This window comes from Chelmon rostratus, chromosome 11 (genome assembly GCF_017976325.1).
Source record: "Chelmon rostratus isolate fCheRos1 chromosome 11, fCheRos1.pri, whole genome shotgun sequence".
In the NCBI taxonomy this organism is placed as follows: Eukaryota; Metazoa; Chordata; class Actinopteri; order Chaetodontiformes; family Chaetodontidae; genus Chelmon; species Chelmon rostratus.
In genome coordinates, this window is record NC_055668.1 from 4,467,737 (window position 1) to 4,539,825 (window position 72,089).

The 72,089-nt window shown below is 42.6% G+C and overlaps 3 protein-coding genes across 4 annotated transcripts in view; 1 reads left to right on the plus strand and 2 right to left on the minus strand.

The window, feature by feature from the left end:
• Window positions 1–1,281: 1,281 nt before the first annotated feature.
• sertad2b (SERTA domain containing 2b) lies at window positions 1,282–37,267 on the minus strand. Of its 2 annotated transcripts, none has more exons than XM_041948201.1 (2): window positions 37,106–37,267; window positions 1,282–6,781 (listed from the first exon to the last, which is right to left on the minus strand). In XM_041948201.1, exon 2 carries the CDS (start codon window positions 6,775–6,777, stop codon window positions 5,485–5,487), a length of 1,293 nt encoding a protein of 430 aa, XP_041804135.1. In that variant the 5' UTR covers window positions 6,778–6,781; window positions 37,106–37,267; the 3' UTR covers window positions 1,282–5,484. The 2 variants fall into 2 exon arrangements, with proteins under 2 accessions (XP_041804135.1, XP_041804134.1); XM_041948200.1 differs by lacking the exon at window positions 37,106–37,267 and adding an exon at window positions 16,067–16,167.
• Window positions 37,268–62,665: 25,398 nt separating this feature from the next.
• Window positions 62,666–69,789, plus strand: LOC121613546 (alpha-internexin-like). Its single transcript, XM_041946988.1, has 5 exons — window positions 62,666–62,959; window positions 64,140–64,370; window positions 66,416–66,943; window positions 68,401–68,525; window positions 68,659–69,789. Exons 1-5 carry the CDS (start codon window positions 62,666–62,668, stop codon window positions 68,849–68,851), a joined length of 1,371 nt encoding a protein of 456 aa, XP_041802922.1. The 3' UTR covers window positions 68,852–69,789.
• Window positions 69,790–70,093: 304 nt separating this feature from the next.
• The window catches only part of pcgf6 (polycomb group ring finger 6), a 7,758-nt gene continuing 5,762 nt past the window's right edge, over window positions 70,094–72,089 (minus strand). The window contains exons 9-10 of the mRNA XM_041947559.1: window positions 71,246–71,332; window positions 70,094–71,117 (exon numbers count right to left, since the gene is read on the minus strand). Of these exons, the coding sequence (XP_041803493.1) occupies window positions 71,067–71,117; window positions 71,246–71,332 (138 nt within the window). The 3' untranslated portion in view covers window positions 70,094–71,066. The remainder of the gene's footprint in view (window positions 71,118–71,245; window positions 71,333–72,089) is intronic.

Genomic DNA, 72,089 nt, shown 5'->3' on the forward strand with positions numbered 1-72,089 from the left:
CGAAGATGGCCAGTTAAACCAATATTCACTGTAATGTGCTGTAAGCCTAATTAGGACATTTACTTTATGTTGCTGAGCATCAAGATGCACTCGGTTGTAAATAATATGAAAAATGAACAGAAGACAATGGAACATGGACAGAAGGTGGCTGTCCACAGGTGTTGAGTACTGCAGCGCTGAGGTTGGATCCATCTATGATATATATCCTCCAAACCAAAAAGAATACACATCCGTGTCCAGGGAACCTTAAAGATGAAAAACCTGGTTGCTTTGCTTCATGTACAAAGAAACATCTGACGAATGAAATCAGTAAACATAAACCTACTGAAAGACCTAAGGATCAAGATATGACATGACACTTGGCTGAACATAATTTATAAGATCCTAATCTTTCGAGGGTGAAAAGAATAGAACTTATTTTTATAGGTGGTTAACATTTGAAAAAACGGTTGCAGAGAGAAACCTATTGGATTTCCACGGTCAGGAATTACGCTTTGCAAGATAAAATGTCATTTACCACTATTTTTCCACATATTCATTGTGACATAGCACCAATTTAGTTATTCATCATTATTCTTCTTCTCCTGCTAAACCCTGCCCCTTGCAATGTTTTTGGTTAATGGCAGCCATGTTTTTCAACCAATCTTGCTTATTTATAATAGAAATGTGTATCTGAGTCCGCACCACATGCCCATTTTGGTGTTGATATATTCAAAATCCAACAAGTAGATGTGACTTAAAGGATAACTTTCGTTTTCTACAACCTGGACCTTATTTGTAGCATTAAATACGCCCATTTACTCACCCAGACAACTTTGGTGGCGTTTGGAGTCGTTTTGAAGAAATTAGCCCCAGAGGAGCGGTGCGTATATCCGTATAATGCGAGTACTCGGGGCACCCGTGCGTAGCCTCTATACAAAGCGTCTATGGACGCCATTTTCAGGTCAACTGGACTTTCAGTTTGAAGGCCTTGGTCTTTTTAGGGTGAGTTTTTGGGTCTTAATTACAGCGCCACCATGTGGCCGGCTGGGCTCATATTTCTTGGAAAACAAATGCGCATTATTTCAAAAAGTTTCATGTATCTAGCTCATTCCAGCTCACAGCAATTTGAGCCACGGTGGCAGAAAAATAAGTAATAAACTGGCACAAACACAACAGTGTTCTGACCTATCAGGGCTTGAAGTGTAATGAAGTGCAATGTGTTTATGAGCATGCATGTCAAAGAACAAGACTGTACACGATACCAGAAAGTAAGGAGACAAAAGGGACATCTGCTCTCTTTACAGTTTATTGTATATATATATATATATATACACATTTATATATATATATATAAAACTACAAAAGTAAGACTGTTTCAAATTCATAGACAGCTGTCCATTATCTCATATACTATTTGTATGTGTGTATATATACACACATATATTTATTATCTACAGTCCACATTTAGATCCCAATACAGTGATCAGCTGACAGTTTCTCTCTCTATGTTTGTGTTCTATTGCATAGAAAAAGGCACAGCTCTGAGGTCTGTGTAAAATACAGCCTTCTTAGAGGAAATCAGCTGCAGTCAGTCTTTCTCGGCGATTCGAACCGCCGCACGCTCAGACAGCGCTAAAACAGGTTCGGTAACAAACACTGAATGAGAAAAGTCTCAGGAGCTTGAATGTTGTTCATACTATGTACATTACTTTTGGCATTGAAGCATCTATGACAGGCTTTGGAGTCTTGACATCTGAAGGTTGGAGACAGGTTTTAGAGTATTGCTGCATGAACTGTTCGCCTTCAACTGGAAAATGATGAACAAAAAGAGTACAAAAGATGTAAAAGGTTGTGGCCGCCACCCCACAGAAATCAATAACAAAGCAACAAACAAACGGATAAACGAGATAATATAACTACCTATGTATATAAAAAAAATGGCTTCCACCCATAATTCCTCACTCAGATACATTCCTATCTGAAGTACATTCCTACCACACATTCTGTACACACATTTACAATCCAAATGTTCACTTCACATCAAAAATAAATATATTTACACAGAAAAGAAAAAATGAAAAATGAATAAATAACTTCATTGACCATAAAACAAGCACTCCAAAATTCAAACATAGTGAAAGAAACAAGACACAGTCATCTACAAACAGTATTAGTTGGTACTGCTATCTGCTTGGCTCACACTCTGCTTTGAATTCAGTTCAAATGCAGTTCATTTACATACTAACTGAGGTCAAATGCTCACTGGGAAACTAACCATCTTCCATTGGAACAAGTTTTAACATCACCCCGACCTCACTGCTGCTGTAAGAGGAGTCAGACTGGATTCCAGATAACACATTCTGTCCCATTAACAACTACCGAGTCCCACCAGCTGGGACCCCTGCTAGAAATACTATCAACATTTTACACCCTATTGCAAGGCTGTGTTGGCAGACACAGAAGTGCTGTTTGTTTCTTGTGTTATTTGTTACTTTACATTTGAAGGAAAAATCCACCCTGCATTGTTTTCAACACCTATCAGTGAAGTACCCTGCATTTCTGGACCACTGCAGTGTCTGTGGTGTCTTTTTCTTATATTGCTGCGAATAGCTAGACAAATGTAGATGATATGTTTAAAGATAAGATGCAGTGCACAGCAGTTAAAACAGCATTTGGTGGCAGAAACAGTTAGTGATCTAAAAGGTCATTTAATCATCAATATCTTTTATATTATTACTAAATCAATTACTGGTTTGCACTGATGAACTCAGATAATCATCATCAAACTTTACAGTTCCCTTTAACTCTATAGAGTGTTTAGCTTTTATCAGGTGATATACGATCTGTTTTGAGATGTTCTGTTGCCCCCAAGTGGCCAAAAAAAAAAAAAAAAAAAAAAAATGAATGCAGCTTTAAACACTGAACTGAGGGCTACTCAGGCACCATTTTGCACTAATATACAACTGAAATATTATCGACCTGTGATAAATAAGCATATATACTGTAAGTATACTAGGGTGGATTTTTCCTTTAATTTTTGAGGCTTCTACTTAAAATCTCATTATGTTGTCTGACTAGAAGAGGCAACTCATTGCTGTTGTATTTCTGAAATTTGCAGCAAGAACTAGCATATAATAACTTTTTGTTTTGTTGTGTCAACTTGCTAAAACAAGCCATGTATCTGCACCTTGAAGACTCCTAAAACTGGACTATCATGAGGTCCTGCTGGCCTTTCATACATGTCAGATTACAACTATTCTGGAGCCAACATGGTCTAATTCAGAGTAGGCTATGTTCAAATTGTGTCTTAAAATGTGACACTGAAATGCACAAAATTTTTTTGCAAAAGCCTCTGCGTGGCTGTGGATTGGTTCATTTGACATGAAGGTCAGCAGCCTGATAAGGTAGACTGTGACACAACTGTTGTCAGCCTTTTGCCTCTACTCCAAAAAGCTCTTACACACATTTGTATCCCTTTCATGTGCAACACTACATTTAACAGCCAAAGCCGTGGACTGAGGACAGATTTCAACAACCAAATTATCAAACAAAACATCAACTTCATTATTTGAAAAGGGTAATGGGAAATAGGTGTAAACAGAACTGTTTTTAACTTCAATAGAATTCATATTAAAGGTTTAAACTGTGGACACAGCATGTGACTGATAAACTGAGTATTCCTATTCTATTTAAAACTGTATGTGTGTGGTCTGCTGGGAAAAAAAACATGTAGACCTTGGGAATCCTCATGTGACCCTCATCTTAGATGTTGTACTTAGCTATCACATTTTGCCTTTTTGTGCCAAAAATCATGCACGGCGGGGCCTGTGCAGGGGCCAACACAGTCTTTTGCATCATTGCAGTATCAGATTAACACCATGGGGAAAATGCACATTCAAATTATTTATACGGCAGATTTAGCCCTCCTGCTATCGTACGAATTTAAAACATCCTAGGGCATTGGAGTCAACCTCAAAACTGTACTGCACAATGCACAGAAGTGAGCCAAAGCTTGAGATTTGGCATAAAGGGCTTCTATTCTACACACAAGTAAACATAATCTTCAACTATGGGGTGTGTGTAATACTGTTTGCTGTGCTGTAATTAGTCTGTCACTCATGTTGCTAATTCTGTAGGAACCAAACCAAAAATAAGGCATTTCTACTAAAATATTCAATTTCTTTGTGTGACTCTGAGAAATTCTATGGAGTCATATTGGAACCACAAGGACTTTGCCTGCAATCTTTGATAGCTGTTTTGTCTCGAGTCCTGTACAGCCGAATTTAATATGTGTTTGGAGCAAGAACTCTTTGCTTTGGTTGGATATTTCAGATCATCAACATCCAACTGGGACGCAAGACTTGGTGGTGGCGCTGCTGTCGCTTCCAATGTAAACACGTCAAGTTTTCCTGTGGGTGTAGCTCATTTGAATTCTGCTGTAACCGAAGCATGATAACTAGCCCAAATGACTGAGCTCATGTAAAATAGCATCCAGCACAGTTATAGTATGTGCCTGCCAATAAGGAAGGGAAAGACAAAAATAAGTCCTGAACTGAATTCATAGACATGATATGTACAAGAACAGACATCTCCTTCTACCAAAAAAGTTTAACAAACAACCAGGCAATGTGTTTTAGAGCTATTCCCAAAGGGTAATTATATAGCCAAGCTAATATGTAAGGTAGCACACTGGTAAAACAATGTATTCCTTGTAAAATCTTTTTATGCTTGCTTTACAAATAAAACATAGCATCTGTAATAAGATAAAGATTAAATAATTATTATTTGATCATGAGAAATTACCTCAATAATAGTTTTAATACAATACAATAAGTTAAAAAAACATTGAGGAGTGAGCTCTCTGGGCTGTTAAAGTGAAAAGAACTAGAAAAAAAAACAAATACTGTAAAAACAGGAATTGAATAAGTGGTCATTTTGAAGGCACTCATCTGCTAAAAGCCATGACTTCAGTGTGTTTGTGTGTGCATGTGTGTGTCATGTCTGTGTGTTCACCTGTATTTCTACACCTGTGAGGAGCAATTGTCCTCACAAGGATAGAATGATTGCAAAATCCTCCAGAATGAGGACAATTTGCAGGTCCTAATTTTTTCTATTTAGAGTTACTTTTAGGGTTAAGGCTTATCTTTAAGTTAAAGAGTAAAACTAGGATTAGGTTCAAATTAGGATTAGGGAATAAATGGCATCAATTAAGGTCCTCACAAGTATAGAAATAGAAATTTATGTGTGTTTCTTGGTTTCCCGGTTACTTCATTTCCATATTTGGAAAGGCGAGCACAGTGCATGCACAGTGTTGTGTAGTAGTAGTTGTCATAGTAGTACTAACTGACATCACCATCGATGTTTACAATTACCGACCTTTGAAAAGAGTAAAAAAACATAAAAACAACAACCAGGAAAACCCAAATCGATCCCAAATTTTCATTCCAGTCTGTTCTCCGGATTAAACTGTCTGTGTGTTTCTGAGGTGGTGGGGTTCATGAGTCACGAACCCACCAACACCTCCATGATGTGGTCCAGTTCTGTCAGATCAATTTTGAAAGGCTGATTGGCTGAAACTTGTGGGGCGGGACCGTTGTAAGGCGACGCCAGCGATTTGAGGAGGTCGTCCGCCGTCACTACTGGTGACAGTTTGGCGAGGCCACTACTTGCCATCACGCCCACAGACCCTGTTGTTGTACAGGGGTCAAAGTCATACATGGACGTGTCGATGTCGGCGAACAGGACATCGTCCAGTGCCAAGTCTGAGAGAAACCCCGAGGGTGAGGAAGAGGAACAAGGGGAGGAAGGAGAGTAGGAAATGTCTACTAGGCCACCAGGGGGCAGTGTGGGCAGAGTGTCCATCGGTCGGGCCTCGACATAACGGCCTTCCGCTAGCACGATGCTAGCTGCCTCTGGTTTAGCACCCATGGACCTGCAGTCTCTGGGTAGACCCGTGGATGTTGGGGAGATGGGTGCTAAATGTGAGGGCTGGATGAGTGGCGTGGGAGCTGGGGAGGTAGTCACGGTCATAGTATTAGCTGCTGCTGTCCTTGTTATGGCTGTGGAAGGACCCAACTCCATGTCACTCAGAGTGGAGGGTAATACGTCATTGGACGAGGCAGGCACAGGGACCCTGGAGGACGCCTGGCTCAGAAGTGCCGAAGGTAGCGGGGGAGGCTGTGCCGGGGGAGGCGACAGAGGAGGAGTGGGTGGGGATGGAGCACAAAAGGCTGAGTCTCCACCATCCTCCTCCAGTAAAGAGGCTGGAGTGAGGCAGGCTTCTAGAGGGGCGGGGCAGGCCTCCACACGGTTGAGGCAGGCCTGGGATGTCTGGCAGTTGGGAGGCACCATCGGGTGGGGTGAAGGCGGTGGAGCGATCACCGGCATCAATAGCGCAGAAGGCTGGGATACTTGTGCCGTCGCTGCGGCTGACAAGACACCAAAGGAGGGTGGCGCCTCACGGAAGCCCTCATCCATGGGGTCGTCAGGTGGCGGAGAGGGCGGGAAGAGCAGCGGCCGCAGCGAGCCTTCCTGCTTGAGCTCATCCTGGATGCGTCGTAGCATGTTGTTGATGAGGACGCGGCGCTCCAGGCTGGGCTCGCCAAGTGGCCGCTGGCTGTACAGTTTCATCAGGGAAATGTTGAAGATGGTCTGCCGCTGCAGGGTGTACGATACCTTGGACAAGCCCTCCGGACCAAGGCCTAGTTCTCCTCCCGCCACCGATGCCTCCAGCGTTTTGCCTTCCAGCCCCTCTTCATCCTCGTCCAGCTTCCGCTTCGCACCTTTACCGAACATATATCTGGAACACACAAAACCACAGAGACAGGGGACAGGAGTTCACTAGTTGCTCGACATGAAAATAGTCAGTAACATAACAAGGCAACAAGCAAGTCATGTAGGGCTGCAGTGCTGCAAGTGGTTGAAACCCTAAAATTTCAGTCTACTATGATTGCACAATTTGGAAGCTAGAACCAGCAAATAGTCTGCATGCGGAATGACTTAAAGAGCAAATGGATTATCAGAGTAAATGTCAACTGTTAATGTCATCCAAAAAATGGTCCTGGCCTGGCCCCACTGAGGTCAGTCCCATTTGGGGTACATGTACCGCTGCTGGGTGTATCAAAAATGCTAGAAGGCAATGATGAGAATTTGGTAAATATGTTAAATGAATCTGAACCAATCTTGCTCAATAACAAACCATGTTTTAACTACAAGGTTTCCCTCTCATTGACTTTTTCATGACTGTCCATCCCCAATTCACAGCACCAAAAACTATTCTTCCTGCCTGGTTTGTTGATGGAGTATTTATAAATTGGTGATTTTGCTTGAATTTGGCTGAACTACACCTCAAACAATTCTGAAATTCCAAAAATATGACAGCAGCCCATTGGGCTTATTGTATGTTCATTCAAATGCAGCGCTGGATCTCGGCGTTAGATTGTCCTTGTCATACCACATCTCACCTAAGTGAAACACAGATATATTCGCCAGGGAAGTTCGCAGACTGAAACCCAGCAGCTTAACTGTGGTGATTCAAAAAGCTGCTTAAACGCAACAAGCTTACTGCAACAGGGGATTTAAAAAAAACATACATTGAAACCAAGAGCAGCTGCAATGGGAGCCTCACCGCTGCATACTGTAGCTCAGTGCACTCACATACACACACTCAAAGACACACACCATACCAAGTTATGTAATAGCAGCGTTCCCTGTTGTACCACAGGATCATAGGCCAGATTTGAAGCCCAACCCCCCTTTACCCTCCCTCCTCCTGCCAGACTAGAACAGCACATTGAGTTACTTATACCACTTTGTTGCAGCACGTGTGTTTGAGCCATTCGTATGAGACAACCCTGCTTCTCGCCGTCAGCAGAGACTCCAGTCTAAAGTACCGTTTCAAACACTGGACTGCAGGATGGATCACGTCTCATAATTTACCAGATAAAAGTTAAGTTTCAGTTGCACCTCTTTGTTTGTCCATCTGCACGCCCTCTCTCTTGATTGCCCACACACGCTCTTTCTACTGTGTTTCTCTCGCGCTCTCTTTTGTCAGCGAGACGGTTAAATGACACTAAAACGCTGGTATCATTAAATCAATTTCCATTCTGGGTGCAACGCTAGTTCACCGACGCCGGGCAGAGTGCGACCCGTGTCCAACCGAGTCGAGGGGAGGGTCATGATGGAGGGTCGACTGATGCGGGCTGACCCAAACACACAACACCACGGCTTAGGTTTGACCCGTGTCGCTGTGTCACCTCGGCCTGAGCAGATATACAGTAGGAAAGAAAAGAAAGAGAGAGAGAGAGAGAGACACTATGATGAAGACACAGGACATCCCCTTAACAACGTCCATATTCTACCAATCTATCTAATCAATCTAGCTGATTGGTGCGACAGAGAAAGCAAGGAAGGCAGAATAAAAGACAGGAAGATGGAAAAGAAAGAAAGATAATGAAGAAAAAAGCAGGCATTGCTGCAGTGTGTTTGACTCTAATCCAGGCTGACAGGCTCATGCAGCCAGTCGCTGTCTACACACATACACACACATGCACACTGCGCATGCGTCTCCTCTCTCTCTCTCTCTCTCTCACACACACACACACACACACACACAGGAAGTGTGAGCTGTAGGCCCAGTCACCACGACTGGTTGGTTGCCATGACAAACAGAGTCAGCTGGGAATTCACCCAAAGAGATGACAAAGAATGGGATGGGGGAGAGGAGGAGGGCGGGTGAGCTGGGGGGCAGGAAGGAAGAGGAGGAAGACGAGGAGGAGGAAGTAGAGTAGGTGAGAGATTGGTCTGGAAAAGGCGGGAGGGGAGCGAGCAACTTTCTCTCCTCCCTCAACTTCAACTGCTGCTGCGGTGCCTTTGAGATGGGCACTCAACACAACCTCTTCATTATTTAGACTTTGTAACTGACTCACAGACGATGCAGATCAGTTGACTCGCCAGCTGTACATTTACATTTTACTGCGGTTAACGGACGTAAAAACGCTTGGACGATCTGATTCCTTTGCCTTGAGCACAACAAAAGTGTGTCAACATTGTTCTATGCTACAAAGCTGTTTATGTCTGTAAAGCTAATGTGACACAGCAAACTGTCTTTTCGTGTAAAGCCAATTTCAAATGACCTTAGAGGACTTTGTAAGCTATACAACATGTGAAATACTCCATCCCTGGATATCCTATCCTGCTGTCTTTAGCCCCATTCTCTGCTCCAAAAGAATGAACAGCTTTAGAACATGTTAATGATCTCTCATACAGCTAATAAAACAGAGAGCAAAACTTCTCATGTGCTGACACCAACATTTAACAACACAACCATCTTAGCAAAAGCTATCTTGGTATTAGAGCCCTAACAATAAAAGATAACCTATGGCTTGATATTGGCTGATCGCAGACACTGTGTATTGATACTGGCATTCATGTTGGCTGACAAGAAGAAAGAAACTGCAGGCCAGAATGCCAATGATATGTTGAAAGTAGTTTAGAAATAGTGATGCCCTTTCAAAAATTGTCCACCATAGAGCAAAAGGTCCTGCCCAGGGATGTTCTTTAAAACACAAATTTAAGGGATCTTTGTCAAAATATCATATTGATTACATTATTTGTTATGTTCAGAAAATGCAGAGAAGAAGAAGAAAGAAGAATGTGACTGCATCTTTGATTAATCGCAGTCCAGATGACAATTGTGATGGCACGAGCTCAGCAACAAACCCCTCAAAGCAGAACAATTTGAAGCGTGAGACCAAACGAAAAAGTTCAGTTCAATTCAAACATCCTGACTCACCCATACTCACACACATGCTTGGATCAGCCTGAAATTTTCAAAACAAAAATTTAGCATAAAATCCAGGAACTTGGGGTTTTTGCCGATATTGAACTTTAAAGCTATTGTCTGAGTTGGACGGACATGAGAAAAAGTTGTGTGGACATGGGTGCACCTCTGAACGAGTGTATTCTGAATTTTTGACATTCCTTGTATAACCGAAGAAGAGACGTCAGCACGGCCTGCCTGCTGTTTGATTGATGCTGATCTCTGGCAAGTGCAGAGGTGACTCACCACAGCAACAAATGTTAGCAACAAAGATGAAGACAACATGAGAACTCACAGAGCTGCAGCAATCGACGGCTTCTTGAGGTTCATTCGGGTGCCATGAACTAAAAAAAACTAATTCTAACATTTAGATGTATGTGGCGTACGACCATCTACTGCTTGACTTTCTGCATTCATTGCAGCTGCTTATGGAGCTTCTCGGAAAAAGGCGAATCAGAGTGTCAGAGAGAGGCAGAAACAGAGTCAAAGAGAGCTACAGAGTTAGTTTCAAAGCAGTTTGCGGGTGTGTGATTGAGAGCTGAAGCAGCTGCGCATGTCTGACTCACTGACTCATGGCAGGGTGTTTAGACTCACACACACGCTCACGCACACACACATACGGTGAAGGGCTGACATACCAGAGGTGCCCCACCCCTCACATTCCACTTCATTATCCTCCTCTTCCCTTTCCTTCTCCTCCACCTCCTCTCTTCTTCAGTCATTCTTTTACCTCTTCTTCATCCTCCCTCTGCTCTTTACCTCACACCCTCCCCCTCCTTCCACTGACTGTCAAAGTTCACAGACGTAGACCCATCCTACACCCTATGAGCCATGTCTAGATATGAACGCAACAGAAAGTGAGGATCATAAATGAGTAGAGTAGATAAAGCTGAACAGTGGAGGAGTACTGCATTCCAAAATGGAGCCACGGTCTTCATTCAAGGTCACTGTGACTTAACACTCCACTGTTAACTGTCTCACAAAGAACTGTCTCAAGACTAGCCTTTCCAAAAGGGGTTTCATGAGGTAAATACATCTGAAAGTCTCTTGAGACCTTTGAAGCAAAGAAGCTAGAAATTAACCAACCTTCAGTTTGAAGGTCAGAACTGATATTTTTGAGAGGATCACAATGGATGTGTGTTTTTTTGAAAGTCATTACTTTCAAACTGGACAGAAAGTTGCTAAACATGATAAATATTCAGTGTTTGCAACAAATGGTACCTATGGTGGTAGTAACACTGTATGTTACTACAGTGTGTATGTACTTCACTGAAAACGATGTGATCAGCTTCAGTGTAATCAATCAAACGGCACAAGGCATCTTATGAAATGTGTTCTATTTGAAGCGTTTCCTCTTTTCATCAAAAACTGAAATTTAATCTCTAAAACAAAGGCCTGCTTGTGGCTGAGTGTGTGTTTAGATAAAACTACACGAAAAGTTGGCGATGCCTTCAGGGAAGGGGGCCTTGGTAGTAAAATAATAATATATAAAAAAAAGAAAAACAGAACGTAAAGAGGAATACAAATGGCTGAAAAGTATAGACCTAATCACACAATGGTGTTAGCATAAAAAACATGATTGTTTCACACATTTAGAAGGGAGGGCAGGTGAGTTTGCCAGCGAGAGAGTGTGTGTGTGCCTGCAAACACACATCAGACATGTGGGCCGAGCATATCAGAGCTAGCTATAGTGAGAATGTCTGTGTGTGTGTGTGTGTTGTGCAGTAGCGCAGTGCTAGTGGATGGACTGCAGTGATATTATGATCCTGTAACCGGATACGCTGGTTTCCATGCCTGAGCTGTACATCCACCCCTCCCCCTCACCTCCACATCGGGCTATTTCAGGTTCCCTGGATTCACAAAGTATGGACGCACACTACACATTACGCTGCTGCAGGCGGATGAATGTGGCACCGTGCTGGATGCTTAGCATGATATGTGTTAATGTCAGCATTCTGGTGTGTAAGAGGACATGCAGTAGCACACTCGCAGCTCGCAGTCATGACTGAGCTTCCACTGTTTCTCCTGGCTGTAATGCATCCAGCTCTGCACATGAAGACGACACTGTCCAACTCACTCCTGTGTGTGTGTGTCTTTCTCTCTCTCTTTCTCACACACACACACACACACACACACACACACACACACACACACACACACAATGTAGAACTAGTAAACACATTCCAGACAAAACCCAGAGGAAGAGATGTAGTGTAGTTGTAGTGCTCGCCTGACCAGACCCACTACGCTCGATAGAAGCTTTGCTTCCACACACAACTTCAGATACAGTTACACCATGACGATAGCTACTACTACTACTGTTACTGCTATGACTACTGCTGTTACTACTACTCTGTCTAGCAATATATTCATTCGTGCCTTATGACATTTTTGAGGTGCCACAAATTGGGCTTGGTCATCAAGAATCATCATCAAGCCCTTGCCAGCAATGTTTCCACACACATTTTCAGCTCATTCTCTTGCATGGCCCTGCAATAAAATGGGTCAAAAAGACCCTCAGCCAAGAATACACCACTAAACTGATGAAGATGTACCTTTAAGCAAATCAGGGTTCAGTTCACACATGTGGTTGAACTAGTGAAATGCTGATAGGAGTTTTGGTGATGGCAAATAAAAGTCAGTTAAATATTAAAGGTAATTTAATTTGTGCCTGCTCTCAAGTGTCTTGAAGTGCGATTTTGCAGCCAATTTTTAATAATCCAGATTATTGTAAGTGTTATAAGTGTTTCCGTGGAACAACAACCAGGGAGGACAGGTGGTGGAAGAGAGTAAGAACCAAAACAAATAAGCTAATCATGCAGTGGGAAACAATGTCCGTCTGAGCATGCCACGAAAGTGTGTGTGTGTGTGTTTGTGTGTGCTTTCCTTCATAGAGATCATAAACCCTCACATGACAGAGGTCAGCTGGGTATCAGGCCGGGAATCCACTACGATTTCTTACGTAATGACAGACCTGGTTACAAAACACAACAGCTCCTACTGCGCAACAAGCAGCATCCATTAATAAAGAGACACTGCGGTGTGAGGGCTGCATGGCAACCTTAGGTTGGATTTAACAAAGATGTTGATTTCAATCAATAAAAAGCAGAGGGCCCTCTTGATTTATATATAATAAAGGCATGACAATTAATTCTTGAGACTAATCCCTTTTTTTAATCTGAATGAATGGATTTCTGTAGTTGATTTATCGTATTTAAAGTATAAGTTCAGCTGTCAGAAGTTAGAAGATTCATCACACACTCCGGCTCAGATCACCAACATTACCAGCAGTGCAAAGGAGTAAGGACTGAGAAAGGAGTGCAAAGGCCAGGGGCAAGCGACTGACTTTTAACCCATTTTTCCTGACTCATGTTGAAACCTAACTCAGTTGCAGTGTATTATGTACATACTGGGGCTGAATGATGTGCAAAAAAATCAGATTGCCATTATTTGGAAAGGTGCTGCGATTGCTACCGTGTGAGAGCCCCGATGTTAGTGGGAATGGTAATTTTTGCATATCGTTTTCACTGAAAAATAATGATGATTTGATTTTCACTCAGGTCTGTACCAAACAAGCATGTTCCCTGACGTCTGGAGGATATGATCTGTAGGCTGGGCCATCTCTGTAGGACAACAGTGTTTCATTTATCATGTTATTTTGTGACACATTTTACCTTCATCAAAAAAAAAAAAACTGCAGCTCCTGCGATTTGGATATTGCACTAAATTATTTAAGATTAATAGTTCAGCCCTAGTACTTGCATTTTTGGGGAGTTGTAGTTTCTAATATTTAGTCTACCCTCACTGACAGAATTGGGTGAGACAAAATATCAGAAAAACCTCCCGGTATAAAGCAGCACAACTCAATAGCACCACGAACTACTGCAACCAAAGTAACTTTAAATTATACACTCATTAAGGTGGGATTTACAACTGATTATAACTATTTAGCTTGATGTAACTGGCACCGAGAATATATGTCCACCGAGGACCAGGCTTCTGCACAGCCAGTACACTGAACACCGTGAGTCAGTCGTAATAGAGCATGCAATATTCTTTAGGACTAAAGGTGCTATGTTAGTTAAAGGGACAATTAACTGTTTAACTGAAAGTTAACATCATGTTTTACAAAATTGTGCAGCAAGTCAATGACACACACATGCACAATAAGTTGGTGTGTGCACCTCAAATTTCTGGTCATTAGTGTACTCACACACAAGCTCGCACACTTCCTCACACACACACACTTAAGTCTATAAATAAAAGGCAAAAGAAGAGAGCAGAATTAGGTCAGCAGACATGTCTACATGGCGTTGAGCACTCCACCATTTCCACTGAGTCTCTTCAGGGAGAAAATGCAGCTTGACACTTCCAGTGACAAAGCCTCAGAGGCTACGGAAATCTACAGCATCCATATGTCTGGTCACTGCGTGGAAAGTAGTATCCACCTTATTACTGCAGTATTTCCCTTTTTACTGCAGCGTGCACTGTATCACAGCAGTTTCGGCCTTATTACCACAGTGCCCACCTTGTTAAAGCAGCACCAGCTTTAGTGCTGCAAGTGTCATCATTTTTACTGCAGGCAGCACCCTTATTACTTAAGTATAATCCTTGTGAATGCAGTACAAGCCTTATTACTGCAGTTGAAGCCTTACTGCTGCACCGTGAGCCTGATTACTATTACTAGATACAGGTATGCAGCTTCTGAGGGTATGAAATATAGAAGCCTGCTACATCCATCCCTCATTGGGCAGCCAACACAACAAAACTTGCACATTAATTGAAGTTCAAGCCTTCAAGGTTGACAAGAAAAGCCTGCAGCTGTCGTCCCTCCCACAACGTCCAATACATTTTTATATCAGGGCCCTCTGAAAAAGCCTGTGAAGAGATGTGTTAACGATGGTTTTGTTATAGTGCCCCAGAAACTCCAAAATTTTCTCCCCATTGGCGTATTGTGTGGGGAGGAAAATGTCAGGAGTTTGGACTGACAACTGGGCGCTAAAACGAAATCAGGGGCCGTCTTAATACTAAAGGCCCACTCTCTTCAGTTTTTGTTTACGGAGATTCAGCAGCAAACTGTTGAGTGAAATTTAGCCATTGTCATGTTGCTAATTGGAAATGTTCCAGGACATGAAACAGGAACATTTAAGAATCAACATTTTTTTCTGGACTCACCAGGAGTCTGGGGACCTCCTAAGGGCTACCCCACTTAGCAAAAACAAGGCTTTCCTCTCCCCTCTGTGGCTATCTGCTCATCTTCAGTCGTATAACTCGGCACCACATCTGGCTTCTCCTCAGATGGGGTTCAGCTCTGATCAGACAGCCCTTCGCGGCCTGATGTGGGTCTGTATGTGCGGCTGCTCGTCCAGACATAGTAAGAAGCTCGGATGTGACCTGTGTGCGGCTCGTGGATCCCAGCACACGAGCGACAAAGCAAAGACGAGCTGCTGTCACAAGAGCAGACCGTTGTGGTGCACGTTACGAAACAGAGGCTCCCCCACTCACTACATCTGTTACACTGACTGAGACAGCCCCAAACACTGGAGACCGAATCACCTCCAATTCCACTGCAAAAATCACATTTCACTGCTTCACAGCAGGTGTAGGAGAGCAGGCGTCACACAGGCTGTCAGGAAAGACTAAACAAAATGTACAGTACCTGTGTTTCCAGATGGCTTTAGTGTAAACAGCATCTGAACTCCACAGTTTCTGTGTTGCTGTTGACTTTAACAAGTTATTAAATTTGGCCCCAATGCATTTTCAATGAATGACCTTTACATGTGAGACCATTGATACACATGTGGGTCATTTTAAGTGATTTTACTCGGAGTGAAATTACTTTTAAAAACGAGAATAACCCGGGTGAAATCACACACTGACTGTATCTGAGGTGATCTATTACAGCTGTATGTGCCACTGGCTCAGTGTATTTGGGGAAATCGCTCAGTGTATTTTGGGTAAAAAGTTTATCAGACAGACTTTTCCCCGTAGTGATAAACTGGAAAGTTGCGCCTGTCTCGGCTCCATGATGTGGACTGTGGAGTGAGCTTTTGGTAGACGGAGAGACTCTAGAAGTGTAAAGGGATAAAGTATAACCAATTTAATACGAAAACTTTTCAACCAGACGCCAATACCCACAGCACTACTGGAACGGCAGCCTTCACCGTGTCTCTTATTCACAGATATAGGTTACACTGCCTTGCCGTCATGTATTCCCTCGGCGTGTTTCACTTTGCTCTCTGAAAGATAGAAACGGTGTCTTACCACATCCAGGTCCGCCGGAGTTTGAAAGAGAAACATGGGGGGTATTTAAACAGTCCTGTCGGCTACAGAAGAACAAGCCGTCCTCGCTCCCGGAGACTCTGTCACACAATGGCGCTGATAGGAGGAGAAAACTGCCTCCGCTCACAGGAACGCCGCTGCCTTCACGGCCTGTCGGACGTGCTCGCGAGCTAAGCTGCACGTGCGCTCCTCTTTCTACTGTACGTCCACGGTGCGCTCATGTCTCTCAGTCGGTGTCATTTGATGTAAAACGTAGGCTGCCGACATACTGCAACATCAGCGTGAAGCATGTGAAACCACGCTACACACAGGGACATTCAACGTTAAAGGCATCACACATTAAATATATTTAAAAAGCGTTTACTTTTGCTCGACATGGTCGCCATTAATGTGTAAAACAGGCTAATGTATGGTAAGCGCTACACTTAAATGAAGTCCAAATGTAGAAGATTCACGGAGCTACCAAGATGTGACATTTAGAGACCAGACAGCAAAATGCAAAAGGTCAACTCGATGCATATCATTATTATGTCACTGAACTATGTCACAAAATGTTTTTTATTTCTGAACTTTGAGTCTGTGATTAACTTTAAGATGGTACAATGTGCAGAGGCCTCCTTGCCCCTCTGAATACGTAATAATACTTACAAGAGATTAATATACACAAAATCTGTACATAGCCTAGAATCAGTTAAGTATTACTTCTTAGATACCTTTTTGTTTTTGACAGTTACTTTGCCTTAAGGATGAATTACACTCCTTAGGTCATCGTTAATGTAACGACGGCATAATTACGTTCATGACAGGATCCATTTTGTTACGGTGGGTAAGTTTACGAGGAGCACCTGAAGGCAGCAGAAGCTGAAACCGAGCAGCTGCCCCGAGAGGTGGCGTCGTCAACTTTGCTCCGCCCACACACCCACACACGCGCGCGCGCACACGGTGTGTTCTGTAACACTGTGTCTCTCTCTCTCTCTCCGTCCCCCTCACTGTAAGACTACTTAATTAAACATTAACAGCATTTTGAAAGTGGAGGCAGTGCAGTGTTAAGCCCTGATTATATACAACTATACCCCACAAATGCTTTTCATTTTCAAATATCTCATCAGGGCTTTTTAGAATCTGCTGTGTTTTGCCTTTTCCATTTGGTCATGTACTGACATGTTGAAATCGTTAATATAGCCTCTTCTTCTACTGACAGACAATGGTGAGGAGGTCACAGGACAGCACTGGACTGACGGTGCTGTTCGGCGGGTTAGTGATGCCCGTCTTACCCGGTGGCAGATGGCAGGGAGATGTCCGGTAAACTCAAACAAAACCCTGCAGAGTCTGCCCCATGAAGACAAAAACACCAGCGGAGCATCCCGGGGCAGAAAATGGGCATCTTAGACCGTTTGTGCCCTTGATGCCCCCTGCTGCACACTCAGCTGTGCACTGAGCACACCCACCATCACAATACAAGCTACTTTTTCTGACAGGCTGCCTGTTCTCAGGACAGGTTTGATCAACTTGCTGTCAAAAGTATTAGACATCTGTGGTCTATCCAGTCTTTAGGGCTTGTTAGCACAGAATCATTCAGTTTCTCCTCTTGTCAGAGTGGAACGCAGCATTCAGGCCTTCATGGTGCACTAAAACTCTCCACTGAAAAGGCCTGTTGACATGAAGTGGCAAAACGAAATTCACGGGTGCATCTTTGTGAAATATTGGGTTCTAGAACCTCGGTGAGGCTATGCAAGCACTAGAAGCTATCGTCAGTCACAATGGCTCCCCAAACTTAAAAAAAAAAACAGTACGAGCTTAGTCGCTAGCATGAAAATAAGTCTGCATTGAGTAGCTAGCCTAATTCAAAAGCCGTATGTATACCACAAGTACAAGTTTTGAATAAAAGTGGTTGGTCAAAACCAGTTGCAGTAATAAATTATAATAACTTCCTCCATTTTGGACTCTTTGGCTCGGTTCTCTCAAGGTCAACACTGTCAACACAGCCTCCTACTGGTCAACACCGCAAATTTGCCGGTAAAAGCTCAACACAACACCCAATATTCCTGCAGAATCATTTTGCCCACGCGACTGGATGCACGACTGCACTGGAATGAACTGATATCAAGTTAATTTCACCATTTCTCATAGTGGTGTGACCGGGCCTTAAAGGTCCAGTGTGTAGGATTTAGTGGCATCTAGTGGTGAAGTCACAGATTGCAACCAACGGAATACCCCCCTCGCCTCACCCTCCCCTACGGTAGCTGTTTGGTTTGTTTGTTTTGAACTGTTCAAAACTGCAGTGCAACATGGCAAAGGAGAGGACACACACTGATATAAAGGCTCATTCTAAGGTTATAAAAACACAATGATTCTTTCTCTCTTTCAAGTCATTATAAACTGATGAAAGCAGACTCAGGAATATTATGTTCCATTTCAGCCCATAGATCTTCACTGGACCTTTAAGCCAATATTGGCTGAAGGTTGCAAGACCAAAAATGCAAAAATTCACCATTAGACAGTGTTATATTTGTGAATTTTTTGTACAAAACGCACAACTGACTCAGCTCAATCGGTGAAGATAGCACAGTTTATGTTCACTGGTGGTGAAACGGCAAAAGACAGGCGTATTCTGTTATTCTTGGCAACAGGAATACTCAATATATCAGCATTATGCAAACAGCAGAGGCTGAATGAAACCTTGGCTGGAGTCTGGCTAACAGGCAGGTTAGCTGGGGTAGCTCTGTGCATGCATGCATACGTAGCTTCTGTGGTGAGAGGAGATCTGATTTTAGTCCTGCGTTCATCTCTCTGGACTGCGAGTTGACTCATGAATGCAGAGAAGAGAGGAGGGATGGCTCTAAATAAAGATTTCAGGTCAAAAACAGGAAATGGCTCAGTGAGCAGGGAGGGCAGGGCCATAGCAACACCAACTGGAGAGCTGCACCCACAACATCCCTCCCTCTCCCTCTCTCTCTCTCTCCCTCCCTTCATCTATCTTTATTTATTTCTCCCTGGCTCTTTTTTTATTTCCCTCTCCCTGTGTGAAATCTGCTTGTTGCTCGTCTTTCTTGCCTTTACGCTGTTGCTGTATCCTTGTTTTTTTCTCTGCCTCTCTCTTTGTCTATTTTTCTGTATTTGTCTTCTATTTTTCCCTCTTCTATTTTATTTTTGTCAGAGGTTTTGATTGAAATTCAGTGACTTTACTGACAACTATCAGAAAGGGGATTGCAACAGCACAATGCAAAAGATCAACAGCTTGTGCATTCAAACCATAATGAAAGACTAAATGGTTGTTTCCAATAATCTATTTTGAAAATTGACATAATCAGCAGAATCTACAATAATATAAATGACAACATGTTACGCTACAACACATTCACAAACCAGTAAACACTCCACTCTATTGTTAATATATTCTCATTGTCTACGTTTGTCTGTGCACGCACCAGGTTGTGTGTGTGTGTGTGTGTGTGTGTGTGTGTGTGTGTGTCACCATCAGCGTGAGCCTGACTCATGGTGAGTTCACCGGTCCCACTCATGACTCGTGTACATGAGGCTACATGTTGCTCGCATCCATCACCGCGTTGCCGCCCAAAGTTGCAACGCGCAGGGTTACGACTGTCACCGGAATCAGACCGCATCTTCCATTTATACTCGCTGTGACAACACACGGGGCATCTTTATGTCATCAAGGTCTGTAAATTCACACAGACGCATGAGCCGAAAAATAACACACATGCACACACACACACACAGCTGAAATAACTGATTCATGCGCTTGTGTCTGTGTGTTACTCATCAGTTTTATTTATATTGAACTATTACGTACTGTGTCTTACTAATGAAAAAAATCACTACACACTACTTGCAGTGTGTTATTGATTCTATGAATTCTTAACAGATGCAATAACACACTACCAGTTTGTATTGTACATTAACTATTAGTTAAGTAATCCATTACTATTGCTTATACCTATACCACTGCTGCTCCTGCTGTTATCACCACTGTTGCACCAATGACTTCAACTAATTACTAATACTGTTGCTGCTATTTTGAACATAATCACCTCCTTGTAAACAGACACACGTGCTATAAAAGATTATTATACAATACGCACAGTCACTGAAGTAATTTAATTCCTATTCCTTCGTCCTAACCATCAGAGCTACATGCCTAACCTTAATTAGTGGAACCTTTTTCCTATAAATGTCCTCCAGATCTCTGGACAAGGAGCAGCTACTCCTCCAAAAAGACCAACGCCATATGCTGATTATTAAACCGCTATGACCAGACAACCTAGATACACAACATTATTAGCTGTTATGGGAAGTACACCAATTTTCTAATCAGCTTAGTCCACATTGGGAGAACCACACAGCAAGTGAAAACAGTTGTATAGTGCAATGCTCCTGTATTAAGAGGTCACAACCTGAGATTGCTTCACTTTAAAGCGTCACAAGAGAAAAAGGCTGGGAACCGCTGATATAATGTGTTCTGCAGGAGCTTTGTCAGGTCTGAAAAACAACACTGATGATGTTTTGTTTTTTTTTTCAAGCTTGATACATACTAGACACTAAAAGTCTGGATATTTCGGCCTGAATTCGGCTTCAATTTAAAAGAGCAAAATATGATGTTCTGTACAGCCTAAAACCATTTAATACTACCTTGATGGTACTTACAAATATTATACCGCGTGGCAGCTGTTGATGCAACTCAGTGCTAAGTCGTGATGTGGTGTTGTATCAAGTTGCATGACAATACACAGGCGTACCTAATATTTTGTCCCCAAATGTAAAATTAATTTAGAGTATGTGGTCGAACTGAAACATTTAAAACTGGCTTTAAAAAGACGAGAAAAATTGAGTAAAACCAGCAGAAACATCCACGTGTGCTGGCAGATTTTGGGGAGGGTGTGTGAACAGGACCATAGAATATCATTAATACTATTAGACATGGGCGTGGCACATCCAGAGAGAGAGAGAAAGGGGGGGGGGTTCACACCAAAAACACCCATCTGCTTTCTTTCCCATTCTCTCTCCCTCTCTCTTTGTCTCTCCCTCCTCCTCTTCTCTCTCTTTGTCTCTTTACCAGAATCTTCATCAATGTCCATCATTCCCCCTCTATGCCCCATACAGCTCCTGCCTCAATCACACACACACACACACAAACACACACACACCGTGGCTTAACCTTGATACAGCATGATATATCCATGACTAGTGCCATAATTCTGTACTATACCATTTTAATTGAACACCCACACAGACACACATAAAGCTGCACACTTCATGCATGTGGCCCCCTACACGTCTCACCATCCTTCAACGACTTGTTAAGTGCCTTGACTCATGCGCTTCAAAAGAGGAAGTACAAGTAAGCAAAGCAAGTCGGCCTCCTGCAGCGCTGCCATTTTAGTCAAATATGTTGCCAAAATGTAGCCATGCTGCCTGGACTCAGTACTTCCACACCAGCAGTTTCTTTACACTCATCCTGCTGCGACACTCAGCAGCTGCTTTCCCGAATTCATTTTACATGAATGCAGCAAATAAACATTAACAAGAACAAAATTTAATCGTACCCCCGGAGGAGCGCTGTTTTTTCACGGGAGCCCGTTGTCTTGTCTAGTAAAAATCTCAGGACTTACTGTGTGTGTCTGTAAAATTGAGTAATGCGGTGGTGTGTTTAATCTCCAAAACATCTCAGGTCAAATGTTTGAAATGAAGCTCCTTACATGTGGGTCAGTCTGGAGCACATGATGGAAATCAACTCGAACTAAGCACATCTGAAAGATTTTTGCTACGGTTGGCAAAATCGCTTTTCACGTTGTTTCCTTTGTCTCCACAGAGCTGGCTGACACTTCTGCAGGTAGCAGTGCTGCAGCAAAAAACTTCAGTGACTTATCTGAATGGGGGCCTTTGTTGCATATCCCCTCTTTCTCTTTCCTCTCACACTCCACTTTTTGCATTCATTTAACACAACATACCGACACAAAGCAACCCTTTCACGCACATAAAAAAGGCTATTTGCTAAAATGTTTAGGCTTATAATCTCGAGGACATGGGTGAGGGCAGCGTCACTCCTGTAGTTTGGCTCTTTCGGCACAAATTGAATATGATACGTTGTTGCATTTTAGCTCTGGTCCGATTCCTGTTCACACTGGCTTCGTACAAACAAACCAATAGGAGTAAGCATGAAGTTATGCAGGCTGACTGGCAGTTTGTGCCGCTCTTTAATGTTTCTAATATGTGTACTTATGCGCTCTGTCATAAGCATCATTAGTATTATTAGACTGCAAATAGCTGCATGTTATGAACAATGACCAACAGGTAGAGACAGGATGAAAAGAGGTGTGTCGCACGATAATATTCCACAGGGTGTTACTGTTGGATTATTGTCACTTTTTAATGAACTTAATGAACAGCCAAAGTATATGCAGGATACAAACACTGAACACGGCAGATTTAACTGCTTTTGAATCTCTGATCAATCAGGGAAAATCCCTGCATTCACATGCTGATGTGTTACCATGGTTACCAAATGATTTGTGAAAATATATACCTCCGTGGCTTTAGAGATCGATTAAAAGATTGCTTCCTGAACAGTTCATGAACAGCAGATGGATTTATTAGTAGATCAGCTGCACTGTGTGAAGTGGCTAATCCATCGCTTTCATACCGGAAGCGGACCCTGGAAGACGCTCGTTTTCAAGCAGTCTTGGTCCGGTTGTTTGGTCCTTACTTGTGTTTGACAGGCAGCTTTCACAAAAGCCCAAACAACATGTCATTAGTATAAACAGCAAGAAAAGTGCACCTATGGAGGAGGGTGGGGTGGTCGGATGGGACAGTTGATTTCTTTTGTAAGTGAAGTAATGTAACGTAACATATGACTAAAAGGGTATTTTCAACCAAAGAAACAAACCAAAAAAATGCTACAAGTTAATTGAAAGCATAATTAAAGGGTAAGTTTGTGAACATTCTGAATAATAACAAATTCCAGATCAACATACAGACCGAAAATATCTTATTTCTCTGATTTACATTCCATCATTAGTTTCGTCATCCAGACAACCCTCTTCTTCTGTGACAGCATGAATAGTGCAGGATTTAGGGAGATAGGTCCATAGAAAGAAACTAGTTCAGCGGCTCCAAACAAAACTTTTCATCATGCAAGGAGAGGGCTTGTGCCTTGACTCAGAACATGGGCGAGAGACACAGACTCAAAGACAAAGAGAGTGAGAGAGAGCGAGCAGGGGAGAGGTGTGTTTACTCATAGTTGTGTGACGCCTCCAGTGTCAGGTGACTTACAGGAAAGAAGTTGTTGTTCTCTTTCTCTCTTGCTCTGTCTGTTTTCCCTTTTCTCCTTGTTTCATAACTTCTGAAATGAATAGTTTGTCTTCTCTTTTTACTGGCATGTTGTTTATCGGATCATCTAATCAGAGTACAAAATGTCGTGCTTGTGAACCTGCATAATGCATCCAATCAATTATTTGGCTTAAAGGCAGTCACTGCAAAAAAATAAAATTTAGATTTGAGTACATGATGTCGTGCAAATCATTTAAGCCAGTCAAGACATGAGGAGGCACTGTAATAACCAGCTAAGACACACAGGACAGAGCTCTGTTGTATGTTTTAATGCCGTTTGGCTCGAGGCTAGAGAAAAGTTTTACCCTAACCCTTTAATGTGCATGTGTGTGTGCGTGTGTGTGTGAGTGTGTACCCATCCATAGCAAACTGGTGAGTGTGACACAATCCAGCGGGACAGCCTCGCAGTGGATGGAACACAGATACCTCTGTCCAGTCGGGGAAACTCAACAAAAACACATTGATGGCAGAGAATTCGTTTCCCACATTTCTGACATTTTTTTGCTAGCTCCATTCTGAGTGGTCTGACTGGAGGCAGCGATGGTTGTCAGAGTTGAGGAAGTAGTAGCGCTGGTAGCAATACTGGAAGTGATGGTGGTGGTATTATTAGCAGTGAAGGCGTCCAGTAATAAATGCTTGGGCTCACTCTTGTATTATTACATATGTGTGCATTCTCCCCTCCAGCATACCTTCACTGTGTTGCCTCTAACAAGAAGTTCTGCAGCGCTGTTTAAAGTGCACTTCTCAAGCTGAGCTGCAGCGTAAACTCTGTGCAGGGAGATCCTGTAGCTGAAAACAGGAAGGTCATTAATCTTCTAGAGAAAGCCAGCACACTCAAAAGTCATGGCAGAAGGAAGCAGCCACAGCGGTTCGGCTTCAGATACAAGCAGCCAGCAACTGCAGTTTAGCTGTTTATCCGTCTTTCTTTTCTCAGTTTTTCCACCCTCTAGCTGCTTCATTTTACTAACCCTTCACACCCCTCCAGCCACAGCGTCCACACAGAGCTATTTCTCCCCTCCGGTGTTGCTTTCTTTTCTGTTTTTATCAGGGATAAGGAATGCACTCAGAACAATGCGCAAAAAAGCAGGAAATGATAGACAAAAGGAAGGTTCATCACCCTTTCATGTCGCCCAAACAGAACCACATTGAGCTGTAGTGCATCAGACGTCAATTAAAATCAGATTTCTTATCTAATATCGTCTCTTATCTGACGTGTGTCAGGAAGTCCAGTCTGAAGATACATTTGAAAATGCACTTTTTTGTTTCTCTGACCCTCCGTTCACACACTCTCCTCCTTAAACACCCTTCTTGCATTGTAGTGAGGATGAACATAACAGAGATTTCAAAACTTCACACAGAATGAAGGTTCACCCTGAACCCCACAAGTGTTTGTCTGACTGTTGAACTGAGCCTGAGCCCTTTCCCAACGCCTTTCTGACGTTCTGCATCCCACAACGTTTGCTAATTTTCAAACCCACCCATCAATCCATCAGTCATGTTGGATTGATGCAGTGACGGGCCAGGGGAGAAGGCAGAAAGTAAGCAAGGTTTCGACTTCTCTGTGATCCCTCACTGGCTTCCCTTCTGTGACCACTGACCATGATGATGTTTTTCTCTTTGATAATGAATTTATCAATTAAAGGATTATCAAAAACAGATTAATTTTCTGTCAATAATGACTTACTACTCCATTCAACATGATCCTTACATTATCTGACTTTAGTTCAGGCAGTTACTGCTCATTGTGTTCTTGTTATGGTTCATCTACGGAAAATCTACTTCTATTGAAATTAAATCTCAATAGCTATATATGTAAAACTGTGATTCCCATAATGCCTTGCTTTCGGATCACACTGTCTCCACACATTAATTTTGATGAGCAATGTCTTCCAGTTTAATTAATTGCTTTGGTGTCATCATCATAATCATGTTCCAACTTGTCTGGTTCATGTGTTTTCTTCAGTCTCACTATGAAATCACCTATTTTCCTCTTTCAGGAAAATCACAAAAAAAAAAAAAAAAAAAAGCCACAAAAAAGTCTTCTCAAAGGTTGTTTGTAAGTAATGTGGCTATTTTGGGTTGGTCAATAATTTGTGGACTGTAGCCGATCACTGCAATCCAGCAGTTATGATATAACTATAACTTCTGAAAGGAGAAATAACTCATTCTTCCTCGTACTCTTACAAATCAAAAGTTTCATTCATGTGATCAAGGAAAACACAGCCCCTCTCAATTCAATACACTCAGCCTTTTGTGGTCTGGTGTGACCAGTAGCGAATGGTGGCTAATGCTAGCAAACTCTAGATGGATAGATCTGCTGTGAAACTGCAAGTAATCAGCTGATTGGCTGACCATGTGACTCTTCTCTACTCCTGCTGCTGTTGTATCTTTATTCTGAGCTGCCACTTTGGCAGTTTGACTTTAACGGCACAGTTGTCAACAATACAGTTTACGTTAATCAGTGTTATCAGATGGGAAACTGAACAGTTCCTCTACTTTTGCTGTAATCAGACGCCTGCAGAATAATCATTTGACAGTCACAGGCCTTTGCTGCAGTCAGATTACTCTAATCCTGCTTGATGTTTTCAAGCAGTGGAGCACATTTATCTGTGTTAGCAATTCATTGCTACAATCATCTTTATGCAATTTCTGAATGTCGATATACTAGAAAACCGTAATCTGACTATAGTAATCCATGCGCTGTAATCTATTACCTCTTCCCCTGCTGCTGCCCTCCTACGCCAGACCAGACTGGCTGAGTCAGCTCCGCTGCTCTATCACGATTCAGCCTGACACACTTTCCTTCCCTCACCCCCCACTTTCCTTCATGAATCTCTTCATTCACTCTAAGCTGCGTTCAAAACTTCTTCACTGCTCTGCTTTTGCTGTCGCTCTCTGTCTGTTCCGTTGCTCCCTCTCTATCTCTTTGCAATAAGATATAAACATCCCCCCTCCACCTCCGCCTCACGTTGCTCCCCTGTTTTATTCTCCCGACCCCCTCTCTCCCTCACCCCCTCCCTCCCTGCTGGCTGCCTTCAGGGTAGCAGAAGGGAAGTGAATGGCTTCAGCCCTCCCAGCTGGTCCCATCACCCAGCAACCCAGAGCAAAACAAAAGAACACACACACACACACACACACACAAGCCTACAAACAGTCAGGCACTGCGCACACACAGACGGCTTCTCCAGCAAATGAGCGCATGCACGTTCTTCGACACATGCAGACAGATATGCAGATGACTGCACACACACACACCACACACACATACACACCAGTACCCCCACTTTAGCCCCCCCAGCTCACATCCATAAACACAGTCAGCCATCCAGCCGTACCCTGCAGACTCCCACCCATCATCCCTTCCTCCAGCCCCCTACCCATCACCCATCATCCCCCTCTCCCCTTCCCAGCACCCTCTCCAGACACCCAGTCCTTTGTCCACACTCTGCTCCGCACAAAAAAAATATTTTGGGGAAAAACAGATGAACATGTGTTGGTCCAAAAAAGCAGTCGACACAAAGCGGCGGGTAAATGCACTGTTTGTGCTCACACACCAAGCACATACAGTGCGTACGTACATAAAAACTGAGCACCCACACAGAGCTCAAGTGTTATTTTAAATTTTGAAAGTAGTCTGCAGCAAGTCACAGCTGCATGGTTGTGTGCGCACTTCAAGTCCCCCATGACATCCTCTGTTATATATCATCAGCGTGTGATGGTCAGTGCGTTACAGGAGTTATTTTGTGATGAAGTCCTTTGACTGCTGTAACTGTGAACTTTTACTTCATCTGACATGAACACAGAAAAACTGAGTAGCGATAATGTTTGATCTGTGTCACAATAAACGCATCTTAGCTTACGGGTTCGAGTAGACTGTAGTTAACCTATACGCTCACTCTGGACAAGGCTGCATGACTGAATGCGTCGGTGAATGATACAACATGCTATTAGGCAGCAAATGTTTTCAAAGAACATCGTCTCATTAGAATTTTAAAGTCGTGTTTTGTTGAATATGGAAATCTAATCGTGACCTTTCAAAACAGTGAAAGTAACCAAAGAATTTAAGCTGAAAGCTCCACGCCTGCACCCCGAGTATCAGGCTGGACTGTTAAAACATCACGGCACAGCCTTCATATCACAAGGGGTCAGCACATCCCACAAACCTTTCAACACCTTAAAATCTCTGCTGCTACACCCTACAGACACGAGAGTGGTGTATGGCATCACATGTCATGACAGCTGTGGCGAACACTACATCGGTGAAACAGCAAGGACCCTGGACGAGAGACTGAACCGAACAGAAACGTCAGCTATCTGAGTTCATCTACCAGCAGCCAGTTGGTGGTTAGAGAACGGTCATGGAGGACTTTCACATCTGACTCCAACAAAGCTTACGTCTCACGGAACCTCGCCGACCTTTGCAGCCATACAGGTGAGTAAAGCATAACTTGGGCTTGAGGTCACATGTCACATCTTCCCTCAAAGTCCCCTTACTGGCTTTTTCTGGCGCTTTCAACCACGTCTTATAGTCTTCCTTAGCGGACGGAGTTTGCTTGGTTGTCATGGAGATAGACTAGCTTTCATCATGCAACCTCAGTATGGAACATTGGTCACCTGATAACAGGTGTTTACATGGAAACAGAAAAGGACAAACGTACTGCACATGTCGCTGCGCAAGACCTTGATTTCATCATCACCATCATCATCATAATCTCTCGTACCCCAGTGCAAACGCACACAAAAAGACAGCAACAGTCTATGAGTCATCAGCAACAGGCAGTATGAATTTATTTCTGTGATGCTCACATGTGAATCTGCACGTCCTGTACAAAGCATTAAAAAGTCAATATATGTAACCGACCACATCCAGGCTGTTTTTTTCACACACACAGAGCTGTATGCTTATTGATTCTACATATTGTGTTGTTTCTACATCCCATTTTCATTAGCTGTAATGTCCAAGGCGTGAACACACAGAGATCCACAGCAGCTGATTTCAGAGGACAGCTTTAGCACAGGGACTAAAACGGAGCAGCTCTTGTGCAACAGTAAAATTCATTTTTATAAAATCAAATGAAGGCAGTCAGAGCCGAGTAATGATTGGAGGGGGGGAAAAAACAAACCGGACTACTAAATATTTAGTTTAACTTTTTTCTTTGGCACGGTGATTGAGAGCCAAACCAAACCTGTAAGAAAAGTGCTTTGTGTCCAAGCTCAGCCCAAACTGCTCAAACAAACAAATAGAGGGAAAGTGAAATGGAGTGAGGCTTTCTGGAAACAACACAATGTGGAAAACCTGAATGTGGCTTCTGCAGGCTTCGGGAACATCACAGTAAATAGGATGGAAAATCGGGGAAAAATGATCTGAACTGAATCCAGTCCAGACTCATCTGGTCCGATTCTGTCTAAACACACTGCTCAAACATCGGCCTACCTCCAGACTAAACCAGCCCAGTCCAGTCCACCTGAGCTCAGGCTACCCCAGAGTGGTCCGATTTGGTTTGGTCCAAAGCTAAACCAGCGTTGTCTGGTCCGGTTCAGCCTAGTCCACAACAGTATGTCCCACTCTCATCTGCAACAGTCTTAACTAAATCCCTCAGAGGCAGCCCAGTCTGCCCTGCAAGCTGTTCCAGCACCAGTCCCAGTAAACACAGAGAAACACAATACAACCCACATCAAACAGAAACACCTGACCACACACACACACACACACACACACACACACACACACACACACACACACACCATGAATCTTGAAGACTGTATATGTGTTATTTAGATTTTGCAGCCTTAACAGTCAGATACACCACTGGCTCATAAGCTTTTTGACTCATCTGGCCTGTGAGGCAATTCATAAATAAAAAAAGCAATTATTAATTAATGATATCAATGCATCGTAGTGCCTGTCAACAGAACATAAGGAGATGCAGAGTGTCACCCTTTCCAAGAGAAATGGATGAACGATTGTTGTTTTGTTGAAGCAAAAGGCAGGCCAGTGTGGGAAATGAGGTTAGTATGATATATGTGTTCAATACATTAGTATGGCCAGGGGTGGCACCAAGGGTGGGGGGGTGAAACCACTTTCCTATCGCGGCAGCGGTCTTGTCCATTTCAGCTGTTTCGGCTGTGCACTGTATGTGCATGCATGACCAGCTGTGTGTAACATGGAATGGTGTGTGAAGCCTAGCACACACTTCTTGCTTCCACAAAGCTCAAATTATGGTGTTGCACACATCATCATTCAGTCAAGAGACCCAAACAGTAATCTCCCCAAATGCTACTCTGCACCATTGACACAGATATCAGCCACTTGAATGGCTGCCAAGCTGACACAGCACTGTATAACAGAGTATATAATCATTAGGCCATAATCATACAGTGGCTGCAAGCCAAATATCCCAATATCAGGGCTGGTTGTTAGCACTCCCTCACTCAATTTTTTCAGCATGGGCACGACTGTCTCTAATGCAACACTGTGTTAGTGACAGTCCTCTGTACTGTATGAAATGCTGTACAGGCTAGTGGGAGAACAGACCCTCCTGAGTGCAGGTCTTGTGCACACTTTTCCAACATGATTCCACAAAAGTTGGATCGCTGTGTTAAACATAAATAAAATCAGAGTGCAGTCATTTGCAAATGAACTGTTTTTACTTTACAGTTTTATATAAAGTGGTCCTGAGCTCATGCAGTAACATCCTTTATTCAATCATGTGTTCACAAAGTGTTGAACCTTGCTCCATCCTCACTTGTTAACCACTGAGCCTTTCCTTTCATACCCGATCATGACACCATCACCTGTTACCAATCAACCTGTTTACCTGTGGAATGATCCAAACAGGTGTATTTTTGGAACGTTCCACAACTTTCCCAGTCTTTTGTTGCTCCTGTCCCAAATTGCTTGAAATGTGTTGCTGCATCAAATTCAGAATAAGCAGATATTTACAAAAATCAATGCAGCTGATGAGGTCACCTGTACTGTTTTCAGCTGAGTGAATGTTAATGCAAATTATCAAATTGTTTTATTTATGTTTTCCCAGCAGTTTTAGAATCAGTGCTGTATATACAGTTTGTAACCTGCATTAGCATACGCTTTCAGTGTCTGTTATTTAAGCAAGTGACACACTTTCAATATCTCAGTAAATAGTGCAGGTAATATCTTGGCACACACCTCTGCAGGTAGGGATTGAATGAGTCACAAAATGTTCTAAAGACAGAGAAGCTTTGAGCAAGAAGTGCACACAAATCCAACAAAACTAAATAGAAATTCTATGTAAATTGTTGTATCATAATTGCACCATTGCATTAAAAACACATTTAGTTGCACTGGAGCCTCACTAAGATACTGTGGCTGTAGACTCTCAGTCTTGATTAGTAACGTCGTCATTTTCAGCCAACTTCCTGGATCAGCAGCAACACATTCAAATAGCTAAAATAAAGGCTGAGCCTACTCATATGTACAATACATATGAGATGTTGGACTGGGTGACATTCTTATTCTTTGAAATCAGATAAATATATCAGGTTGATGGTTGAAATTTGACACCGTGCACAGCCATTACTACTGGATTTTTTCACACTCAGCATCATTTGAATTAGTGAGCGGTGCATTCAAGAGATATGGTTAAAAATGACTCATTCTGACTGCTCATACTGGAAAAATATATATATCGCAGAGGAGGCTTAACTAAAAGCATTTACTTGGTAAGATCAGACTTCAGCAGCAACTTGCCAAACACAGTCTTCCCAGTTACCATCTGAGACAAGATGAGTAGATTTTTCAAGTGGGACCTCATGCCTTCCATCTTTTCTATTCATGTGCAACAGTCCAGATGTTCATGACGTTTGAAAACTGAGAGGGACATTAAACGAAGCAGCTGCTGAGCACACAGATCCTGCAGAATGCAAGAAACAAACTGGCATTAATGCAGCATGGTGATTCTAATGTATAACGTTGAGCTGCTCTTGCTCAGTGACAGTCTATGTCTATGACAGTATGTTAAGCATTGTGCACAGTACATTCAGTCACTTCCACACTTAGAGAGTGGGAGGGCGAGTGTGTGGGAGGGGGTTTTCCAACAGAGTGCATGATGTAACATGGACTACTATACAGGTAGTGGAGCAATGAGTCACTGTGTTGAGGGAGGAAACATGATAACATGCAGGATAACATGATGACATCTGTGCGTGTGTGTGTGTGTGTGTGCATGTCTTAGTTTACATATAAAATGCTCGGAGGATGTCATTTTCTCTACATGCACTGTAAAAGTAAACTTAAGTGGAGTTTCACAGATGTAACTGAAGGTCAGCATCTTGGAAAGAGTAAAAAAAACAACAACTCAAGGTCCACTAGCTGTTGCCAGAGCTTTCAACCTCATAGTCTCAAGTTTACTTAGATGTCATGGTTAAGGCTTAGTCAGCTATCATTAGATGCAAGCAGTAATATCCTTTATACAACCATGTGTTCCACAGAGTGGTGAACATCCCTCCATCCTTGCTTGTGACAGACCGAGCCTTGAAATGTGTTGCTGTGGAATCAAATGCAGAATAAGCATATAGTTACAAAAATCAATGGAGCTGATTAAGTAAATTATCTATCTATCTATCTATCTATCTATCTATCTATCTATCTATCTATCTATCCATCCATCCATCCATCCATCCATCCATCCATCCATCCATCCATCCATCCATCCATCCATCCATCCATCCATCCATCCATCCATCCATCCATCCATCCCCTCTCTGACTGTAGGCTTATCTATTATTCATACTTTGTTCTTTTGGCTCTCGTTAAGAGGCCTGCTCTGCAAACGCTGCTCTTCTGACATCCGATCCCCCTGTTCATATGTGCTTGTGTGTGTGTGTGTGTGTGTGTGTGTGTTCTGCATGTACAGTGCATGTGCCTCAGATCTATACCTGTATAGTCTTGTCTCTTTGGGATCTCTGAACGCAGCACAACTCTTCCGCAGCCATTAGTTACTAAGTGCATTGTGATGCACATCGTAACATGTATAATGTTGCTATGAACCATGCTTGTAAGGCCTCAGAGCTAAAAGGTTGCCTTAAATTACAAGATTTTAACAACATTTTCTTTTTAAAGCACATAGCTTATGTATGAAAATGATGATTTTAATGGTTAAAACAATTCTAATAATTTTACAAAACAATATAATATCAACTCAATGACCATGAACTAGCTTTTTTGTCACTTTCAAACCAACATGCATGAGAAGTCCTGAAGCTGATATGGATGAAACAACTAGTGAGCTTGCATATATGATCCACCTCACGACTGAGCTGAAGACATGACTGAAAAGCCTGGAAAAACATAGAAAGTAAGTGGACCTTTAGAATTTTTTTTTGTCAAACTACTATTTTCAAGGTCTAGAATGTTTCCACATTGTGCCACATTACAACATATTTTTTTTTATAATGACTGAATATCCATTCCAGTTTGCCTTCTTGCCCATTTCCAGGCTGCTAGGAGATCTTGGAAGATTCCTGCAGGGAAGCACTTATCACATGTTCACACACAGCGAGCACACAGAGCGCATTAAACATAGAGTATCAAATAGCCATACATTCGTGTGTGTGAAAAAGTCTTGTGTTACCCTCAGTTTTCCTCAGAGTTGATCTTTCAAGCAATGCTGTGATACGCACGCAAACACACACACACACACACACAATCCCTACGTGAGACAGAAAGAAAAAAAGGAAGCGAGAAAAGGTGCTGCTTGTGTGAATAACGAAAAGGAGGTCAGCGCCTGAAGGGGTGGGGCCATGGTGAACACTCTGCTCAAAGTAAAGGCACTGAGAATATAGTGCTGCTTCGCATACTCACACACACACACACACACACACACACACACACACACACACTAGATAGCCTATTGTGATGGTGGCTTGACATGTGATGGGGCAAACTAAACTTACATGGGTCATCTGTGCACCTTCACCTCCCCATAAATCAGCTTTTTTTATGACTGATAAGGTGCAGCTCCACTGTAAACGTTACTGAGTGTGAATTGCACACTTCAGCATCATCAGGACCTCTGACATCCACACTGTCAAACTGTCTGTTGTCCGTGTGTGTGTGTGTGTGTGGGAAGGCGGGGGTTGTTAGCAAATGGTCACTTTTACAACAACAAGGCAATAACAAGCTTCCCATGAGCATCCCAATCGACCCCTTTTCATTTATAATACTGCAATTAGAGCTCACGGCCAACACAAGCGTTGCCAAGTCGAGAGCAGCATTTCTGGGGGCTGAAGATGATGATGGTCACTATTTTGTTGGTGAGCGACGGCTGGTGGGAGCCACGGTGAGGGTCCAGCATGACGTCCAAGAAATGGCAGCTAAAGCCCGCAGCACCGCAGGAACATGATCTGCACCTCTGCCTGCTGTCTGACTGACCAGCGAGCCCCTGTATGCTACAAATGTTAAAAGGATTATTCTGAATTTAGAGTGTTCAGATTAGAGTGAAACATGGCCGTTCATCCACAGGTCCATATTAACAAACATAATACAGCATCTCTGTGCAGAGGGTCAGAGGCTCAGGTTCACATGGCAACCCTGCTTACAGGGGAAACTAGAGGGGATACCTGCTCACTGTTAGGGCTGCTGTAGTGCAGTGGAGCAACACCAGTCCTACTGAGGGATTATTGTGTGGTGATGCTATCATCACAACCACTCTCCCACTGTCTATTTTTAGTTCACAGAGCTCTCCCTCTCTCTCTGTCTCTTTCAGTCTCTCTGTCAGATTCTCCATACTGAATGCCAGACGCATTAAAAGGAGAAGGTCAGAAAAAACAGAAACACTAACCGGCAGTTAGTGGTTTCTAACTCAGGGAGAAATATAGCACCTGTGCCTCATTTCACACACAGTGCTGTTCTGAATTTGGAAACTTTCTATGTCCCTCTTTATGACACATAAATGCACAATTTTCACCACAGAACATGAAATTATATCGTATTTGTATGATAAAAATACAGTCGATAACGGAGCAACTTAAAATGAGGGAAAAAGTTTGAGTTCAAAGATACATGGCTGGAGCTGAGCCTGAAGTCTTCGTGGATGATCTCTGCAAGGACCGCGCTTCACACCAAGACGACCGTCTGCAGCCGCAGCTACACTTTAACGCTCTGACATTTTCAGACGCTCAGCCTCTTATTAAGGCGCTTCACTAAGAATTCAGGGTCCTGAATGTATCATCGCAGTGTTCAGACAGAGACAGCAGCCATCCAGCAGCCAACGCTGGACGGCTGCTGATTCTGCCTGCCAGACGGGCCGCGGCGTCTGAGCCTCAGGCCGGGAACACAGACGAACCACGGCACCTTAATCTGGATTAGCTGCTAAATTAGAAGCCTGGTTGCTTGTGTAATCCCGTTGACAAGGTTCCGGCAGCCCCCGTGGCCATTTGACGGCAGCTGATTCACTCAGGCCAGGCCGACGGGGGCCAGACAGACTGATGCAGAAAGTACAACAATTCAACAACTTGAGATGGAATAATGACCATAAGTCATCATGAGCACAGTGGTGAAAGAAGTATCAAGGTACAAATACTACAACTTTAAAATACTACAAAAGCATTCAAAATGCTTCTCACATAAAAAAGGACTGGTAACACTTTATTTGAAGGGGTGTGACGAAGACTGGAATGACACCTGTCTGAGTGCTGTCATCAGTGTCAGTCAGTCATCGATGTCATTTTCAATGCAAAGCTCACTGTCTGAAATGTCTTTGTTATAATAACTTGACATAAACCAAGACAACATAACCATCAGTCATAAACATCCAGAGCAGGCCTAATGATCAAACATAAAGAAGGTATTTAACTTCAATGTGTTAACTTAACATTACACTAAACTGTCATTTGTGGCTGGTTTTGACACATTCATGAATCATTTCCTTGACTTCAGCTACAGTGATACAATTTGGACTTGACATTATGACGTCATTAATGTTATACGGCCTCCTTGATAACAGGGAATACAGTAACTTCACCAAGGTGACTTACAGAGGAAAGAAGAAAAAAACAAATGTGTATTTGGTGTGGGGATGATTGTGTTTGTATACTTTGATTGACTATCTCAGTATTGTGTGCTGTAAGTTGAATATTTCCCTCAGAAATGAAACAGAGCATGGATGTATTACTTAGCAGAAAATGGAATGTAAAGTACAAGTAGTTAATGTACTTAGTTACTTTCCACCTCTGTGTGAGTGAAACTGGCAGAGTGAGCGTCATGCTGAAGTGATAGGCCAACCACAGAAATGAGAAATAAATTATTAGAAAGTAGGACAACACTAATAAACTCATATAAAACTACTGCAACAGTGTTACAACAACAGGTAGTTACTGTTCTTATTGTTAGCACACACGTGCAAATATGAATGTCAAAGAGTCACGTGAGCATTAAATAATAATACTAATAGTAATACTAGGCTACTACTACTCTCGTCATTAAAAGAATAATCTTACAATTCTCCAATTACTTTTTTCCATACAGTTTATACTTTATGACACTACAGGCGCGCATCCAAGCATAGGCGCGCACGCACACGCCCGCACACACACACTTTCACACAGTCTGTCTCCCTCTCTCTCTCTCTCTCTCTCTCTCTCTCACACACACACACACACACACACACACACGTACACACAGCCGTTTTATACCATTGTGTGGATCAGGCCCAAGTAGGGAACGCTGTGCTGCACTGGAGCAGCGCAGCAGCGGATCAGGACGCTGTCTGTCTGTCTGTCTGTCTGTCAGTCAGTCAGTCAGTCATTGGTGGTGTGTGTGAGTTTAAAGACAACTTGGTTATATAATCGAGGCAGCAGCAGCAGCTGAACAGCGGCGAATGCGGCGCTTTTCTCGGAGCGACAGGGGAGTACACCATGGCCAGTGGATCCAAGCCCGACAGGTTCCGTTTTCATTCTAATGAAAACCTACGAACTGGACTCCCTGAAAAATCTAGAGTTATTGATCTTGCTTTATGGCAATGCTATCACGGGGTACAAAAGAAAAAGCATTTTAATATTTCCAATCCTTCACTAAATTCGGCATACAAATAATGTGCCGAAAGTGACACATTTTCATATAATTTAAACTTTTAGAATGGATTCACCGTGTTCCTTACGGCGGTCTCACAGCTCAATTCAGCAGAAGAAGACAAGGTACAAGGAGCACCATTTCAAAAATGCAAGATTTTACGATAACTACCCATACTCGGTGTGTCACATCTATGCCGATTTGAAAAGCAGATTCAATTATGTACTTAAAGTACATCTGAAACATTGTTATATCCTGTATCATCTTTAACACTAAGCAAGATTTCGTAAACAACCATTTCTCCAGTGCAGTTTGGCGGTACACGGTCCACGCGCGGTACAATGGTGCGTAACGGGATTTCCACCCTGCGCTTTTCCTCTTGTGAAAGCGTTGACCGATGTAGACAGGCAACAGTACTTTCCCATTACCTGGACCCGGACATATCATATGATTACCATACCAATAGCCACTTTCTGGGGATGTTTAAGGTGCTTAAATTAGGAGGCAAGGCGCGGACACGTACGATTCCACGCACAAACAGACAGGTACAGGGAAACACAACTTACAATCAAGACCACCAGACACCAACACACCATACAAGAGTTGAAGATGCAGTTTGAGACACTCACCCTCTATGGCAGATCCGTCCAGCACGGTGCTAAAGTAGAAAAATAGATGGGGAAGAAATGGCTTTCGATGTTATTTTGCTATGGCAGAAAGCTCTGTCCGCTACTGTTCAGATATCTATTTTCTATTTAACCTAAAAGCTGATGGACCACGTACGGGCTCAGTCCAACGTCTCCAATGTCACAGCTCGCAACCAATGCGAAGTCATGTAAGCGCAGCCAGTCTGGTGCTGCATTTAAGTACCATGAGACACATAGTAAATACGAAGAGTCTACTACAGTGCTGTGGAGTGGTCCGTACCTCGTAAAAATTCGTTTCACTTTTTATTTTAGGGGTTAGATGCGATTGTGAATTACAGTTCACTTTAGATTTCGAGTAGTTCAGCTACACAGCTCTAATTTCCCTTCTGTCATCTGGAGTGGGAAAATCAAAAACTTATTTTGACAATTCAATAAAAAAAACTATTAAATTATATAGTAGAATATATAGACACACGTATATAGATTACCCCTGCTAAACCTCGGTGGGAATTTTAGCATGATGGAAAATTTGTGTGATTTATTTTCCTCCACGTGGAGATGTTTATTTGACTCGGGTAAAAAGCGGTAACTTTTTCCCACAGTCGCTGAATGCATCTGCAGGCTGCGTGTGACAGACATGTCGTGCGGTGACTCAGAGAGCTGAGTCAGAGCGTCGTGTCCCGCCCACACCGCGGTCGCGGCCAATAGCGCTCGTGCGGAAGCGGTGGCGAAAAGTCACGCAGCCGTCCACAGTCCCTCTGTGTGCGGTTTAAAAGGACGCCAGCTCCCGGTCCATGTACGGAAATCATTCCCATTGACCATTAAAGGCAGGTGGGCGGGTGTACGTGTTACATATTCATATGAGATGAGAGGAACAACAAAAACAATTACATGCACATATAAGGATTTAAAATGACAATCATGAGTTTTTACCTGCTTTAATAAAATCAAAATTTGAGGGTCTGGACACGCTGGTGTTTTATTTTGTTTTATTTATGTGTCAGGACATGGTGTCAGGTGTCTATGGGCATTTAGCAAATAACATCTTCGAGATTTTGTTTGGTTGAGATGAAAATGCATGTTAACTTTACCATGATGATGCAATGTTAATCCCACTGAATTTCAATATCAATAACAATCATTTACAGATCTGTGTCTGCTTGTAGTTACCAGTCCTACCACAAAGCATCACTGTGCACTGTCACATTTGTTTCATTAACGAGTAAAGACGAGCGACCAGCAAGTATGAGCAACCATGTGTATGCCTGATCTTTAACATGGAATGGCACTTTACACTGATGACCTTGTAATGTTTAGTATGTCTTTAGCAGTCAGCTACATATACATCACAATAACTCCTCAGAGGAAAAAAAAAGGGATATCTGCTTTCTTCTGCTACTGAACTTTCATCGATGATAGACTGACCACACAAAGTAAGGGGTCAGGCCAACAGCGCTTTGTCACACTCCTCTGCGTTTCATACAGACACACAAGGCGTCCTTTAGCGTAGCACATGGTTGATGTTTTCAAACAATCGCTGCTGTGAAACACTCACAGTTTGGTTGGTTTAGGATACGCTGTTGACCTTTGGTTTCACACAGGACATAAAACCCGGTCTCCTGGGTGAAAGTCCTGTGTGTACATCGGGTGGAGCGTTTGTTAGGAGCCTCTAGTATTCCCGGTCACAGATTACATTGGAGTTAGCTGAAAACCCAGTGCATCTCATACAGATGCCAAAGGGTACCTTGTTCGTTGATTTCGGGTTCAGATGCGTCTCTGCCCCTGTCGTCTTGCAGCGGGGTTCTTGGCCCCTTAAAACACTCAGAAATGCCCGACTTTTGTGCGGCTTTTGGATGTTCTGATGAAGAAAAAAATAGCAAAACCTAGCAAAGGGAAAAAGCATTTCACAGGTGAAAAATTATTTTACAATATTTACTAAGTGAACTATTCATGGCCAGCGAGTTATGATGATTATACTAACATTCTAACATATCCATGGGTCACCTGGGCCGTCTCTAGATGTTTAGATGCATGACAGGGATTTTTTTATTTTGTCATTTTATTTCAGCTAACAGTATAACCCAGAAGCACAAAGCACACCCACAGCAGTGAGCAGTCTGTCAGGGGGGCTAGACGTTGGTGACAGTTATCTTGCTAGTGTTTATATGATTGTGGCATTTAACAGATTCATGTCTTTATTACTGTAAAAGAACCGGTCTTCTCATCTTTACTCTAGCTGGTCTCTCCAACTTTACCAACCCCAGCTTTAGCTTACAGCAGCGATCACTTACACCTGCAGGTGTCGACATCAACATATCAGCATCTGCGGGCTTAAACTGCTTTCCAGTCTTACAGGTGATGTAGGTTCGCAGGTGTAGAACTGGTCTGACGATTAGTAAACAAGTTACAAACCAGTTCCCTGACATGTTCGGCATGTGAAAAATGTCTACTCTATATAGATTCACAGTTCAGTACCACAGACACACATCTCTAACAGGCCTGCTGGTACCACAACAGACCGAACTCTCCTGAACCATAAACTCACTGTAGATTTCATTGTATGTGTGTATGGTTTGATGTTTTTGCTCAGCTTTTCATCTTATGAAGACACACACACACACACAGTCATGTTTCCATCATTTTTGGGACATTACAGAGACTTACATTCATTTCCTGGAGACACAGTGTTCATCCTAGAAAGTAGTGATTTACATTATGGGGATTTGTGATTTGTCCCCATAAGGAAGGCATGTCCCCACAATGTGACTATGTAAACAGATTTACATCCCCACAACATGAGCAATACACATTCACAACAGACAAACACACACACACACACACACACACACAGGTCTGCAGTTATATAAACATACATAGAATATGTACTGAAGGTTTGCTGCCCTCTGCCTTCTAAAACCTAACTGAGCAGGCTGACATGGGAAGTAAGACTCTCTACTCAGCAAAACGGCTTCCCTCCTGTTTCCTCCCAACCCTGCACCCACTTCTTCTCACATCTCACAGCTCCACCACCACCCAAAACACCACACAGTTTTCACTTTGGGCCAATACAGAAACAGAGATTAGGAAACCCTCAATTTACATCGACCTCTACTGGCAATCAGAGGGAACTGCAAGACAAATTCTCTGGAACGTCCCCAGGCTGTCTTATATCTAAACTTTGTATCCAAACACATCTCAGGATCAATTCTTGTACCAGAAGACTGGCGACATTTGTCTCCTAACAAATAAAACTTGGTCACTCATTACAGAATGACCGAAAAAATAAAGTCACTATACATTCAGCAGGAGAGCTACAGATGCAGAAGTCGTTGACTGTTTTTTTTTCATGGGGTCCCTCAGATACTTAAATTCTCCTCCTTTCTTTTGACTAAATCTCTGTGTGAGTATTTGAGACCTTAGAGGTGGAACTGTCCATGACATGAAATCGCTTTGGTGCTTTTCTCACATCACTCTTCAAATTTGCACAACAGTTAGTGGATATCATCCCTTGCAATGCAGCGAGGAAAGTATCTCCTGGAGTGGCGAATCCACCCTCTGCATGACTCTGCTGTGATGTCGTCACATGCTGCATCCATGGCTGCTGGCAGGGCCATTTGCACATGTGGGCGCCGGTCATAAACCTTCTACCTCCAGGCAGAGAAAAACTCCTCTATCAGATTAAGGAATGGAGAGTAGGGAGGGAGATATTCGACCTGCATCCTGTCATGTGCTGCAGACCACTGTCTGACCAGATGTGAGTGGTGAAAACAGAGATTATCCCACACAACAACATACTTGTTGAGTTGGCCTCCACTGCTCTCATTCTCAGGGACAATGATTACTGATCCTGAATTCACAGTCGATCCACCAACATTTGGTTGCACCCTCTGCCCAGCCTCAGCCATTGTGAGGCCGTGATTGATAACATGGTCCACAACTGTAGCCCTAATTTCATTATGAATCCGCCTATGTATCTGGCCTCTTCTCCCTCTCCCCCTGTTTTGTCCCCTTCCCCTTCCTCCCCGCATCCTCACCCCTCTTCCATGACGCTGACCTTCCATTTCTGTGTCACAGAATTGTAGAAATGGTACACACTATGTCCCGCTTGGTTCATATCTGCTTTTCAAGTGAGGGCTCATGGGATTCATCCCTGCGTAACTGTTGGTTCTCATTGGTTGCAACTAATACTTCACACACCTCCTCGTGAGTGAAAGCTGAAGTTCGAAGTTCGTAAAAAAAACACAGAGAAGACGTTTTACCTCGGGAAACTGTCAGACTTGTCAGAAAAATCAAACAAAATGCCGTACGTCCATACTGGCACGCGCGGCTCATCGGGACCTCGTCACCTGAGCGGAAACGCTTTTATATGCTTCCATCGCCATCACAGACGGTTCAGCTTCCGTTACCGCACATGAAGTACAGTGAAATTTAACATAACATGATGCCATTTACCCTGTTCAACCAGGTGGGATTTTTTATTGCTTTTTATAAATATTGAATTGAAACTAAAATTTTAATTAAAATTAAAATTGTGGCAAAGAGCGAGCTGTGCACGTGCTGCGTTTTGTCCAGTGAGAGCTGGGAGAGCAGCTCACATCATGTGACTCCTCTCCTCCTCTCCTCCTCTCCTCTCCTCCTCTCCTCTCCCCAGCAGCTGTCAGTGCGTTCAGGGAGGCGATGAGGCCATTTTGGATTGGATTTTCACTTTTACACACTGAACCAATTGCGGACAAAATTCTTCCATTGTTGTTTTGAATCAGTGCCCATGAGTAAAACTAACACAGAGATCAGCGTCAGAACAGCCATGTGGATTTACTGATACGGCGCTGGAAGGTTGCGCATAAATATTCAGCTTTAGATTTAGTGAAGTTCCGCTTTTCAAGCTAGTTATTTCATTTCTGGCATATTTTTATTACATTTACGAATATTTTTACTTCATGCTGGTTATTTTATTCTAGTATCTTAATTTTATTTTATAATCTTTTTTATCTTTCTTATTATCTTGTTTCTAACATGGGGGTTGCAATGCAAATTTCATTGACATGTCATGCTCTATGACAATAAAGAAATCTTGAATCTTGAATCTTGTGAGGACTCACACCTACAGGTCAATGAAGCCAAGACAAAAGACATGGCCATTGATTTTAGGAAAAATGCCAATACACCTGAACTCATCATAATCAAGGGACAAGCCATTGAGCAAGTGCAATCTTATAAGTATCTTGGGACTATCATCGACTCCACTTTGAATTTTAAATGAAATTGTGAAGCTGTGAGCAGGAAGGGACACCAGCGTTTATTCTGTCTGCAGAAGTTGTCCCGCTTCCACATTGATAGGACCATGATGACACTTTTTTATCGTGCTTTTATTGAGTCGGTTTTAACTTTTTCACTTGTGTCATGGTTTGGAAACCTGCCCATAAAAGAAAGGAACTCACTGAACCAGATTATTAAATGGTCTGGTCGGCTCATTGGGGAGTCACAGCTGTGCCTACAGTCGCTGTACACTCGGCAGGTACAGCAACTGGCCAGCTCCATCTCCACTGATGACTCCCATCCCCTGGCAAGTGAGTTCCAGCAGCTACCATCTAAAAGGAGATTCATAGTCCCGAGAGTTAGGACCACTCGCTACAGGAACAGCTTTATTCCTGCTGCTGTTTCTCTTTTAAATAGGAGGTCTGTCCTATTTTAATGTGGTCTTAACTTTCTTACTTATTTATTTACTTATTTATTTATCATTGTTTTACTGTCCCTTGGATCATGCTCTTATGTTTTCTTAGCATGCTCTTAACAGGTCTTATATTGGCATTTTTAGTGATATTTAATGACTTTTCTGTATGTGTCCTGTGTTTTTAAATGTTGTGTATAATGTTTGAGATGCCCTCTCCAGACTGCAAAACAAATCTACCTACGGGTATCAATAAGGTTACCTTGACCTTGACCTTATTGTGTGTATACACATTGTTGCAGATGCTTAATGAGCTAATAAACTGTTGAAAAAACTAAAAATAGTTGACTAGTTCACAATAGAAGAACCAACAACTGGAGAAGCTGCAACTGCGGCCTGCACGCTGTGATGTCACCTCACGAGGAAACAACGTCTGGAAACCAGTAATCAATAACTGTCAATTCATTCAAATCTTAAACAAATAAAAAGTACCTAAAAAGTATGACTGGATGTACTGTTTGTGTTGGTCATATGCCTGATGGCTAGTTTCAACATGTGGTTGCTGTTCCCTTTTCTTGTTTGCTTGTTTAACAAAACTGTTTCTCTTGACATTTAAATCATAACAATCCTTTAAATACAGTTGTTGTTGCAAATTTATTTCATATTGACAATGCAGATATAAAGAGAAGATGGCAGCTGAGGTGGTGCAGTGAGACGAAGGGGCTCAAGCTGCTCCATCATCGCTGACCAAGTGGCGGACCTCTGTCGTTTGTCCAGCCAGTAGATCTGTGGCCAGCTGCAGTTGTTACACGAAGGCGTTGCTGCAGTCTGTCTGTGAGGCGAAGAGTTCCATCACATCTGTGTGTGAGGCGAAGAGTTCCATCACATCTGTGTATGAGGCGAAGGGCTCCATCACATCTGTCTGTGAGGCGAAGGGCTCCATCACATCTGTGTGTGAGGCGAAGGGTTCCATCACATCCGTCTGTGAGGTGAAGGGCTCCATCACACCTGGGGTGAAGGGCTCCATCACATCTGTCTGTGAGGCGAAGAGTTCCATCACATCTGTCTGTGAGGCAAAGGGTTCCATCACATCTGTCTGTGAGGCGAAGGGCTCCATCACACCTGTCTTTGAGGCAAAGGGTTCCATCACACCTGTCTGTGAGGCAAAGAGGTCCATCACATCTGTCTTTGAGGCGAAGGGCTCCATCACACCTGTCTTTGAGGCAAAGGGTTCCATCACACCTGTCTGTGGAGTGAAGGGCTCCATCACACCTGTCTGTGGAGTGAAGGGCTCCATCACTGCTGTGTGCACGGGGTCCACACGCAGTCTCTTGGCTTGCTGACTGACGTTCCTCCTCGTCCTCTTTCTCTTCTTGCCCTACACAAAAACAACACATAAGACTGAGGTTAGTGGGCTAGAACAAAACTATTTTCAGTGACTTTGTGTCATCAGCTGCTGTGGTGTGAGGGAAACATGTGTGAGTTGTGTGTGAGCACTGTGTACATACATAATTGTCTCTGGATGACCAGTCGGGGTGCAGCTCTGCGTGGAGCCGTCGCTCTTTGTCCGCCTCTTCATAATATTTGGCTTGCTCTTCTTTGGATAGGGACTTCCACTGTGGATAGACGACAACGCGCGGTCAGCACACACACACTTAAAAACAGGACTTGGCCACACACACAAAACGGGAGCAGAAAAGCATCCGAACAGATGCATAAATGTGCTCACAGATCCACATTAACGAGTGCAGGCTTGTGATAGTAGAGGAAAATCTGTTCTGGGAGCATGACTGCAGTCTGTGGCTGAAGTCTGTGCAACACTGAATGTCTCAAACATAGAAAAAAATACTTACCCTCCGTCCCAGGACAGTGTTCACCGCCGCACTGTCAGTGATGTTCAGCTCGGCCACCACATTTGGCCTCTGCTCTTTCCTGAACAACATGAAGGCATTGGGTGGTTTCTTGATGTGCGGCTCATCTGCCGGTTGGTTTTCATGCTTTCTCTTTCTATAGGAATACAGGGAAAAAAACAAGGTAAGCGCACACACACCTAAAACTGTGCGAAAAGAAATAGCAAGCAGTGAAGCAAGCAGAATAACACAACACAGACGTAAAACTCACACTCCTCTGTGCAGTGTTGTACATTAAAACCTTTTAAAAGAGAGGTATTATAAAGATATTCATGCTTGTGTTTTGGTAGATGAAGAACACTTGCAATCAGCTGCAAGAAAGCAAATATTAAGGTGACTGTGATTCTATTACATGTCTGGTTTATTTATGGTCGTCCAGTTGTTGACCACTGCCGCAGATCTTGAGTCAGTCACCAAAAAGAAAAGTGGATTTTGATCAAAACTGTGCATATCTCACTTACTTTGACGCAGAGGTGTTGGGATGTGGAGCAGCAGGGCCAAATGTAGTGAAAACATTTGCTGGGAGCTGGTACAACACCTGTCCATTCCTACACAGAAAGAGAGACAGATGTATTAGATAATAGAAAGAATATGTGTGTAGATAGACAGATAGAAAGATAGATAGATAGATAGATAGATAGATAGATAGATAGATAGATAGATAATTAAATATAAAAATAGCGAGCAGTAAAACGATTATATACATAATAAAAAAATAGCCAAATAGTAAACAGTAGTAAAAGTATTGCACAAAAAAGAATATCAAATGCAAAATGAATATCAAAATAAGAATATCAAAAGCAAATGGCAGTGAAAATAAAAGTGAACCGTGACTGTAAGAACAAACTATATATAATAAAATATCGAAATAGCAAGCAGTAAAAAATTAAATATATAACAATAAAATATCAAATGCAAACAGTAGTGGTAAGAAGTATTGTATTATTATTATTAGATTTTTTTAGCTGTTATTTAGCTGCGTGCGTGCGTGCGTGCGTGCGTGTGTCTGTGTGTCTGTGTGTGTGTGTGTGTGAAGATACAAGCAGAAGCTCAGTAGCTAGTGTTCACTGGTGTGTGCTTGTTTCTATTAATGTGTGTGTTTCTTACAGCGTTCCAACAGGAATCAGGTCGTGAGGGTCACCTGGCTGCATGATGTTGTGATCGTACAGCAGGGGCCCCCTCTGGTAGATGACGGGAGCGGCTTGGCCAGCGTTCACTCCCGGGGCAGCCATCATTAGGCTTGGGTGCTCCAACCAGCGTGGAGCTGCTTCGACGGGGACGCACCCACCGTTTCCCTGGCTCAGATGTTGCAGTGCCTGAGGGTGGGGGGCATATGGGGGATGAGATGGAGGAGGTGGAGATGGAGGCGGAGTGATCGGTGGCTCTCCCAATATCTGTTCAATCGCGGCCTCCAGAGGGATAAGTTCTTCAGATGGAGGTGGAGGCGGAGTGACCGGTGGCTCTCCCAATATCTGTTCAATCGCGGCCTCCAGAGGGATAAGTTCTTCAGATGGAGATGGAGGCGGAGTGACCGATGGCTCTCCCAATATTTGTTCAATCGCGGCCTCCATAAGGGAAAGTTCTTCAGATGGAGATGGAGGCGGAGTGACCGGTGGCTCTCCCAATATCTGTTCAATCGCGGCCTCCATAAGGGAAAGTTCTTCATCCCACTTCATCCCCTCCATGGCGGCATCAAAGTCCTCGCTGTAGTCCATTTCCGATCGTTTTCTCTGAAAGCTCTACTTGTTAAATCCTCTCTGTCTGAAATGTGTAGCTCTCTAGTTCTCCTTGACGATACTCGCTGTTCTCTCTCTGTAGGTTGTACACGCGCTAAAGTAGTAGTAGTATCCAGTCGTCGTACAAGTATCGCAAGTTGGGTCACAGTCATACAACTCTGGCCTAAAATCTCTGACGTCATACATCAAAGTGCCTGCGCTCCAACGTTACAGCTGGTTGCCATGGTGTCCAGCACCTCTCCATCCATGCTCAGCTCAGACAGTCAGTGATGGAAAGTAACCAAACACAGTTACTGAAGTGCTGTGCTTAAGTACAGTTTTGAGGTGCTATGCTTTTTACCTCACAAGCTGCATCATTAAAGTGGTGCTTACACATTATAGCGACTTCAGAGAACAAAGAGTCGCTGAGAGGCTGAGGCCGGGCCTTCCACTTGTTTGACGCGCTTAACGCCAAAAAAATCACTGAAATACGAAAATATATTTTACCTTTTTATTTGCGAAAAAGAATGATCAACTTATGATATCGTGCACAAATTCATAATCAAAGTGATCACAGTGATCAAAGGAAATAGCGGTCAACAAAAAATACAGCGATCCTGCTCACCATCCCTCACTCTCTAGCCACACACGACAAAAAAAAAAGGTGAGCAGGGGCTTATGTGTAACATCCCCGCCCATATCCACTTGACCTACATATTCCCTTATCAATAGAATCACACAAACCTAAACAATAACAAGTCGTTTTTAGACATTTTAATCATATCTCTCAGTAGCAGTAACTGTATCTATCCATGAATGGACATGAAATGTGTTGATTTAAGAGCTGTTAAATCATCTTATAATAACCTGCACAGCTGCATCCATCTCATTTTCCAGCCATTATTCTGTCCCTGTTTTTTAAGGATGTATTTCTGACTTTCTTCTCTGACAAGCTTTGCTTTCTTCATCTGTGAGTTTGATCAAATGCGATAAAAACCAATCAGCATCGCGCATCGTGTCCTTTGAGAAGAGCCATCCCTCACCTGTTCGTCAGCTGCCGTTGCTGCTCTTCATCACCTGATCACGTACCAGCACAGCAGCTCCCTGTGAGCAATTTGCCTCATTTATCGTAACTTATGCAGCATTATAGCTGTTTCTCAAGTCATATAACATACTACTGTAATTGTAGGCAGGTGTTGAGTCGGCAGTGTGTTGTCACCGGAAAAATTATTGTTTCTCTTTCTTTCTTTTAGTAATAAACAGTGGACGATGTTGAGACAACCTCCAGAAAACAACCAAAACATTGTGTTCCTTCTTTGCTAAATGGTGGATTCCTGATTGATCAGTAAAGAAATTATGACCGACCTAAATCCTCAAGTTTATTTTGTTGTCTTTTGAAAACGCTAAAATAAAAGCACAGCAGTTTGCTGTAAACTGTTTCCTCTCCACCTGAACGCTGGTCTCACTCCACAGGTGCGTTCGTTTACATTTTGAGTCGGTGGATTTCAGCTTTTATACCACCAGCTTCAAAGTCATAATACATGACAATTAAGCAGGAGTGTTACGACAACAGTGTTTTCACATACAAGTTGACACTCCAAATGTAAAACGAAACCTGCTCAGGTCTTAATCTTAATGGAAAGGCCACTAATTTAAACCCCTAACACACAGAGATCTAATATTCAACAGTTTGACATTAAACTGTGTTTGCTTGCTGACTGATATTTCGATCCTTGACTCCACTTATTCCAAACTCCTCCAAAAGAAAAAACGTTTCTGTGTTCAAAATCCAGATTATAGACTTCATATAAAAGCCATAATATTCACATTTTTATAGTCAGAATATGAGCTGACTGTTAACACAACTGGCTACAAGTGCCTGAAAATTGCACTGTACTGTACCACCAACACAGATCAGTGCTGAAACACTGCGCGCAATGCGCACAGTTGCGCAAACATCGGCTCCAGCGCTGTGGCTACATTGGAGTGAGGCAGGGCGCTTTCACTTGTCGTGGACACAACATTGCGCATACAATTCTGCTGCCGAACACACTTAAGCGTATTTAAAATGTATTGATTTGAGATGTCCGGCACTAAAAACACACACTGCGTGACACTGGGAGGATAATTCATCATCTCAGCCCCTCAGATAGACGTCAAATCAACCTGCCTGCCTGACGTTAATCAGACGTGAAATCAACGTCCTGACGTGACTGGACGTTGACTGGATGTCTTCATCTCCACACAGCACCAGATAGCTTGAAATCATTCTTGACAGTGTTTTTTCAGTTAAATATGTTTTCTTTTCTTGACAGTGTTTTTTCAGTTAAATATGTTTTCTTTGAGATCTTACCCCCCCCCCCCCCCCTAATGTTATCATGTCGAAAAAAAAGTCTAACTGGAGGTCGTCATCCGGACGCGGATTGAGAAAATGTTTGCTGGCAGTATTTAATCAGTTAACCCGCTCTAAAATGCATTATTTTTTATGTCATATTTGCTCAGATATTATTTTATCATGTTGAAAAACTGTCGAATTAAGTTCACGACGTGACGCGACATAGATTGGACGTCTTCATCTCGACGCAGGTCGAGGAAATGTTTACTGGGTCACCTCAGAGCAATTGTTCAATTTAGGAGACATTTCCAGGAAGAAATGATAAAGAAAGGTAGAAAATTTGCTTGACAGAATTTGATCAAATATCATGAGATATGTAGAAAACATGTGCTTTAATTTCAATTGAAAATGAACAAAAGCATTACAACTAAATATCTGTCTTTGAAGTCCCACAGAACTGAGCTATTTATTGAAATGACTCTTAAAACACTGAAAATTAAATGACGAAACATTTTTTATTATTTTATAATGTTATCCTTCAGGATATCATCATCATCACTCTCCTCCTGACTGTCTTTATTTTAAAAACAGTAGGAGATGCAGGTCTACTTGTCCTCTCCTTCTATTCAATCATCCCTAATGCCAAAACTCAACGAGCAGCGCGAGGACGGAACAGTGACAGCGCGCCAGTATGTGGAGCACGTTATGTTTGATCGCGTTATATTTGATCGCGTTGCATTTGCGCACTTGGTTTTGACAACGTACGTGCACCTGAGCACCACATATGTGCATCCCTTAACAGACAGGACATGTAACATGTAAGGCTTATTGAAGAAATTATTTTCAAATGCATTTTTACATAACACAACGGAGAAACGTACTTTTAATTTCAGGGGAACAGTGTTGTTGGTCTCCCTTTTTGTCCAGCGCATCAAAGTCTTTAGTCAGTTTTCTTGCTGTATCATAGTCTTTAAACACCGCCACAGTCTCTTGGCATATCAGGCATACAGCCGTTGATCGGTGTTCGGTAAAAAAAAATATTTAGTTGTCCACTCCTTAATAAAAACTCCACATTCTCTGTCGACTTTTCTTTTCTTAACTCCGCTCATCTTTACAGAAGTGCTGAGGGTCGAAGAGTAAAGCGCAAACGTGGAGTAATACGCCGCACCTCAACAAAGCTCAATGTATCTAGAGTGCGCCATCTATTGGGAAAAAGCCAGAATTGCAGGGAAAATAAAACATGAATAAGGTTTATTTATATAATTTCTTCAAGTTCGGCGGGCCGGATTAAAATTTGTAACGGGCCGCATATGGCCCTCCGGCCGTAGTTTGCCCATGCCTGATCTAAGATCTCCCAGATCATTTACAGATTAGCTCCATCTGTAAATTGTATGTCTTTAAGAACATCTGTGTAAGGCACAAAGCATGTTTTCTATGTGTCACTTTAATTGTATTAATTTGAACACAATTTTATATACATATGCACCATAGGAGCCCAATAGAAGCTAAAATAAAGATGCTAAAACTAGATTTCAACACAGGACCTCTCTAAAGGCAATAAAGGCCACAATATTTGGTGTTAATTCAGGGACCACTCAGGCTGCCGGCACTGGAGCAATTATGGGATAAATATGTATGTCTCAGAACATGAATATAGCATGTTATTTAATAAGAGTGATGGTTGAACTGGAATGAAAAAATAGACCTCCTTTAAACCAGCCTGTGATAAATGACCAGTTAATCTAATTATAATTCCAACACATTATTCTAGATAATCATTCACACACAAATTAAAACAAAAAGACATTCAAGTTCATATAAGCATATTTAGGCAGTCGGAGCTGTACATTTCTTCATATTTGGGTATGGACCCGATCTCTTGTCTTTTGCAGGCTGATTGGATGAAACTTGGCTACGGAAAACTCACTGAAGTGAAAATCCGGATGAATAAATTCCAAAAAAGAGATGCAGCCATGGTTGCGCATGTCGTAAAATAATGTAGGAGAAGGTTTTCGTTAATGTGATGATGCACATTGTCAGAACGGGACTGTACCTGATCAATTTATCTACTCATATTCAACACACATGTCATGTCAAATGTCATGAAATGATAATAATGTCATGTTTAAAGGCAGAGTTTATGTTAATATAGTCCATTTATGCTGGCAAAAAGTGATCTCATTTTCTAAGGGAAGATACAATTTTTGCAGCAAATTGTGAAATTCACATGAATAAATGCTGTTTGTTGCATGTATCAAACTTGTGAACCCTCATTCTAACATCTGTGTGTAGGATGTGGCCACCCAAGACCATGAAAACAGGAGCGAAGAGAGAATTTCTGCTCGCCAGGTCGAACCCCGGAGACTACAGACAGTGTCTGTGCTGCAGGGATAACCAGGCTAGACATCTGGATTGTCCTTTCCTGAAGTTAAAACAAGGTTTATGTTTTTGAAATTATTCCAAATGTAAGCCCAAACCTCCACTGACAGCTTTACAACTAGCAATCTGCCACCTTAACATTCTGTGAGACAAGCACAGTCTCCTTGAGTCCCTGCATCGCTCCCTCCACCTGCTGATTCTCGCATGAAGCTTCAGCCACAATGTGAGCCTGTAATCTTTGGGCCCCATTTGGGTGTGGGGCTTTGTTAATTAACCAGCCTTCTGTGGCAGGAGGCTGGAGTCTATCGTTGATTTTGACCTTCTCTGCTGTTTGAAATGTAAGGCTTCGTATGATAGCAGAATTGTTTGACGTTTTAAGACTTCAGTTTGGTACATACACTGAATTGGGAATCAGGCTTCCACAGACTATATAAAACATACATTGTAGTACAGCTGGTACTGCACAGCTACAGTGCTCTACCTGCTGGTATGACAAGTGAAATACATGACGCACATAGAGAGAGTGATGATGCTCCTCCGTGGACGGTTCCATCATTTTACGCATGTGAAATGAACTCGCTGCATATAATATGCATATAAAATCCTCCCCCCAAAAAACAAAAAAACCCCACCATTGTTTGTTTTGATCACTTATACGTAACAAAATCGGAAGGGACACCAGCGTTTATTCTGTCTGCGGAAGTTGTCCCGCTTCCACATTGATAGGACCATGATGACACTTTTTTATCGTGCTTTTATTGAGTCGGTTTTAACTTTTTCACTTGTGTCATGGTTTGGAAACCTGCCCATAAAAGAAAGGAACTCACTGAACCAGATTATTAAATGGTCTGGTCGGCTCATTGGGGAGTCACAGCTGTGCCTACAGTCGCTGTACACTCGGCAGGTACAGCGACTGGCCAGCTCCATCTCCACTGATGACTCCCATCCCCTGGCAAGTGAGTTCCAGCAGCTACCATCTAAAAGGAGATTCATAGTCCCGAGAGTTAGGACCACTCGCTACAGGAACAGCTTTATTCCTGCTGCTGTTTCTCTTTTAAATAGGAGGTCTGTCCTATTTTAATGTGGTCTTAACTTTCTTACTTATTTATTTACTTATTTATTTATCATTGTTTTACTGTCCCTTGGATCATGCTCTTATGTTTTCTTAGCATGCTCTTAACAGGTCTTATATTGGCATTTTTAGTGATATTTAATGACTTTTATTTATTTTCTTTATTTATTTTAGTCTTTTAACCATGATCAGTGAGTCTTCTGTATGTGTCCTGTGTTTTTAAATGTTGTGTATAATGTTTGAGATGCCCTCTCCAGACTGCAAAACAAATCTACCTACGGGTATCAATAAAGTTACCTTGACCTTGACCTTGAACTAGTTTCTCTCCGCTGCTCCAACACCGTCATCAGTACAGCCAGTTGTGGAAGAAGAACTCAGATATTCTATTTCAGTATAAGTGGCAATTCCGTGGAATATATTCATAAAAAATGTGAAATACGTGTAAAAATACATGTAAAAACTCTGCATTCAAAATCATAAAGGAATTAAGTATTAGCATCAAACGCAACCAAGCACAAACTAATTATGCAAAATGGCTCGTTTCAGAATGATATTGATCACTGCATTATAATTATGCATGAATGTGTGAGCACAGCTAATGTTGCAGCTGGTCAGAGCAGGGATAATTTCACCAGCTTTATATAATATACAGCGAGCTTTATCCAGAATAACACATCATGATTTATCAGCTTTTTTATTAATAATATGATGAATCGGAATAATAAGACATTATAATGCCAAATAAGTGTAGTGGAAGGAAAAAAGTGGCTTTCCTGGTACTGGTTTCCAAAATGTAGTGTATGATGTAGAAGTATAAGGTTAAAGTGTAAAGTAGCATTTAATGTCAATCTTCAACTCATTCCTAAAAATCCTTATTATAAATCAAATATTATTCATGCTGTTAGTACGCTGATGATGGCACAGCCTCACAGAGCCACTAGCAGTCAGTTCAGTCGGCCCAGTGGTCATAGAAATATCACACCTCGACCAGAAAATCCACCTACTTCAGACACAGGTCAAAGAAATAATAGTGTATCAAATGTTTGGATAAACTTACTGTGATGTATCGATGCTCAAACCCATTTGAATTTCAAAGATTATTTTACGTCATTGTTTTTCATTTTCCCATCCGTTATATCTTTTATTCTGTTTTGCTGTTTTCATCGTCAGTTTTCATCCGTGATACACTTGAATTCTAGCATTTGTTTTACCAGAGTTATTGTACGAGCACTTATGGTACACATTTACCCGCTCTGTGTGTGTGTGTGTGAAAAATGTAACACTTCTTATTGTGTGTATACACATTGTTGCAGATGCTTAATGAGCTAATAAACTGTTGAAAAAACTAAAAATAGTTGACTAGTTCACAATAGAAGAACCAACAACTGGAGAAGCTGCAACTGCGGCTTGCACGCTGTGATGTAACCTCACGAGGAAACAACGTCTGGAAACCAGTAATCAATAACTGTCAATTCATTCAAATCTTAAACAAATAAAAAGTACCTAAAAAGTATGACTGGATGTACTGTTTGTGTTGGTCATATGCCTGATGGCTAGTTTCAACATGTGGTTGCTGTTCCCTTTTCTTGTTTGCTTGTTTAACAAAACTGTTTCTCTTGACATTTAAATCATAACAATCCTTTAAATACAGTTGTTGTCGCAAATTTATTTGATATTGACAATGCAGATATAAAGAGAAGATGGCAGCTGAGGTGGTGCAGTGAGACGAAGGGGCTCAAGCCGCTCCATCATCGCTGACCAAGTGGCAGACCTCTGTCGTTTGTCCAGCCAGTAGATCTGTGGCCAGCTGCAGTTGTTACACGAAGGCGTTGCTGCAGTCTGTCTGTGAGGCGAAGAGTTCCATCACATCTGTGTGTGAGGCGAAGAGTTCCATCACATCTGTGTGTGAGGCGAAGGGCTCCATCACATCTGTGTGTGAGGCGAAGGGTTCCATCACATCCGTCTGTGAGGTGAAGGGCTCCATCACACCTGTCTGTGAGGCGGAGGGTTCCATCACACCCGTCTGTGAGGTGAAGGGCTCCATCACACCTGGGGTGAAGGGCTCCATCACATCTGTCTGTGAGGCGAAGAGTTCCATCACATCTGTCTGTGAGGCAAAGGGTTCCATCACACCTGTCTGTGAGGCGAAGAGGTCCATCACATCTGTCTGTGAGGCGAAGGGCTCCATCACACCTGTGTGTGAGGCAAAGGGTTCCATCACACCTGTCTGTGAGGCGAAGAGGTCCATCACATCTGTCTGTGAGGCGAAGGGCTCCATCACATCTGTCTGTGAGGCAAAGGGTTCCATCACACCTGTCTGTGAGGCAAAGAGTTCCATCACATCTGTCAGTGTGGCAAAGGGTTCCATCACACCTGTCTGTGAGGTGAAGGGCTCCATCACACCTGTCTTTGAGGCAAAGGGTTCCATCACACCTGTCTGTGAAGCGAAGGGCTCCATCACACCTGTCTTTGAGGCAAAGGGTTCCATCACACCTGTCTTTGAGGCAAAGGGTTCCATCACACCTGTCTGTGAGGCAACGGGCTCCATCACACCTGTCTTTGAGGCAAAGGGTTCCATCACACCTGTCTGTGGAGTGAAGGGCTCCATCACACCTGTCTGTGGAGTGAAGGGCTCTATCACACCTGTCTGTGGAGTGAAGGGCTCCATCACACCTGTCTGTGGAGTGAAGGGCTCCATCACTGCTGTGTGCACGGGGTCCACACGCAGTCTCTTGGCTTGCTGACTGACGTTCCTCCTCGTCCTCTTTCTCTTCTTGCCCTACACAAAAACAACACATAAGACTGAGGTTAGTGGGCTAGAACAAAACTATTTTCAGTGACTTTGTGTCATCAGCTGCTGTGGTGTGAGGGAAACATGTGTGAGTTGTGTGTGAGCACTGTGTACATACATAATTGTCTCTGGATGACCAGTCGGGGTGCAGCTCTGCGTGGAGCCGTCGCTCTTTGTCCGCCTCTTCATAATATTTGGCTTGCTCTTCTTTGGATAGGGACTTCCACTGTGGATAGACGACAACGCGCGGTCAGCACACACACACTTAAAAACAGGACTTGGCCACACGCACAAAACGGGAGCAGAAAAGCATCCGAACAGATGCATAAATGTGCTCACAGATCCACATTAACGAGTGCAGGCTTGTGATAGTAGAGGAAAATCTGTTCTGGGAGCATGACTGCAGTCTGTGGCTGAAGTCTGTGTAACACTGAATGTCTCAAACATAGAAAAAAATACTTACCCTCCGTCCCAGGACAGTGTTCACCGCCGCACTGTCAGTGATGTTCAGCTCGGCCACCACATTTGGCCTCTGCTCTTTCCTGAACAACATGAAGGCATTGGGTGGTTTCTTGATGTGCGGCTCATCTGCCGGTTGGTTTTCATGCTTTCTCTTTCTATAGGAATACAGGGAAAAAAACAAGGTAAGCGCACACACACCTAAAACTGTGCGAAAAGAAATAGCAAGCAGTGAAGCAAGCAGAATAACACAACACAGACGTAAAACTCACACTCCTCTGTGCAGTGTTGTACATTAAAACCTTTTAAAAGAGACGTATTATAAAGATATTCATGCTTGTGTTTTGGTAGATGAAGAACACTTGCAATCAGCTGCAAGAAAGCAAATATTAAGGTGACTGTGATTCTATTACATGTCTGGTTTATTTATGGTCGTCCAGTTGTTGACCACTGCCGCAGATCTTGAGTCAGTCACCAAAAAGAAAAGTGGATTTTGATCAAAACTGTGCATATCTCACTTACTTTGACGCAGAGGTGTTGGGATGTGGAGCAGCAGGGCCAAATGTAGTGAAAACATTTGCTGGGAGCTGGTACAACACCTGTCCATTCCTACACAGAAAGAGAGACAGATGTATTAGATAATAGAAAGAATATGTGTGTGTAGATAGATAGACAGATAGATAGATAGATAGATAGATAGATAGATAGATAGATAGATAGATAGATAGATAGATAGATAGATAGATAGTTAGGTAGATAGATAGATAGATAGATAGATAGATAGATAGATAGTTAGGTAGATAGATAGATAGATAGATAGATAGATAGATAGATAGATAGATAATTAAATATAAAAATAGCGAGCAGTAAAACTGATTATATAGATAATAAAAAAATAGCCAAATAGTAAACAGTAGTAAAAGTATTGCACAAAAAAGAATATCAAATGCAAAATGAATATCAAAATAAGAATATCAAAAGCAAATGGCAGTGAAAATAAAAGTGAACCGTGACTGTAAGAACAAACTATATATAATAAAATATCGAAATAGCAAGCAGTAAAAAATTAAATATATAACAATAAAATATCAAATGCAAACAGTAGTGGTAAGAAGTATTGTATTATTATTATTAGATTTTTTTTAGCTGTTATTTAGCTGCGTGCGTGCGTGCGTGCGTGCGTCTCTGTGTGTGCATGTGTGTGTGAAGATACAAGCAGAAGCTCAGTAGCTAGTGTTCACTGGTGTGTGCTTGTTTCTATTAATGTGTGTGTTTCTTACAGCGTTCCAACAGGAATCAGGTCGTGAGGGTCACCTGGCTGCATGATGTTGTGATCGTACAGCAGGGGCCCCCTCTGGTAGATGACGGGAGCAGCTTGGCCAGCGTTCACTCCCGGGGCAGCCATCATTAGGCTTGGGTGCTCCAACCAGCGTGGAGCTGCTTCGACGGGGACGCACCCACCGTTTCCCTGGCTCAGATGTTGCAGTGCCTGAGGGTGGGGGGCATATGGGGGATGAGATGGAGGAGGTGGAGATGGAGGCGGAGTGATCGGTGGCTCTCCCAATATCTGTTCAATCGCGGCCTCCAGAGGGATAAGTTCTTCAGATGGAGGTGGAGGCGGAGTGACCGATGGCTCTCCCAATATCTGTTCAATCGCGGCCTCCATAAGGGAAAGTTCTTCATCCCACTTCATCCCCTCCATGGCGGCATCAAAGTCCTCGCTGTAGTCCATTTCCGATCGTTTTCTCTGAAAGCTCTACTTGTTAAATCCTCTCTGTCTGAAATGTGTAGCTCTCTAGTTCTCCTTGACGATACTCGCTGTTCTCTCTCTGTAGGTTGTACACGCGCTAAAGTAGTAGTAGTATCCAGTCGTCGTACAAGTATCGCAAGTTGGGTCACAGTCATACAACTCTGGCTTAAAATCTCTGACGTCATACATCAAAGTGCCTGCGCTCCAGCGTTACAGCTGGTTGCCATGGTGTCCAGCACCTCTCCATCCATGCTCAGCTCAGACAGTCAGTGATGGAAAGTAACCAAACACAGTTACTGAAGTGCTGTGCTTAAGTACAGTTTTGAGGTGCTATGCTTTTTACCTCACAAGCTGCATCATTAAAGTGGTGCTTACACATTATAGCGACTTCAGAGAACAAAGAGTCGCTGAGAGGCTGAGGCCGGGCCTTCCACTTGTTTGACGCGCTTAACGCCAAAAAAATCACTGAAATACGAAAATATATTTTACCTTTTTATTTGCGAAAAAGAATGATCAACTTATGATATCGTGCACAAATTCATAATCAAAGTGATCACAGTGATCAAAGGAAATAGCGGTCAACAAAAAATACAGCGATCCTGCTCACCATCCCTCACTCTCTAGCCACACACGAAAAAAAAAAGGTGAGCAGGGGCTTATGTGTGACATCCCCGCCCATATCCACTTGACCTACATATTCCCTTATCAATAGAATCACACAAACCTAAACAATAACAAGTCGTTTTTAGACATTTTAATCATATCTCTCAGTAGCAGTAACTGTATCTATCCATGAATGGATATGAAATGTGTTGATTTAAGAGCTGTTAAATCATCTTATAATAACCTGCACAGCTGCATCCATCTCATTTTCCAGCCATTATTCTGTCCCTGTTTTTTAAGGATGTATTTCTGACTTTCTTCTCTGACAACCTTTGCTTTCTTCATCTGTGAGTGTGATCAAATGCGATAAAAACCAATCAGCATCGCGCATCGTGTCCTTTGAGAAGAGCCATCCCTCACCTGTTCGTCAGCTGCCGTTGCTGCTCTTCATCACCTGATCACGTACCAGCACAGCAGCTCCCTGTGAGCAATTTGCCTCATTTATCGTAACTTATGCAGCATTATAGCTGTTTCTCAAGTCATATAACATACTACTGTAATTGTAGGCAGGTGTTGAGTCGGCAGTGTGTTGTCACCGGAAAAATTATTGTTTCTCTTTCTTTCTTTTCGTAATAAACAGTGGACGATGTTGAGACAACCTCCAGAAAACAACCAAAACATTGTGTTCCTTCTTTGCTAAATGGTGGATTCCTGATTGATCAGTAAAGAAATTATGACCGACCTAAATCCTCAAGTTTATTTTGTTGTCTTTTGAAAACGCTAAAATAAAAGCACAGCAGTTTGCTGTAAACTGTTTCCTCTCCACCTGAACGCTGGTCTCACTCCACAGGTGCGTTTGTTTACATTTTGAGTCGGTGGATTTCAGCTTTTATACCACCAGCTTCAAAGTCATAATACATGTCAATTAAGCAGGAGTGTTACGACAACAGTGTTTTCACATACAAGTTGACACTCCAAATGTAAAACGAAACCTGCTCAGGTCTTAATCTTAATGGAAAGGCCACTAATTTAAACCCCTAACACACAGAGATCTAATATTCAACAGTTTGACATTAAACTGTGTTTGCTTGCTGACTGATATTTCGATCCTTGACTCCACTTATTCCAAACTCCTCCAAAAGAAAAAACGTTTCTGTGTTCAAAACTCAGATTATAGACTTCATATAAAAGCCATAATATTCACATTTTTATAGTCAGAATATGAGCTGACTGTTAACACAACTGGCTACAAGTGCCTGAAAATTGCACTGTACTGTACCACCAACACAGATCAGTGCTGAAACACTGCGCGCAATGCGCACAGTTGCGCAAACATCGGCTCAAGGGCTGTGGCTACATTGGAGTGACGCAGGGCGCTTTCACTTGTCGTGGACACAACATTGCGCATACAATTCTGCTGCCGAACACACTTAAGCGTATTTAAAATGTATTGATTTGAGATGTCCGGCACTAAAAACACACACTGCGTGACACTGGGATGATAATTCATCATCTCAGCCCCTCAGATAGACGTCAAATCAACCTGCCTGCCCGACGTTAATCAGACGTGAAATCAACGTCCTGACGTGACTGGACGTTGACTGGATGTCTTCATCTCCACACAGCACCAGATAGCTTGAAATCATTCTTGACAGTGTTTTTTCAGTTAAATATGTTTTCTTTGAGATCGTACCCCCCCCCCCTAATGTTATCATGTCGAAAAAAAAGTCTAACTGGACGTCGTCATCCGGACGCGGATTGAGAAAATGTTTGCTGGCAGTATTTAATCAGTTAACCCGCTCTAAAATGCATTATTTTTTTTTATGTCATATTTGCTCAGATATTATTTTATCATGTCGAAAAACTGTCGAATTAAGGTCAGGACGTGACGCGACATAGATTGGACGAATTCATCTCGACGCAGGTCGAGGAAATGTTTACTGGGTCACCTCAGAGCAATTGTTCAATTTAGGAGACATTTCCAGGAAGAAATGATAAAGAAAGGTAGAAAATTTGCTTGACAGAATTTGATCAAATATCATGAGATGTGTAGAAAACATGTGCTTTAATTTCAATTGAAAATGAACAAAAGCATTACAACTAAATATCTGTCTTTGAAGTCCCACAGAACTGAGCTATTTATTGAAATGACTCTTAAAACACTGAAAATTAAATGAAGAAATATTTTTTATTATTTTTATAATGTTATCCTTCAGGATATCATCACCATCACTCTCCTCCTGACTGTCTTTATTTTAAAAACGGTAGGAGATGCAGGTCTACTTGTCCTCTCCTTCTATTCAATCATCCCTAATGCCAAAACTCAACGAGCAGCGCGAGGACGGAACAGTGACAGCGCGCCAGTATGTGGAGCACGTTATGTTTGATCGCGTTATATTTGATCGCGTTGCATTTGCGCACTTGGTTTTGACATCGTACGTGCACCTGAGCACCACATATGTGCATCCCTTAACAGACAGGACATGTAACATGTAAGGCTTATTGAAGAAATTATTTTCAAATGCATTTTTACATAACACAACGGAGAAACGTACTTTTAATTTCAGGGGAACAGTGTTGTTGGTCTCCCTTTTTATCCAGCGCATCAAAGTCTGGAGTCAGTTTTCTTGCTGTATCCTAGTCTTTAAACACCGCCACAGTCTCTTGGCATATCAGGCATACAGCCGTTGATCGGTGTTCGGTAAAAAAAAATATTTAGTTGTCCACTCCTTATTAAAAAGTCCACATTCTCTGTCCACGTTTCTTTTCTTAACTCCGCTCATCTTTACAGAAGTGCTGAGGGTCGAAGAGTAAAGCGCAAACGTGGAGTAATACGCCGCACCTCAACAAAGCTCAATGTATCTAGAGTGCGCCATCTATTGGGAAAAAGCCAGAATTGCAGGGAAAATAAAACATGAATAAGGTTTATTTATATAATTTCTTCAAGTTCGGCGGGCCGGATTAAAATTTGTAACGGGCCGCATATGGCCCTCCGGCCGTAGTTTGCCCATGCCTGATCTAAGATATATAATTTACAGATTAGCTCCATCTGTAAATTGTATATCTTTCAGAACATCTGTGTAAGGCACAAAGCATGTTTTCTATGTGTCACTTTAATTGTATTAATTTAAACACAATTTTATATACATATGCACCATAGGAGCCCAATAGAAGCTAAAATAAAGATGCTAAAACTAGATTTCAACACAGGACCTCTCTAAAGGCAATAAAGGCCACAATATTTGGTGTTAATTCAGGGACCACTCAGGCTGCCGGCACTGGAGCAATTATGGGATAAATATGTATGTCTCAGAACATGAATATAGCATGTTATTTAATAAGAGTGATGGTTGAACTGGAATGAAATAGACCTCCTTTAAACCAGCTTGTGATAAATGACCAGTTAATCTAATTATAATTCCAACACATTATTCTAGATAATCATTCACACACAAATTAAAATAAAAAGACATTCAAGTTCATATAAGCACATTTAGGCAGTCGGAGTTGTACATTTCTTCATATTTGGGTATGGACCCGATCTCTTGTCTTTTGCAGGCTGATTGGATGAAACTTGGCTACGGAAAACTCACTGAAGTGAAAATCCGGATGAATAAATTCCAAAAAAGAGATGCAGCCATGGTTGCGCATGTCGTAAAATAATGTAGGAGAAGGTTTTCGTTAATGTGATGATGCACATTGTCAGAACGGGACTGTACCTGATCAATTTATCTACTCATATTCAACACACATGTCATGTCAAATGTCATGAAATGATAATAATGTCATGTTTAAAGGGAGAGTTTATGTTAATATAGTCCATTTATGCTGGCAAAAAGTGATCTCATTTTCTAAGGGAAGATACAATTTTTGCAGCAAATTGTGAAATTCACATTAATAAATGCTGTTTGTTGCATGTATCAAACTTGTGAACCCTCATTCTAACATCTGTGTGTAGGATGTGGCCACCCAAGACCATGAAAACAGGAGCGAAGAGAGAATTTCTGCTCGCCAGGTCGAACCCCGGAGACTACAGACAGTGTCTGTGCTGCAGGGATAACCAGGCTAGACATCTGGATTGTCCTTTCCTGAAGTTAAAACAAGGTTTATGTTTTTGAAATTATTCCAAATGTAAGCCCAAACCTCCACTGACAGCTTTACAACTAGCAATCTGCCACCTTAACATTCTGTGAGACAAGCACAGTCTCCTTGAGTCCCTGCATCGCTCCCTCCACCTGCTGATTCTCGCATGAAGCTTCAGCCACAATGTGAGCCTGTAATCTTTGGGCCCCATTTGGGTGTGGGGCTTTGTTAATTAACCAGCCTTCTGTGGCAGGAGGCTGGAGTCTATCGTTGATTTTGACCTTCTCTGCTGTTTGAAATGTAAGGCTTCGTATGATAGCAGAATTGTTTGACGTTTTAAGACTTCAGTTTGGTACATACACTGAATTGGGAATCAGGCTTCCACAGACTATATAAAACATACATTGTAGTACAGCTGGTACTGCACAGCTACAGTGCTCTACCTGCTGGTATGACAAGTGAAATACATGACGCACGTAGAGAGAGTGATGATGCTCCTCCGTGGACGGTTCCATCATTTTACGCACGTGAAATGAACTCGCTGCATATAATATGCATATAAAATCCTCCCCCCAAAAAACAAAAAACCCCACCATTGTTTGTTTTGATCACTTATACGTAACAAAATCGGATTCGACATCTTAACTCCACTGCGTAGATGTTATAAAGTCGCATTCCGTCGTGCGTAAAATGGTTCGCTCCACCTGCACCCTGCGGTCTATAAGCTCCCGCAAAGCTCTTTAAGTCCCTCAGTTTTACCTCTGACTGAAAGCAGAGATGAGCCACGGAGACCGCTACGCTTCGTCATCCTACCGCAAGATTTTCGGGGATTCTCCAAGGTTTCCCGCCTCCTCCACCCGCATGAGCAGCACCTCTCCTCGGGGCTCCCCGGGGCTCCGCTCCATGGCTGCGTCCCGCAACAGCGCGGGCTCCCTGAACGTGTACAGGCGAGTCGGCCGGACCTCCACCTCCTTCTCTCTGGTGCCCACCGACTCCCTCGACTTGACCCAGACCTCTGTGGTCAACAATGAGTTCAAAGTGATTAGAACCAACGAGAAGGAGCAGCTGCAGGTAGGAGAGACGGTTCCAAACAAACTATAAACTTTTTTGCATGTTGGGATACGATAAAAAAGATAGATTGAGAAGTATTTTAAAAGGGCAATTACGGTCTGTTTTCATAAAAAAAAGAAGCCATATTTAAAGTAGCATCTAATGGGCACAACTTGCCCAGTAGGCATAAAATTTATACAGTGATTACAATAAGTTTAGGTTCAACAGCTCCAACCAGGATATTTTATCCCAAAACCATCATTTCCGGAACACTTATTCCGGAACACCTACACATACTGCTAATCAGGCCCACGTTTTATGTTAATGAGCTTTCAATTCCGGCATCCCAGTCCTTGAGTATTAGGCCAGGTAGTTGATTACATGACAGAGTGGAACTAAATCAGTTTATATAAGATAAAAACTTCATTATAGGCTCCTCTAGTGTCACAATGACCTCATTCTGAACTTTATTTAGCCTTTAACCAACATAATGACTCAATAACAATTCATTTATCTTTGCATCTGATATGATTTTTAAAGCTGCACTAATCAGTATGTTTATATGAACGATGGATCAAATAATGTGTAATGTGAAAGGGGCTACCTGTAGTGATGAACCCAAAGAAAATCATCGACCAGCTCATCAGTTCCCCTCAGCCTTGTTTCCAGCAGCAGAGATAAACCCACTGTACACTACCTGCCCAACACCAAACAACAAGTTATCAGCTGAAACTGGAGTTTTATCTTATCTTAACAGTTGAGCATTTAGCAGCTAAAGAGCCAGATATTTTTCTCGGGAGTCGGAAGTGACCAAACACAAAGCTCAAAGGAGATTGAAAGTTGCATTTACTGTTGTCAGGTGGCCAGAAACACCCTGGATGTGCAAATAGGCAGCTGTGTGCTAACATGTTGCCCATATAATACATAAATAACACAATTATATGTCAGTGTGTTTAAAGATTGGTACCCAGGTGGTAAAAAAACAAAAAACAAAAAAACAATTACTGCCACATAGCTCGCGCAGCCATATAAAAGAGATTAAAATAAGTGGATTTGAAAGTTTGGATGGTAAATTATATTAGATACGGGAGCTTTTATAGCAAGTTTAAGTGAACTGACACCTCTGCTTTGCCGTCTGTCTGGTATTATGAGCCTAGTGGAGGCTCTTGTATGAGCATTAACAATTTATCCTGTTGCACAGGGTCTGAATGACCGCTTCGCGATGTTCATTGATAAAGTCCGGCACCTGGAGCAGCAGAATAAAGTGTTAGAGATGGAGCTGGTGACCCTGCGGCAGAAGCAGAGCGAGCCGTCCCGCGTCACTCATCTCTATCAGCAGGAGATGAGGGACCTGCGATCACAGGTGGAGGAGCTGAGCAGGGACAAGAACCGCATCCTGATCGAGAGGAACAACATGGAGGACGAGCTGCAGGTGAAACCATTAGATTGTTTTGTAAAGTACATGGAGAATGTAAGGAGATTATTTCTTCTTTTCTGTCACCATTTGCCGTATCCCATTAGTATTTACCGCTGCAATGCCCGGTTTCCCCATAGAAATCACAAATGTTCTCATCTGTCGTTACTTCATCTCCACCATCATGTTTATCTTCTCATCCGGTGTCTCCTCACACCTTGCCCTGCTCTCGTCTGCCAGCCTCGCTCTCAGCCAAGCAGAGCATCTACCCGTTCATTCCAGTCTGATGCAGCTCTCTTGTTCCTGTGCCTCAGAAAAACAAACACTAGCTTCCTGGCTACACTTTGTGACATCAGTTTCTATAAGAAACTGGCTTAACCCCCAAATTTTATCTGGTTGACCTAGACGGATAAGGTATGAGGCAGGTTGACATCAGTCTGATTGGGGTGTACAGGGGTTGGCGAGGCCTCTGAAGTCTTCGCCACTTCCTCTCCAGTTTCTGCCTCTGGTACCTGTCCATCCATGCTTGGCTGAGCTGCAGTCACAGAGGTTGGTCCTCCACTGTCGTCTTTTGGGCTGGAATCCACTGTGGTCTACATTGAAGCAGAAAGGGAAATGCACTCACCTCTACCGTATCATGTGAGGTAACAAGGCTGGTTTGGGGCAGAGGTGGGTCTGAGCAGGGCCTACAGTGGTTCTGGTGGATGGTCCTCACTGGGCTGTCATGACCTTCAGGTCGGATCCTGTATGTCTGGAGCCTCTGAAGAGAAACGACAAATTATTCTCTAACCCACTTCAGTTTACCGTGAGCCTCCCAGCAAAAGTTCCTCACTGATACTCTCTCTCAAGAACACAGTGTAGCCATCCGTCTTTTAGTATACTTCTGCCTGCCTGTCTGAGCTTTGAGCACTCTGACACAGTTTCATAGTTTCATTCATGAGCAGCATTGTTAAGTGCGTGCACCAATTCTGGGAAGCTTTGACACTACTACTGTATGTCTGCCCCTCTTCTTTGAAAGAGCTCAAAAGGGTCAGCAGTGTAACACATTCTCTGCAACCAAGATATAGGGGTAAACTTCTCCAGGCCCCAGTGCCAGATAATCCACAGCTACTAATTCAAGTGGGTAAGAGGTAGAAATGGGACTTAGGGGTGTTTTTACCTCCCAATGTGGTTTCTCGCGCAGACAGTGACCACAGTTGGTTGACCACTGGCAGACGTCCTTGCTCTGCCCTGGCCAGAAGAAGAAGAAGTCTTTGTGCCAGCCAAATGGCCAACAGTTACTTGGTACTGTTCCCAAACAAGTCTCCTGAGGACACAGTTTGCTCAAGCAGCTCTGACACTCCGTGAGTTTAAAGTGGATGATTTGTCTGGCACTGGGGGCAATCTTGGCGAAAATGCCCAGCCTGTCCACAGACAGTGCTGACACTAGGTCATCCTAGTGTCAGCACCGTCTCTTTCTTGCCCCTCAACTGGACTTCCCTCCTGGCATCACCTTCTATAGCACTAAATAAGTCAATTTTCTGTTCTTTTGTGAATCCTTAAGCCCTGAGAAGGGCCTTCATCCTACTTTCCCTCCACATTGCATTACGTTCTTGTCATTAAGTTTTGAGGCTAATGGGACCCCCATTTAAAATGTCCACATCATGCTAGAGGCCTTTGTGCTAGCTGCTGCTTGGCTGTCCATATTCAACAACGTGAACCCAAGAACATAGGTGTCCTGGGTAGACACGACCTGGTTACTTTTTGGAGTCTCCTTTTTGGAGCCACCCAAGCAGAGCTCACATCAGTCCTCTCCAATCCGACACATCTCTCTTGTTTGTGGGATGCTTCTCAGGAATGTTTGTGGAGAGTCTCAACTGCCTTCCAGGCAAAGCAGACAAACCAAAAAAAAAAAAAAAACACCACACAGCAACAAATATCTACCCTGTTAAAATAACATGCAAACCACTAGCTTCCTGCCTTCACTTTGTGACATCAATTCATTGCTCAAAACTTTCTTGCTCATTAACCCACATCTGTCATTTCCCATTCTCACATCTCTGACCTCTCATTCGTCATTTCAGAAGCTCAGTGTGAGGTACGACGAGGAGGCGAGGGCACGGGAGGAGGCCGAGCAGACCTTGAGGTCCTTCAGGAAGGACGTGGATGACGCCGCTGCTGTTCGCCTGGACCTGGAGCGCCGTGTGGAGTCGCTGATGGATGAAATCTCCTTTCTGAGGAAAGTGCATGATGAGGAAATCCAAGAGCTGAGCAGCATGATGGAGGCGCAGCAGGTCTCTGTGGAGCTCGAGCTCGCCAAACCGGACCTCACCTCGGCTCTGAAAGAGATCCGCAACCAATACGAGTCCATCGCCTCCAAAAACCTGCAGTCGGCCGAGGAGTGGTACAAGAGCAAGTTTGCCAGCCTCAGCGAGCAGGCTACCAGGAGCAACGAGGCCATGAGGGCCAGCAGGGAGGAGATCAGTGAGTTCAGGAGACAGCTGCAGTCCAAGACCATTGAGATAGAGACCCTGAGGGGCGCCAATGAGTCTCTGGAGAGGCAGATCACAGAGATGGAGGATGCACACAATGCTGAAGTCACTGCCATGCAGGTAAGAAATCAGAGCCATGAAAAAGAACAGCGAATATTTACTTATTGGGATAAACCAGAGGAACATAAATTGTCCTCCATGTTGCGATCAGCGTTACTGTGTCCTGATCTCCTTCAAGGGTCAAATTACAAAAAAACAGATGTTCTCATTTACCTGTGGTGGTTTTTAGCAGATTTCCAAACACACACATGCATTTATATTTTCTGCAAGTTTCACTTTGTGTGGAGCAGCTCTTCTCAGGAAATTCCTCTACAGCCTCCTTGCTGTTTCGACTAACCTCTTCCCACAGCCAGGATGAAAATTCTTTGGAAGACATGCTGAGTCATTGTGGAACTCTGCTGAGTCAGAAATTACTGGAATCACCTTAAAAAGGTTTTCACTGAAAAATGTAAACTTACTGAATGCTGCTACTAAAAACAATGTCCTGGAAGAAAACAGACAGAAATAGTGTCCTCGAAGCTGCTTATAATCCACAGAATTAACAGTTTTCTATTTCAACAATAGAAAGTTCTATTGGCGTGTTATTTTGTTGTAGTGAGCTATCAGGAGAAACATATCTCTCAAAACCTGGGCAAATAAAACCTGAACAGGTTCTTAGCTTGACTAAAGCTGTTGGCTAACAGCACACAGCAGAGAGCCCCCAACTTTGATATGACAAGGATGGGGAGGAAACAATCCAGCAGACTCACCATCTTATCATTTAAATCTTCTGCCAACCTGTTTTTTGGCTACTAACCGTGCAGTAAACCCTCCAATAGAACCAGAAAATGACACTTTGGTTCCTCATATGAAATAAATGAGAAATAAATTGTTCTTTTGTGAGCTTTAGCAGTGCTTATTGGCAGATTTTGTTGCATTTGGACAGTGCCAGGCTAGCAATTTTCCAGTCTTTGTGCTAAGTTAACCGAACATGCTGCTGGCTGTAGCTTCATATTTACCAGACAAACATGAAAGCTTATCAACAAAGCAGAAATAAAGAAATCCTGCCTGTAATAATGGCCTGTCTAAAATTAAGTTCTGGCTGTCTCTTCACTCAAAGAAAGTTTGACAATTCAGTGTCGAGATTGTCTCGTTGAAGTTCAAGGTCTGAAGTCAGACATGACCCTCACTGCGTGTTAGTCACTAAACAAGCCTCTGACTGTGAGACTGACTGAAACAGTTCTTAGCTAATTGACCCTGCGTGTCTATCAGATTAACCTCTGGCCTGCTAAATCGGACACAGGAAGGCCATCTGCTTTCACTGGCTTTTTAGAGAAGGTAAAGCTAAGCCTCAAAGGTTATTGTATTCCTTTAAGGGACAGAAGGAAATCCTGTGTTTAACAGTTATACCACAGTGGATTAAAAGCAGCCCATATACATGCTAAGTAGGTGAATTTAGTCTGAAAACTGTTAAGACACTCATGTTAATCTCTCTGCTTTTCTCCCGTCTTACTCCCTCCTCATCTCCAACGTAACAGGACACTATTGGCCACCTGGATACTGAGCTGAGGAACCTGAAGGGAGAGATGGCCCAACACCTGCGAGAGTATCAGGACCTGCTCAATGTCAAGATGGCCCTGGACATAGAGATAGCTGCCTACAGGTGCTGACTGGATTAAAGCACAAACCCAGCAAAAGATCTCTCGAGTAGTAGACTCATTAAACATCTTTCAGCATTGCGACATGTGTTAAGTGTGTGTGTCCAGTCTGACCTGTGTTTCCTTTGGTCTTATAAGGAAACTGCTGGAGGGGGAAGAGACTCACTTTAACTCAGGGATGTCATTTGGTGCTGCCAGCTACAGCTACCAGCCTCGAGCCTCGGCCGGCTCCTCCAAGAGCAGCCAGAGGGAGAAGGAAGGGGCCACGAAGGAAAGCTTCAAGGAGAGCAGTGAGGATAAAGATGAGGCAGACATCAACTCCAACAACTGAAGAAAGACAGACAGGGAAATCTGGAACGTGACAATAGAGATATGCATATGTATAGTCAGGTCATAGTCACACACTGTATTTATTAGGGGCAAATGTGTTGGAATTAGAGCTGAAAGTATAACTGAAATTCTAGACCATATGTACTGTACACCTCCAGAGCAAAGACATGTTGCAAATGTTCTACTACAGTAAATATGCCACCAAGTATGTTCTGGGGGTGAATTTCCACTTTGCTGCGGCGTGAGATTGCACTGACACCTGTGTGACAGGTGAGGGAAATAAAGGACTGCTCCGATAGAGACTAAACTTCATGAGAGAAAGACAAGAAATGTTAGCATTGTTCAACTTCTCTGTTGTCAATTAACTGAAGCATCATCAACAGGTTCTGGAACACTTCAAAGTGAATAGCAGCAGTCCTTAGTCAAAGAGTAAATGTGAGATGTAGATGTTTCCCCCCTTGCTAACATAGTCAGATTCAGAGCTACTCTGTGTTGGAAAACCTATAGTAGCAGAAAGAATAGCCATCACGGTGTATTACCATCTACACAATGTTTTAGAAGTGATAAATACTCAATGAATAAACAGTGTATGTAGTCCAACCTGGCTGCAGGGTCAATGTATACAGCTACTGGGGAAAAAAACACTAATTCCGGTTGCACTAAATAAAATGACATGACTGACGAAACTTTTCTATGCTTTCATATGCGTCAGTGTATTCACAAATACTGTAGGATGTTCATTTAAGGTTGCCGCCAGTCAGATATGCAATCTCCAGTGGTTCAAACCACACTGGGGAAAAAGCCTCAACTCTGTGACAACTTGCAGATTGAAAACTCATAAGTCTGTTTTCTAGATCAAATTCTTTGAGTGTTGTGCTACCAAGATCTACTGAATGGTACGACAAACTCAGAAATATTTGGCCTTTGATATGAAGTTATAATCGCAATATATTAAACAGTTAAATAATAAAGAGTTGATTACATTGACTGGTTGACTTGTGATCCTTCATAACGGCACACCAATAAACCACAGCTGCATGATAGTGTGAATCACTGGTGGGAGCAGCACATCAACACTGGTATTAGTTACTCCTCAGGAGCAATGACGTCACAGTTGAGCATTTCTGCTAAATATAGACACAGCTTTTTAACTTACAAAATGTCTTAGAAGATTTAGCACTGGGTGCTGGCCTGAATTCAAAACAGGAAACATGGATGAGGAAACATTTGTCAGAGTGTAATTATTTATTAAATCATTCTTTTGTCAGCAAGTAGAAAAGGTATTTTTAATAAAAACCCTATCAAAAGTTCTGTATACAAACTCCCTCTGAATAACTGCTTTTGTGCTCTGGTGAGTTGTACAGTCCATACAAAAGTTAACAGCTCTTACATTAAACGTGGAAATCAACATGAAACAAGTGGTAATTAAAAATAGAACGCACATTTAAACTCTATATAAACATTCACACAAACCTTTGGTAGTGGTGCATCTCTTGTTTTAAGCCCTTTAAATTAAAACTATCTACCTGATACCAAACCCAAAATGATAAATAGAAAAAAAACAATGAAGATACCAGTCCCTGGTTTCCATAAGGATAAGTAAAACTATCAACAGCTTTTCAGACAAGACACTGTTCTGCCTTCACAGGGGTTTCAGAACACTAACAGTAATGCAGTCCAGTTTTAGCTACAGCAGCAGACACAGCGGCAGTCACAGCCACTTTCACAACACCTCAAAAGATCAAAAGGCAGGAGAAAAAGGAATTTGTAATTTCTATTAATCAAATTAAAATTCCTTTTTACATGCTAGCACTTCAGTAATTTAAATGTATGTAACATGTGTCCAGCAAATTAACAGCAGACACAATGGTTGTCCTAAATATAAGGTAATGATCTGGGGGAGTTAAACATTGGATGCTACAGTGTGAACAGAAGACTTCAGGTTTACATCTTTTCATTCTACCTGTTCAATAAAGAAATACAAATTTAGAGATCTTGGACTGTCTCTTCTGCAACCCGCAGCACTTTGTAGTTACATTTAATTTTCAAGCTTTATCAAATCTTTTGTAAGTAGAGTGACAGTCCAAGACATGCGGAGCAGTTATAATGCCAACACGGGAACTTTACTTCATTTTGTGACAAGGGTCTAATGAAGAGACACAAAGAACAAAGACCAATTCATCCCTGCAAGAATTAAGTACATCCACCCCTTGCGCTCAAGACTGGGAGGGCAGGACCAAGCCAAAGTGAAGCACCAACAGACCATCCTGGAGAAAGTGGAAACAAGACCAAAAGGATCACTCAAAAGTATTCCTGACCTTCTACAAATTTCCATTTTTAACTAAACATTATTAACAATGTTTGTTTTGACTCTTAGTGTTTTTGTGGTGCTTACCTGTAGTGCCTCTTCACCCACAGAGTTCTGTATGTCTTTGAGTGACTGGTAGTGATCTAGGAGGTGATCTCCGCACACCACATCCACCTGCAGAACACACAGAAACACTTGACACCACTGCAGCAGATTCAGCCACATAGAGCTGACCAGCTGAGTCCTGTGATCCGAGATAAAACTGTGTTTTTGAATTATTTTGCTATGAGGATTTAAGGCATTCATGTCAGTCCTACACAAAACTTCTAAATTCTGGCGGTACAAATTGTGAGGGCTTCACAACACCAGAAACATAAATGGATATTCTATTCCATTCCTACCATATTCTGCCAACAGATCCCAACAAATCTTACACACTGGTGCTTTAAAAATCTCCATTTGAGTAAATTATATTTGCATCAAAGTGTTAACAGGATATTCATATCTATTCATAACCATGAATAAATATGACTGTACGATTAATTACAGTTCTTCCCCAGACTTGGGGAGTTGTATAGCAGGGTGTGGTCCATGGTGTTGATGATGTTGATGGCATAAACTAAAACTTGTTATAACAATACAAAAATTTTAAACAGAAGAGTTATATAACTGTTGTGACCTCTGCTACAATAGACGATGACCTTTGGTTAGTGTTACTCTGTCCTCTCCCCGTTTGTCCAGACAGGCCAGGGCAGGGCAGCTCTGAGGCCAGGAAACCAGCATAAGCTGCTAATCCTCATTCACGTGTTACGAAATACAGAATACACCAAGACTTGAACGCTCTGCCAAACTGACCACATTTCTGCTCATCTGTGTTGTGAGGAAAGGAGGACATGTCAGATCAATAATATCTGTACTCATGAACCTTTAC

What these genes read in the sequence shown, in the direction of transcription:
- LOC121613546 (XM_041946988.1), top strand. Translation starts at nt 62,666, where the DNA reads ATGAGCCACGGAGACCGCTACGCTTCGTCATCCTACCGCAAGATTTTC. An exon ending in ACGAGAAGGAGCAGCTGCAG is followed by an intron (nt 62,960 to 64,139) that starts GTAGGAGAGACG and finishes CCTGTTGCACAG; the next exon opens with GGTCTGAATGACCGCTTCGC. An exon ending in CTGAAGTCACTGCCATGCAG is followed by an intron (nt 66,944 to 68,400) that starts GTAAGAAATCAG and finishes CCAACGTAACAG; the next exon opens with GACACTATTGGCCACCTGGA.
- sertad2b (XM_041948201.1), bottom strand. Translation starts at nt 6,777, where the DNA reads ATGTTCGGTAAAGGTGCGAAGCGGAAGCTGGACGAGGATGAAGAGGGG.